The 67809-nt window shown below is 38.3% G+C and overlaps 1 long non-coding RNA gene across 1 annotated transcript; it reads left to right on the top strand.

Moving 5' to 3' along the window:
- Positions 1-9130: 9130 nt before the first annotated feature.
- LOC134756781 (uncharacterized) lies at positions 9131-46993 on the top strand. Its single transcript, XR_010129938.1, has 3 exons — positions 9131-9644; positions 43727-43810; positions 45286-46993. It is a non-coding gene; the product is annotated as an uncharacterized lncRNA (long non-coding RNA).
- Positions 46994-67809: the final 20816 nt, after the last annotated feature.

Genomic DNA, 67809 nt, shown 5'->3' with positions numbered 1-67809 from the left:
GAGAAGGAAGTAAGAGAAGAGAGTAAAGAAAACCCAGATAGGGGCTCTCATTGTGCTGAGCTTTGTTAATTCATATTAAGGAGAAAGGAATTCATTCAATGTCAAAGTGGGCATTTTAAGCAGGAGAGTGATAACTTCACAGATATATATTAGAAAAATTGTTCTGGCTTCTTAGAGTCCAGAATGGATTGGAATGGGCAAGACAGGAGGCAGGGATCCAGTTAAGAGATTCTTGCAAGGGACTGCCTGAACTTGAGTAGTTTTAGAGAGGATAGAGTGACATGGATGAGTTTGACAGAGTCATGGGAGGCAGAGTCAATAGAAACTGATGAGTTATTAGCTATAAACAGGTGGTAGAGTCAGAGACGAGACCTGAGTTTCTGATTGTGCTATTCGGTGGACTGTGACATCATTTGCTGATGGAAAACACAGGAAGAAGTGCCAGCACTCAGACACAGGCACCCCATCCTGTCAGTTTTTATAGTAGAAAGCTGGCCTGTTGTTGATGACAGAAAGACTTGACAATTACATTAGCCACTGAGCATCAGGAGTCAAGGCCTTATTTCAGAACCCCCACTCCTCTGGGAGTTTTGGGGGGCTACTCATTCTATAGGAATAAAATAGGGTGCTTATCAGTGTCAACCATATCCTAATGAGAAGTTGAAGATCCCCACCCATAATGACTCTATGTTAGTACAGTCACTTTGGAAAATAGTCTTACTTACAAAAGTTGAACATACACTATGATAATTAATTTTATGTCTCAGCTTGGCTGGACCATGCTGTTCAAATATGTGGTCAGACATTATTCTGGATATTTCTGTGAGGGTGTTTTGGATGAGATTGACATTTAAATAGGTGGACATTGCAGCTGATGGTCTTTGGACCTGAACTGTATGCTTGGCTCTTTCCTGAGTCTCCAGCCTGCTGGCGCATCCTGTAGATTCCGAACTTGCCAGGCTCCATAATTACAAAAGCCAATGTCTTAAAACAAATATTTTTATAACTATATAGACACACATCCTACCAGTTCTATTTTTCTGAATAACTTGGTCAAATACATATGCTAACTATACAACCCAGTAATTCCACCCTTGGGTAGGTACCATGGAGAAAGTGGAGAAGATGAATAGATGCACAGACAAAAATGTTAACAGCAACATTGTTTATAGTTGTCCCAGTAACTACACAAATGTCCATCAGCAGTAGTATATATAGACACATTGTGCTATGGCCATACAATGGAATAATATACAGCAATGAGAATAAATCAACTAGAATAACACACAAAAACATTAATGAATCTTATGAACATAATGCTGAATGGAAAAAAAGCAAGCTATAGAAGACTATGCACAATAAATTTCCTCTATATAAATTCAACAACATGAAAAAGTAAACTATAATTTTAAGGATGCATATTTAATTAGTAATAATTTAAAGAAAAAAAAGTAAGCAATTACCAAAAAAATTCTGGGTAGTATTTATTTTTAGGGTGTATGAAAAGGAACATACAGGAGATTTGCAATGTTCTATTTCTTGTCCCATGTGGTGGTTATGTGAGTCTTCACTTATACTTATCCAACATACTACTCATTTATATTTAAGATACTTTAGGTGTTTTCTTTCATAATGTAAAAAAGAAATATACTTTTCCGATATTCCCTCTAATTTTTTTTCAGTCAGAGGATGGTTTATCCCAACCATTGGAACTGATAAATTATTCCCATCCTGTTCCCTGCAGAATAATGTGTGTGTGTGTGTGTGTGTGTGTGTGTATATGTGTGTTTGTGTGTGTGTTGGGGGTGGTTCTCTGCTAACAGAGATAAGACCTTGCCTTGTCTACCCCCTGAAAGCATTAATGACCTCAACATGATCTCAAATTGCTGGGCCATATTTGCTTTGACTTCTACCACTAAAGCCTGAAGCAGGGTTTCTGTATCTTGTGCTTTTTCTTCTGTTCATTTGCTTCTCCTGATTAACTGTGACAGTGAAAATCTAAAGAGGCCTGGAGACTTTAAAGCAGTTTGAGTAACCACAGTAGCATGTCACTGTTTATAGCGTCTGTTGTCACAAGTTCCAAATAGGCCTGCATTAGCCAGTCTTCAAATCTACTGGCCCTTTTTCACCATTTTTTGTAATGATTACTTTTGGTATGGGTCCAGCTGGGGGTGGTTTTGCCTGGACTGTGATGCTGTGTTAAATCTCCACCTGCTTTTTAGCAGTCAGTCACTTCAAGGCTCCAATGACCTCTAATGGAAGAAACACTGACTTTGTGATTTTTGTTCTCTTCCTTGTCTCAGGGACGTGCCATTATGGCACTGTCTTAATCTGTTTGGGATGCTACAGAAGAATACCATAATCTGGGCAGCCCACAAACTGAAGCTTGTCTCTCCAAGTTGTGGAGGCTGAGAAGTCCAAATCAAGGCACCAGCTGACTTGATGTCTGGCGAGGGCCTACTTCCTGGTTCATAGATGGCAACCCCTTGCTGTGTCCTTGCATGGTGGAAGGAGTAAGGCAGCTTTCTGGGACCTCTTTTATAAAAGCACTAAATGCCATTCATGAGAGTTCTGCCCTCATTACCTAATCACCTCCCAAAGGCCCCACCTTCTAATACCAACACATTGGTAATTAGGTTTCATCATATGAATTCTGGGGGTACACAAACATTCAGACCATGGCAGGCACCATCTCAGCAGTGCATTCTAACCCAATTTCGAAATCTTCTGCATGAACTGGGAGTCACTGAGTCTCCATACATGTCCACCTGGTGTACCGTTTGCTTCTCCTCCAGGCGTCACTGCTTTCCCTCTTGCCTGTCACAGAAGCTCATCCCAGGGGATTCAAAGGGCGTTTGAATTGATCCAAATTTACTTGCTATCATAAGTCTTTTTTCCAGCTCCAGGAAAGACCCCATTAAAAATAATTCCATAAATTTGGTTTCTTTTGATACTGGCTTCTAGGACTTCTCTTCATTTAATAATTTTCCCTCTTAAAGCTATTCACAAATTTGTGAAGGTCCAACTCTGTGTTGGGCGCCATATCAAGCCCAATCAGTGTTCTCCCCCAGGAAGTTAACTAGCTTCATTTTTTTCCTTCCTTGGGGAAAAAAGGAAATGGGACCAGCCTAATCTTTGAACATTGGCACATATTTCAAGACATGACTCTGCCAGTGGTCAGGCAGCCACGATGCAGATGCCCTCCTGGATTTATTCTATGAATAGTGATTGTTTTATTCTGCAAATGGGCACCATGTCAGAATTCATCAAAAACCTTGGGTTAGATCCTCCAATGTGTAACCTCTGTTCACAGAGACCACACTTTATTTCAGGGTCATATTAACTACAATAATCTGATTACACTGGATCCTGGCCTCTCCTTTCTTAAAAGGACCTCTAGACCCTGAAAACTCCCAGTTATTTCCACAGACTCTCTCATCAGGGCTTATTAACAAATCCTTCTGGCTACCACATAGCACTTGCTATTTCCTTTACCCTTCTCTAGGCTTCTTTAATGAGGCCTGTGTAGTTCTCTGTCCCAGCTACCCACCAATGAGCTGCCACCCTCAAGACTCTCTGACCATAAGAGTAAGAAGAAATTGGGGGCATTATCCATCTTCCTCTTGTGTGACCCTCTTTGCACCCCAGTGTCTGAGTCTTTCAGTGAAATAGTGCCTTACATTTCTGTCTGCAGCCGCTTTCTCCTCAGGGCTCACATGGGGGTCGCCACAGAAGTTAATTTCTATTCTTCTTCATAGCCTTCTTCTTTCTCATCATTCACCAACTCCCATAAATTCTAAAATCAGCCCTTTGGACATGAGACTTGTATTTTACTTTAAAGTTTTTTCTACGTTAAGCTGCTTCTTCACGAGGAGAGGAAATTGAAACACTATGACAATAATAGGAAGAAGAAGAGAAATCTCTGGGATCCAAGTAATCCTTCTAATAGCAATACATTAATCTTGTCTGGCCATTTGAAAGTTTTTGGTTCTGGTTTGAGGATAATGTTTGGCAAATAATTTAAGAAATCGACTGGACGAAGGCTTCATGAATGATCCATGTTCTCTTTAGATACAAAATTAACACAGAGCTGTATTGTGGAGATAAAGGGCAGGAAGCCATGGTGGTAATCAGTGGACATAGGAAGTGACTCTCTGAGGAAGAATATAATTATGTAGGAATAGCAACAACAAGACGTCACTGCCAGTGATTATAATTGTGTTCCCTCCACTTGCCAAAATACAGAGTGTTGTCAGAAGGAAAGTAGGCTGGACAGGCATGAGCTACGGGGATTTCTGGAAAGTGAGAGGTGAAGAAATTGCAGTTTAGACAGCTAGGGAGGGTTGGTTCAGGCTGGGGGTGCCTGTGTAGTAAGACAGTTACGGTTCTTCAGGTTAGCAACAGTAAGAGCAGGGCCTGAGGGCTTGCTCTGTCCCTGGGCTGACCTAAGGGCTCTCCCTGTCCCTGGTGGTGGGAGTAGGTAGAATGGACAAGGTATGAGAGCATCCATGGTCTTCCCCAACTGGGATGCCAGAAGGTTCTATGTGGCCTGCTGTGGGTTAGCGTCAGGTCCTTTCGTGAGGATGCATCATTTCCTGCACTCACGAGGAACAAATAGTTTGCCTTTCATGCTCCTTCTTTCTCTAGCATTGCTTTTAGATGACCCTTTTTACTCAAATTTCTATCTCATCATGCCCTTACTTTTGGCAAAAACTCGACTGAATGTGTGTTTGCCTGAACAATGGATGACACAATGCCATTTAGAGCAGTTTCCAAAGGTGGCAATTATAATTTAATGCGTCTTGGTCACTGTGGAAATATAGGGCTTTATCTCTGCTTGATAGAAGGTTAGAGCCTAAAGGAATCTTAGAGATCATCTTCTTCTGTTTGATGCCCTGTAGTTTAAAGTTTATCAATCCAACCATTATTTATTGACTTTCTACCGTGTGCCAGGTAATATGCCAGATGTTGGGGACAGAGATAAACAAGACAGAAATAATTCCTCCACTAATGAGATTTATAGACAACAGGTGGGGGCAAAATAGGGTGCTATGGGATTTCACCAAACCTTGTCTTGAGGGATCAGGGAAGGTTTCTCAGAGCCAGTGATATATGAGCTAAGACCTGAAGAATGAGAAGTGGCAGCCAAGCAAAGGGAAGTCAGGAAGCCACAGCCCAGGAGAAATAAGTGGCTTTTTAAGGGGAGAGCCAGGACTGTTTCTCAAAACTTCAAACTCCCAGTTCCTTGTTTTTTCTTATTCTGGGCATATCCTAAGCAGTAGAATTAATGAGAAGAAATCACATCACCTCCCTTCAATAATTCCATGGTCTAATAGAGAGATTGATACATAAGTTAACACAACACAATAAGTGCCATGATAGCTCCCAGCACAGGGAGCACCTCAATGCATGCAAGGGTGACACTTAATTCAAGCTGGAGTAGAGAAGGGGAATCAGACACAACTTTCCTGAGGAGGTGACTCTGAACCTGAATTTTCAGTAAAAAGTAGGTGGTTACCAGGTAAAGAAACTGAGGAGAGCAATTTAGGTAGATTTTGTTGGGAAGACCCAGAAGCATCTAATCCCATGGCATATTTAAGGAATTACGAGTCATTCAATATGACTGGAGTGTACATGTCTGTGAAAAAGGGGAGGGAATTAAGGAATGGAACTGGCAGGCAAAAGCCACGTTCGGGAGGATTTGCAGTGGATTGTGTTAAACAGTTAGAAGTTATCCTTGAGACAGTAGGAGCTAATGGATGACTTAATTTGGGGCTAATCAGATTTACATCCCTGAAAGAGCATCTTATCAATAATATGGAGAATGTATGGGAAAGGGTAAGTTTAGGAGCGAGGAGACTAGAGCAAGAGCCACTGGAGGAATTCTAACTTGAGACTGTGGTTGTCTGAGTTAAAGCAGTGGGGATGATGGGAAATGGAGGGTTTTGAGAAATACTTAAGGGTGAAATTAAGGTGACCAGCTTGTCCCAGTTTGTCTTGGATCTTCCTTTTCTTAGCACTGAAAGTCCAAAATGCTGGGAACCCTTCAGTCCTGGGCAAACTGGAATGATTAGTCATCCTCGCGAAATCAACCGAACCCCCAAGAGAGACGGAGAGGTAGAAAGCAAAGTCAAAGATGACTTACTTCTAGGATTTTAAATTGGAAACCTTGACCAATGGTGGCACCATTTATTTATTTATACGTTATTTATTTATATGCTATTTTTATTTCACTTTTTCTTTTAGATTCAGGGTGTACATGTGCAAGTGTGTTACAAGGTATACTGCATGATGCTGAGGTTTGGGTTTCTAATGATCCTGTCGCCCAAGTTGTGAACATAGTACGCAATAAGTAGTTTTTAAACCCATACCCACCCCTCCCCTTTTTAGGAGTACCCAGTGTCTATTGTTCCTATCTTTGTGTCCATGTGTACTCAATGTTTAGCTCCCACTTATAAGTGAGAATAAGCAGTGTTTGGTTTATTGTTACTGTATTAAGTTGCTTAGGATAATAGCCCCCAGGTGCATCCATGTTGCTGTGAAGGATATGATTTCATTCTTTTTTATGGCTGGGTAGTATTCCATGGTTATATTTTATTCATCCAATCCACTGTCGATGAACACCTGGGTTGATTCCATGTCATTGCTATTGTGAAAGGTGCTGCAATAAACATACAAGTGCATGTATTTTTCTGGTAGAATTATTCACTTCTGTTGGGTATATACAAAGTAATGGGATTGCTGAGTCGAATAGTAATTATATTTTTAGTTCTTTGATAAATTACCAAACTTTTTCCCACAGGGCTAAACTAATGTGCATTTTCACCAACAGTCATAAGCATTCCCTTTCTCCACAGCCCCACCAACATCTATTACTTTTTGACTTTTTAATAGCCATTCTGGCTTGTGTGAAGCAATATCTCATTGTGATTTTGATTGGCATCTCTCTGATGATTTGTGATGTTGAGCATTTTTTCATATGTTTTTTAGCTGATTGTAAATCTTCTTTTGAGAAGTGTCTGTTCATGACCTTTGCCCAGTTTTCAATGGGAGTTTCTTCTTGATTTCTTTAAGTTCTTTATAGATTCTGGATATTAGTCCTTGGTCCAATGCATAGTTTACTCATGGCGATGGTGAGGTGCAGCTCAGAATTAAACTCTCAAAAGGATGCCTTGGGCTTACATCCAGGGAGAATGGGGCAATGCTCCGGCAAGCAGTATGGGCAAGAAGCTGTGGGGAGTGTTGTTCACTCACATCTCAGTCAGTTTCACAGCAGCCTGTTGCAGAGCAGTGAGTATTGTCCTAGATATGAGTAGGATGACCTGGTCTCCCTGTCCCTCCTTAGCCAGGCAGTGGTTGCAGCTGCATCAGCCTGAGCTCAGGCTGAAGATGGGGGACAATCCAGAGTTAAATTCTCAAAATAGAGCCTTGGGCTTGGGACCAGAGAGAGCCAGGGACCACCCAGGCTGGCAGCATGAGCAAGAAGCTGTGGGAAGTGTGGTCCACTTGAGTCTCAGTCTCAACAGATGATTGTAGCAGGGGAGCAAGTCCCTGCCTGAGTGTGCATGAGTGCACCCATTTTCCTTTCTCTCTCCTTGGAGCAGTGCAATGGCTGCAACCATGTCTGTAAATCTCCAGTATCTGGGGTCAAAATGGCACCCAGCTGAGGCTGCTCCAGGCTCAGATGCCTGCGGAATTCTGTGTGGTTTCTGTTTCTGGAGCAATATCTCTGTGCAAACTTTAGGCAGCTCCACATGTGCCCTTGCACTTCCTACTTTTGGAGAGACCTGTAGCGCCAACTGTCACATCCATATCTTGTGTCCTAGATAGTAAAGGAGAAGATCAATTGCCAGTGATGGTCAATTATAAGTTAGTTGAAAAAAGTGATGTGAGGCAATAGGGACACAATTAGACTTTCTGGTTTATAAGAGCATAAACTTGAAACAATGCTTTATCTTTCACTCAGCTCTACCAGAAGTGCCTCATTACACACCCTCATTCTCAGGACCAAATCTATTTTGATTAACTTTTAACTAAGAAAAAGAGCTGTCAACATGAATCCTTAAAATTATTTGTGTCTCTAAAAGACAGCTGAACTGTAGTAAATATTTAATACTAAAAGCACAAAATGGACAAATGTTCAAATTAATAAATTTTTCTTCTGACTCTCATTAAAGAAAATAATAAATCCAGAATTTATGAAGCAAGTTTTGTTTAAGCATCCTTCAAAAGTACACTGCAGATGCTTTACTTTATTTTTCTAAATTTTGCATTTTAAAAACTTTTAAAACTATAGAAATAGTGAAAGAATAGTGTAATGAACTCCTACATATTTTTAATTTACACTTATTCATTATTAATATTTTGTCACCATTACTTATTTACCTATGTCATCTATCTACAGATATATATTTTTTTGGCCAAATTGTTTGAAAGTTGAGTGCAGACATCAAAACAGTTCATATCTAAATACTTCAACCCATATCTCATAAGAACAAAGCCATTCTTACACATGTGCTATCTTTACTAGGTATTTTTCAAGATTGTTGAAAGGATATAATGATATAATATGTTTAAAAGTACCTTTTAATAAAGTTTACTTTATTAAACTTTGGGAGCTCAACCACCACAAACATTATTCTGAGCTTTATAGACCCCAGTTTACCTTATCAGCAAACTGTTTTTAAGTCTCACATAATTTTCTTACTGCTTGATGATTTTATTTTTAACTCTGAAAAACCTTGACTTTATTCTGAGTATAGTGTGACAGATATAAACATTGTCATATTTCAAGTAACACATCAATTGTCTCAGCATCTCTTACACAATATTCCTCCCTTTCTTTTGACCCTGAATTATAGCAGTCTCTTGCGCGCGCGCACACACACACACATACACAAACTCCTCACTTGACATGGTTCCGATATGCATGGATTTTAGTTACCATGGTTTGATTAAATGACACCAGTCTCCTAACAACGTAATTAAATTTCAGTTATCATGGTATATCGTGAGTGCTTGTATAAGGTACAAGTTTCAGCCCACAAATTACTACATTAAAAAAAAATGTGCATCATCATCCATGATCAGCCACATTCTTTTAAATTCTGTCTATGACTAGTCACTGTGCAACTGTTATTCAGTCTATCTACACACAGAAAAGTGTGAAGTTTTAGTCCCTCCTTGTCTCACAATGATAAATACGTGATGTTTTACAAAAGATGAATAATAAAAAGAAGAAATTCGCCAGCAAAACTGAAAGCGCAACAAAGAAAGTGATAAACTAGAAGTAGAGGTAGAATTGAACATAAATGGAGTTATAAAAGAAATAAATGACCATAAAAATGTTGACACTGCTGTCATTGGAGAAATTCTAGATAAGTAGCCAGAAGGAACTTAGTAAAAGTCTACTTAATGGTGTAAATAAGGAAAGTGGTTCTGACGAAAAGAATGAAGATGTCCTTGAGGAAGCGCTGCCAGGAATAAACTCAGCATTAAAAGAATTCTCAGAGACATTTTACAGCATTGAAAGTGCAAAGGGTAAAATAATGTAAACGGATCCAAACTTAAGAAGGAATATGACAAGTTGCCGAGATATAGAAGCGAAGCTTGCTTCCTATCATAAGATATACCATGAGAAGAAGGTAAGCAATGTTAAAATGACTCTTGGTGAGTTTTTTTGCAGATAAACGTAGCGCTTTAATTATCAATGTTTCTAAAATTTCAGCGTGCTAAATAAACATTAGTTTTGCCATTTTCTGCATTTTTCTATGCATTTGTAACTAACCACAGGAGAATTTTTTAAAAATTTATGAAAGATTATGATTTTCCGATTGATTATTAAAATTGTTTTGCATGGTATTGGCTTGCATGGTCATTTTCACAGTTTCTATTCTGTTTAATTCAGACATCTGTATTTTATTTTAGTGTTGCCAAAAGTATACTGTCTTGAGTATCATAGCTTTTAAAATCTGTTTTATCATGTGTCAGAGCATGCTGTCCACCCTTATTATTCTTACTATTAAAAATTCTTTACTATTCTCTCTCTTTAGGTAAATTTCAAACTAATTTTGTCAAATTCCAGCTCCCATGGAGGTTTGATTAAAATTACGTTAAATACAATACTCATTTGGAAAAATTATCGTGTTTATAATACTGCCTCCTCCCTTCAAGAATATAATTGTCGCTGGGCGTGGTGGCTGACGCCTGTAATCCCAGCACTTTGGGAGTCTGAGGCCAGCAGATCACCTAAGGTCAGGAGTTCGAGACCAGCCTGACTAATATGGTAAAACCCCGTCTCTACTAAAAATACAAAAATGAGAGAGGCATGGTGGCAGGCGCCTGTAGTCCCAGCTACTCAGGGGGCTGAGACGGGAGAATTGCTTGAACCCAGGAGGCAGAGGTAGCAGTGAGCTGAGATAGTGCCACTGTACTCCAGCCTGGGCAACAGAGCGAGACTCCGTCTCAAAAAAAAAAGAATTGTTGATCCTTCTCTCACAGCCTCCTGAGTGGCACCCTCCTCTTGCCAGTGCCTGAGCTGATGGTGGGAACAGCATGCCTGTGCCCACTGTTCGAAAAAGCCAGAGCCCCATTCCCACCCTGGACACCTAGGCCTGCATGCTCATGCTCTGCATGGCTGTAGCCCTTGTGGTTGGTGGCACCTTGGAGCTCCTGGGCACGAAGCAGGTCATGCTGCAGAGATTGGCAGTTGTCTTCAGAGGGGACAAGATGGCTCACTAGATGCATCCAGGAAGCACTGCTTCCACTGAGAGAGACCAAAGTATTGCACATACTTTGAGCAGACCTTCAGAGATAAAACACCAACAGCTATTGGAAAGGTGATACAGACACTGAGGGTGAAGAGGGAAAAAGCTAGGAACCCTGTGCAGGATACATGAATGAATGCTAGGGCTAGTTCATGGCCCTGAATGGATCATGTGGAAGGAGTGAGTAAAGAAACAGGGGGACAGCTTACTTTCACCATGGCCCTCTGTGATCTTAGCTATAGGGGACCCCACATGCCCCATGGATGTTTGAATTGGCAGGGGGATCTTCCCTGAGAGTAGGCAGAGACAGGGCTTCAACTGGAGCAGAGCCTAGGGGCTTCTGTGCCTGGGGCAGCTGCAGTGGAGTACAGCCATAGGCGCCCATAGGGCTCTCTATCTTCTTCCAAGTAACTCTAGCCCCAGCTGACCACCAGACCAGGAGAGAACAGGGCTGGTGCTTCCCCATGGGACTGGGTTGCATCTTTTCTGCAGACCCACCTGCCTGCCAGCCTTTCCCAGGACGCCTGCCTGGCCATCCTGCAGGAGTATGCACAAAGCACAGCCTCTGCTGCTTAGCCTGGGTCCTTTGCTCCATCTGAGTAGTTTCCCAGTGGCCTGGGAGCACATCAGATCCCCCAGCACAGCTGGAACCCAACCCAAGGGTCCAGGGGATGAAGCTGCTGGCTGGTCCCTGTACCCTGGGGTTGTGGTACAGAGCTCGAGAGTGTTGCGCTGAGATCTGTGGCTGGTACTGGAGCTGGGGAGGAGTCCTCATACTCAGAGCACTGAAAGGGGTGATGAGACATATCGGTTCATGGGTTGGTGTGGGAGCAGGGTGTTCCTCCCTCCACAGGGCCAGTTTGGAAAGAATGTGGCCTATCGCCCTGCCATAGCCTCTGCCTGAGGGAGTCTTATGGCCCAGAACACCTAATAAAGGAAATAAAGACAGAACACCAGTGATCAGAGGGGTCTCCCCCAAGGCCTAGAAATGGACCCAGTGAGGGAGTCAGCTCTCCCTCCTCCACCACAGAGGACAGCTGCAAATGTGAGGAAATACAATAAAGCCCTGCAGATAAGCACTTATCTTCTGGCTATAATTCTTTAGTGCCATCTACTGAATCACAGCCTAAACTACAACTCCAAAAATATTCTGTCACTTTGAAACCAAGGACAAGAATCCAGACACAAATAAAGATAGTATACAGAGTCTTGGCCCTCTGAAAGCACCCAGAAATGAAGCCAATTGACTATATTCAACTTACACAACACTTAAAGGAACATACGCCCTCTCAGATGAGAAAGAATCAACACAAGAATTCTGACAATTCAAAAAGCTAGAATGTCCACTTATCTCCAAACAAACCCATTAGCTCCCAAGCAATGATTCTTAAACAGACTAAAATGACTGAAATGAAGATGTAGAATTCAGAATCTGGATGTCAAGGAATCTCATCAAGCTTAGGGAGAAAGGTGAAACCTAATCCAAGGAATCCAGTAAAATAGTCAAAGAGCTGAAAGATAAAATAGTAATTTTAAGAAAGAACCAAACTGAACTTCTGGAACCAAAAAATTCATTGCAAGAATTTCATAATACAATTGGAAGTATTAACAGCATAATACCTAACAAAGGAAATGCAGACACAACACCAGTGTCATGCAGCTGAGAAACAGCATGAGACCAAGCTGAGAATCTCAGAGCTTGAAGAAAAGTTCTTCATATCAAGTCAGTTAGATAAAAATAAGGGAAAAAAAGGATTTAAAAATTAATACAACTTCTGAGAAATATGGGATTATGTAAAGACATCAAACTTACCACTCACTGGAATTCCTGAGAGGAGAGAGAGTAAGCAACTTGGAAAATGTATTTAAAGACATAGTCCATGAAAATTTTCCTAAATAAGCTAGAGAGGTTGACATGAAAATTCAAGAAATACAGAGAACTCCTGCTAGGTATCATTCAAAACACCATCCCCAAGGCACATATTTGTCAGATTCACTGAGGTCAACATGAAATAATCTAAAAGGCAGCTAGAGAGAAGAGTCAGTTCATGTATCAGGCCAGCAGCAGACCTATCAGCAAAAACCTTATAAGTCAGAAGAGGTTGAAAGCCTATTTTCAGCATCCTTAAAGAAAAAGAAATTCCAACCAAGAATTCACTACCCTGCCATATTAAGCTTCATAAGCAAACAAAAAATAAAATCCTTTTCAGACAAGCAAGCACTGAGGGAACTCATTACAACTAGACCAGCTTTACTTATAGCCAGGTGCAGTGGCTCATGCCTGTCATCCCAGCACTTTGAGAGGCCAAGGCGGGCAGATCATGAGGTCAGGAGATTGAGACCATCCTGGCTAACACAGTGAAACTCCATCTCTACTAAGAAAAGAAAATACAAAAAATTAGCCACTCATGGTGGCACGCACCTGTAGTCCCAGTTACTCAGGAGGCTGAGGCAGGAGAATCGTTTGAACCCAGGAGGTGGAGGTTGCAGTAGCCAAGATTGATCATGCCACTGCACTCCAGCCTGGGTGACAGAGCGAGAATCTGTCTTAAAAAAAAAAAAAAGTACTTAAAGAGACCTAATACGAAACGAAAGAAAGACAGCTGCTATCACAAGAACACAGTTAAATACATAGCCCACAGACACTATAAAGCAACTAAACAGTCACGTCTGCAAAATAACCAGCTAACAACAGATGGCAGGATCAAAATCTCACATATCAATACTAACCCTGCATATAAATAGTCTCAACGGCCCACTTAAAAGACAGAGTGGCAAACTGCTATCTTTAAGTGGCAAGTTTGCTATCTTCAAGAGACCCATCTCAATGTTAGATAGGTCTCAACAGAGCAGATTCCCTTTTAATTCATCCACAAAATTATGTAATTTGAAGTTATGTTTTCTACCTTCAGAAATTCTTTTTTGTTTTTCATTTCAATTTCCTTTCGTACTCTATTATTTTGTAATGAGGTTTTTTACTCGTGTCTTCCTGTTATTCTTATTTTACTTGCATATCTTCTTTGATCCTTGGTTGCCCTTTTCTGTCTTCTTTCCGGTTAATTGAAAAAAATTTAATATACCACTTAATTCCTTCTATTTTCTTCTTGCTATGACTCTTTTTATTATTTTTAGGGGTTGTTTTAGGACTAACAACATGTATCCTAATTTATCAAAGTTTACTTAGAGTTAATATTGTAAGACCTGACTTCACACTTCATGGATACTTCTTACTTTCTGCTTTCCCTTTCAAAAATGTAACAACATTACAACGGTACAATATTATTCATTCATATTCATTCTATCGTTTGTGCTATTATTATATTTTTTTCTTCACTTATTTTAAACCCCACCTACTTTACAATGTTGGTCTTTTTGTTTTGTCTTGTTTTGCTTTAAACACCAGTTGTCCTATAAGAAAATTATGAAAAGAGAAAAATTAGATTATATTTATATTTACTCACTTCCTGCTTCTGGTATTCTGCATTTCTTCCTTTAAATCTGAGTTTCTGTCTGGTATTATTTCCCTTCAGCCTGAGAAACATTCTTTAGCACTTTGCATAGTGTAGACTTGCTGATGACAAATTTTCTTCATTTTTATCTCTTTGAAAATTATTTTTATGTTTATACTTGCGTTTAAGAATATGTTTACTAGACATGGAATTCTGGGCAGGCTATTTAAGAATTTTAAATACAGCATTCTTTTGTCTTTTGGCCTCCATTGTTTTTTATGATAAGTCTGTAGTAATTTTTATTTTTAATTCCCAGCTGGTGATCTCTGGTTCCTTTCAGTTTACTCATCAACTTTTATTTTTTTGTAAGTGATTAGACTACAATATATCTTGATATTGCTTTTTTTGCATCTATACTGCCTGGAGTTCACTAAGCTTACTGTATTGAAGTCAATGTTTTTCATCAAGTTTGAAAAATATTTTGTCATTATGTCTTCAATTATTTTTCATTGCCTCATGCTCACACTATGTGCTTCTGGGAGTCCAACATTAGTTACATTAGTCTGATATTGTCTTAAAGGTCCCTGAGACTTTGGTCATTTGTCTTTAGTCTTCTTTTTTGCTCTGATTTGATCATTTATATTGGTCTTCAAGTTCACTGACCCTTTCTTATGATTTTTCTAAACTGCTGTTAAGCCCAGTGAGCGATTTTTAAATGTTATTTATTGTACTTCTCAGTTCTAGAATTTTGATTTGGTTGTTTTCTGAAAAATAAATTATATTTCTCTTCTGAGATCCCTTGTCTGTTCACTCATCAAGACTGTATTTTTCTCTAAGTCCTTCAAGATATTTTAAGAAGACATTTTAACGTCTTTGCTAAGTCCAACCTCAGGCTCACTTTTGAGACTCTTTCTATTGGCTTTTATCCTCTTGACTCTGGATGACATTTTCTTATTTCTTAGCATGTCTGGTAATTTTTTGTTTATAATTTATAATACTGGATATTATAAATAATACATTGTGGAGTCTCTGAGTGCTGTTCCTATGAAGAACATTATTTTTGTTCTAGCTGTCAGTTGGATTGATTGGTCATTTTGAATTTGTATTGTTTGGTTTTATGCTTTTTAAGGGCAAATCTCTGACATTTCTAAGGTGTTTTCCAAGCTCATATTACTGGTGGAGACTCAGCCTTCAAAACCCACTTTTTATGTGGATCTTGTCAAAGCTTGATTTTAGAAGTCGCTAGGACAGGACTAGTCTTGGTCTTACACTAGGGCAAGGGTCAGCAAACCATGGTCTATTGACAAACTATGACCCACTGCATTTTTTGTAAAATGTATTAGAACAAGCCCTTTTTTCATATTTTATATAGCTGCTTTCACACTAAAACGGCAGAATTGAGTAGCTGCAACAGAGACTGTATGGACCTCAAAAGCTAAAATACTATTATTAGATCCTTTATGGAAAAAGTTTGCCACCCCTGCTTTATGGCATGGTTGTATTGTCATGGTTGAATGTGAAAACTCCACTGGATATATCTTCCCACGCCCCCCTCCTCGTTTTCCCTCTCTTTGGCTCCTCTGTCCCATTAGGTGGGTAGACTCACCAGGGCTCAGGGTTAGCCACTAGAAAACCCTATACCACAAGAATTCTGTAGCTTCTGGAAGGTCTGCTCCATAGAAGCAGATTGTCAGCGCTCTGCTGAGGAAGCTTCCCTGCTCCCTGGTCTCTATGTATTCTTGAGGCCTCTGAGGCAAGAAGACTCAGTCCATGCAGATCCTTCTTAGTCTTTTATGAGTTGTGTGACCAGTATGCTCATGTGAGGACAAGGTAGAATCTCTCTCCCTACTCCAGGTCTCTGAGTACCAAGTTTTTTCCAAGATCCTCTGCTTTCTGATTCTCATCTCCAGGTTGTGATGCTCTTGGGGAGAAAGACACACACAGTTCTCTTTGCTGAGATTCCCAAAAGTGTCTAAATTCTTATACTCAGTACCTGTTGGTTTGAGCAGCCCTCTGGCTCAAGACAAGAAAATAGCTTAGAATTGGAAATTAGGAAGAAAATAAATTATTTTCAGTTCTCCTTGTTTGCAGAATCTTCATTTATTTATTCAACAAATATTTACTGAGCACCTACTATGTTCCTGGCATTCTTCTAGGCAATAGAAACAAATGGTGAGCCAAACAGGCATGGTACCTGTTTCAAGGAAGCTAGTGAGAAAGACTGACATTAAACAAATCATCCCATTAATAAATTCATAATTATGAATCATTATAATTGCTTTGAAGGAAGACTCTGGGGTAGCACGAGAAAGAGCATAGTGGGGAGCTGACTTAGACACAAATGCATGACCATGAACTGATGATTAATGCTTAAATCTCTCAGCTTTCCCACTGTAATTGCTCCCTGATAATGTTTTTGAATTAGCAATGTCATTTTCCCCATAGAAGCATCTTCTGCCCTGGCCGTGTCCACTGAGGACATGATATTTTAATATTTACAACTAGTGATAAGGCTCATAAGGCTAAATGTTTCAGAAAATCCAGATTTTTATTCTAAAATGATCTCAGGCTAAAGCCCTGTAATCCTAAACTACTAAGCAGAACGAAAGCAAGAAGACTGTTTATTACTGATGAAACATTTCCTACAGTGAATAAGCACGGACATACCGAAATTTGTTTACAAGATGTTGCGGTTGTGGTTGGGAGGGATAAGGGACAAAGATGGAGGCACAGTTGACTTCTGAATTAATTTCCTGGATAACTAAAGCTCAGTGGTAAACGACTAAGACAAATCATTTCTTTATCTCCAAAATAAACTAAAGTGAAAGTGATGTTTCTTGACCCAGGTATTCTTGGAACCTTTGCTTTTTTATTGCTGGAAGTGTGGCATGTGACCTTTGTTATTGTGAAAAAATCTGAGGCCTGAGCAGCCAATGGAACTAAAATAAACAGATTATTAGTGGAGGGAGCAAAGAAACTAAGTTTGGTGATTCTCAATCCAGTATCTTCCCACTAGGTTTTGAATCCTAGATGCTTAGTCCTGAGTGAAAGTTTTGCTGATCTTTTGCCACAGCTTAGCAGAACCATGTCGTCTTACCAAATCACTATTTTCAAAAAGTGTTAGTAGAGAGTTTCTTTTTAACGAGATTAAGATAAAATTACTGTGAGAAATCCAGTTATCACTAAAATGGAAGACTTTTATGACATATTCTGAGGGAATTAACTTTATTTTTAAAATTTACCATGATTTTGTTTACCTAAGACAAGTGGAAGATTAACACCACACTTACAAGCAATAAGGTTGTCTGAAATTGATCTATTTTATTTTGGAAAGATTGAGTTGATTTTCTAATAGTTGTTTTTATTGATACCTACGTGATTTTGTTTATATTAAGAAAGAAGTATTTACTAAATATTTAACACTTTCGTGCATTTTACAATTTTTTATGATCTATGCAATGTAAGAGTCCTATTGCTATGTGTTGTGCATATATCACACATAAAACTATGTATTATATACGTACACATTATATGTATATATAATATATATGTATAAATCCAGGGTGGAAAAGGCTTATGTAAATATCTGGCACACACACACAAAACACAATGCAGTACAGTTAGACTGCTTTACATAAATGACCATGAAAATATGGGTATCAACACTATTAGCACCCAGCTTTATCTTCTTTGCCATTGTTGTACAAATATTCAGATTGTCTATTTGGAAAATTGAAGAAATGGATATTATATATAATATAAGTAGTAAAGAAAATAAAATACATGGGAGAAATTCTGGAAGGAGATATTTTGATTATGCACATAGTATACACACATAGATATATATATGGTGAAATTATATAGTCACATACTTCACAGTTATTGCAGGTTCAGTTCTGACCACCTCAATAAAGAGGACATCATAATAAAGCAAGTCATATGAATTTTTTGGTTTCCCAGCATATGTAAAGTATTACATACTTTTTACATACTTGTAAAAAGTAATTATTGTATTAAATAATTATGTATGCATGTAAAAAGTAATACTTGTAAAAGTATTGTTGTCTATTACAAGTGTGCAATAGCATTATGTCTGAAGAAACAATATACATATCTTAATTAAAAATACTTTATTGCTAAAAATGCTAACAATCTTCTGAGTCTTTAGTGAGTCATAATCTATTTTTTATTTATTTTCTTTTGAGACAGAGTCTCACTGTCACCCAGGCTGGAGTGCGATGGCACAATCTTGGCTCACTGTAGCCTCCATCTCCAGGGTTCAGGTGATTCTCCTGCCTCAGCCTCCCATGTAGCTGGGATTACAGGCGCGTGCCACGATGCCTCGCTAATTTTTGTATTTTTAATAGAGATGAGGTTTCACCATGTTGGCCAGGCTGGTCTCAAACTCCTGATCTCAGGTGATTCACCCAGCTTGGCCTCCCAAAGTGCTGAGATTACAGGTGTGAGCCACTGTGCCTGGCCTGTGAGTCATAATCTTTTTGCTGGTGAAAAATCTTGCCTGGATGTTGACAGTTGCTTTGCTGACTTATCAGGGTGGTAGTCACTGAAAGTTAGGGTGGCTGTGGCAATTTCTTAAAATAAAACAACAATGAAGGCAAAATAAGGCAAACAATGAAGTTTGCCACATCCATTGACTTCATGTAAGATTTTTCTGTAGTATGCAATGCTGTTTGATAGCATTTTACCCACACTAGAACTTCTTTCACAATTGGAGTTGATCCTCTAAATCCTACCTTTGCTTTGTCAACTAAGTTATGTAATATTCTAAATATTTCATTGTCACTTCAACAGTGTTTAAAGCATCTTACCAGGAATAAATTTCATCTCAAGAAACCACTGTCTGTGCTCATTCATAAGAAGCAACTTCTTATCTGTTAAACTTTTATCATAAGATTGCAGCAATTCAGTCACATCTTCAGGTTCCCTTTCTAATTCTAGTTCTTTTGCTATTTCCATCACATCTGCAGTTACTTCTTCCACTGACGTCTTGAACCCCCCATCATCATCCGTGAGAATTGGAATCAATTTCTTCCAAACTCCTGTTAATGTTGTAATTTTGACCTCCTCCTATAAATCATGAATGTTCTTAATGGCATCTTGAATAGTGAATCATTTTCAAAAGATTTTCAATTTACTTTGATCAGATCCATCAGAGGAATCACTATCAATAGCAGCTATAACCTACAAAATGTATTTCTTAAATAACAGGACTTAAAATTCAAAATAACTTCTTGCTCCATGGGCCACAGAATGGATGTTATGTTAGCAGGCATGAAAACAACATTAATCCCCTTGTACATCTCTGTCTGAGCCCTTGAATGACCAGACACATTGTCGATGAGCAGTAATATTTTTTAAATACTCTTTTTTTTTTGAGCAGTAGGTCTCAACAGTGGGCTCAAAATATTCAGTAAACCATGCTGTAAATGAATGTGCTGTCATCCAGGCTTTGTTATTTTATTAATAGAGCTATGCAGAATAGACTTAGCACAATTTTTAAGGGCCCTAGAGTTTTCCAAATGGTAAATGAGCATTGGCTTTGACTTAAAGTCATCAGCTGCATTTGTACCTAATAAGAGAGTAAGTCTTCACTTTGAAGATTTGAAGCTGGTGTTGACTTCTCTCTAGCTACGAAAGTCCTAGATGGCATCTTCTTCCGATAGAAGGCTGCTTCATGGACACTGAAAATCTATTGTTTAGTTTAGCCACCTTCACCAATTATCTAAGCTAGAGCTTTTTCTGGATAACATGGTGCAGGTTCTACATCAGCACTTGCTGCTTCACCTTGCACCTTTATATTATGGAGATGGCTTCTTTTCTTAAACCTTATGAACAACCTCTACTAGCTACCAACTTTTCTTCTGCAGCTTCCTCACCTCTCTCAGCCTTCATAGAATTGAAGAGAGTTAGGATCTTGTTCTGAATTAGACTTTGGCTTAAGGGAATGTGGCCGGTTTGGGCTTCTATCCAGACCAATACAACTTTTCCATATCAGCAACAAAGCTGTTTCACTTTCTTATCTTTCATGTGTTCACTGGAGTAGCACTTTTAATTTCCTTCAGGAACTTTTCCTTTCCATCCACAGCTTGGTTGTTTGGTACAAGAAGCCTAGCTTTTGACCTATCTCAGCTTTCCACATGCCTTCCTCACTAAGCTTAATGAGTTCTAGCTTTTCATTTAATTTGAGAGATGTGTAGCTCTCCTTTTCATTGAACACTTAGAGACCATTGTAGGGTAATTAATTGGCCTAATTTCAAAATTGTTGTGTCTTTGGGAATAGGGAGGCCCAAGGAGAGGGAGAGAAATGAGGAAAACAGTCGGTAGAGCAGTCAGAACACACACAACATTTATTGTTTGCTGTCTTACATTAGCATGGTTCATGGTTCCCCAGAACAATTACAATAGTAGTGTCAGAAATCACTGGTCACATATCATCATAATAGGTGTAGTATAATAAAAAAGTTTGAAATATTGTACAAATTTCCAAAATATGGCACAAAGATAAAAAGTGAACACATGCTGTTTAAAAAATGGTGCTGTAAGGTCAGGAGTTCGAGACCAGCCTGAACAACATGGTGAAACCCTGTCTCTATGAAAAACACAAAAATTATCCAGGCATGGTAGCCTGCACCTGTATCCCAGAAACTCAGGAGGCTGAAGCAGGAGAATCTCTTGAACTTGGGAAGCGGAGGTTGCAGTGAGCCGAGATCATGCCACTGCACTCCACCCTGGGCAACAGAGCGAGACTCCATCTCAAAAAAAAAAAAAAAAGAAAAGAAAATGGTGCTGATAGAGTAGCTTGATGTAGGGCTACCACAAACCTTCAATTTGTAAAAAACTGCATTATCTGTAGAGTATAATAAAGTGAAGCACAATAAAATGATTTCTAGATATAAATATAGATATACTCACCTACAATGATTGCACATGTGGAGACTGGTGAAAAGAGAAGTCGAAGGTTTCTCTAGGGTTTTGTTTTTTTAAAAAATGGTTTTAATTTGATTTTATTTACCCATAAGTAAAATATTTTCCCAAGTGTTTCTGACCATTTTAGGAGTTACTTTTCTACTTAATGTTATTTATCCATTTTCCACTGAGGGTTTCTTATTTTCATTATTGCTTTATGTTAACTTGTATGTGTGTATACAAATACATATATTTATTTATTGAAAGCATCTCTTTTTATTGTGTTCAAAACACACAGGATAAAATTTACCATCTTAACCTTTTTTAAGTGTATAGCAAAGAAGTGTCAACTGTATGCACATTGTTGTGCATAGAGACCTCTAAAACTTTTTCATCTCACAAAACTGAAACTCCGTATTTACTGAACAACTCTTCTTTCTTCCCATCCTCCAGCCCCTCCCAACCACCATTACATATTCTAACAATCTGACAACTGTAGACCTCTCATAAAAGTGGAATTGTGTATTTGTCTTCTTGTGACTGTCTTATTTTATTTACAATAATGTCTTCAAGGTTCATCCATGTCATAACATGCAGCAGAATTTTCTTCTTTTCTAAGGCTGAATAATATTTTATTGTATGCATATGCCACATTTTCTTTATCCATTCATCTGCTGATTAACAATTAACTTGCTTCTTCCTCTTGGCTATTGTAAATAATGCTGCAATAAACATGGGTATGCAAAAATCTCCTTAAGATCATGTTTCCATATTTTTTGAATAAATACTCTGAAATTTCATGACTAGATCATATGGTAGTTCTATTTTTAATTTTTGGGAAACCTCCGTATTCTTTTCCATGGCAGCTGCACCGTTTCACATCACACCAACAGTGCACAAGAGTGCTAATTCTTCCACATGCTTGCTAACACTTGTTCCTTTCTGATTTTTTAAATAATAGCCATTCTAATGTATGTAGGGTGATAGTTCATTGTGGTTTTGGAAGTTTATTTTCTGGGGAAAGTGAACAGGAGTACCTCAAGGACTCTGGGCTCATTAGAGAGCTTAAATGAGACACGGTGCTGAAAACAGAGTTAGGTAGTAATAGGCATGTGCTTCCTTTACTAACAGACTTTGGCCCCCTTCCCTAGCACTGCTTCCAGAATGACAGCAGCCAGGGGTATACCAACTCCCACCTACAATCAGGAGATAGGAAAAAATTTTCTAGTAAAAAAAAAAAAAAGGCTCCACAGAAAAGACACCATTGCAATTTCAAAGGTCCCCAGTGAAAATGTTCACTTAACAACAATTTTGAGTATTAGCACAATAAATTAAATGCTTTTCCAATTCTCAGTTAAAATTACTTTCAGGGAAGGATTCTATACCTATCATATTATCAATCTAGTGTGAAAAATTAAACCAATTTCAGGCATTTAAAAGATTGAAAAATATATTCCCATGTGTCCTGTCTTAAAAGCTAATAGAGGAGGTATTTAAGCAAAAGAAGGGAGTAAATGAAGAAAGGAAGACATGGTATCCAGGAAGCAAAGAGCTTTAACAGAAAGGAACAGTGAAAGAACATTTCAGAAGTTCAGATGGATAGCAGACCTAGAAAGACCTAGAGTCTGGATTGGTTCAGAAGAATAGATGCTTCAAGGTTCTTTGAGGGAGATCTCCATGTTAATAATAGGCATATAAGACATTGGGAGATGATAGAACATTTTTTACAACTTCATCTACAAAAACATCATTCAAAAAAGGCAATTTCTAACAACATACATCTTACATCCCAATTCTTCAAACTTTTAAATTTTCTATCAGCAAATTCTTCAACCCATTGCTCAGTCTTCCTGGTCATCTATCTATAATTAAATCTGTGTTATCTATAATAAAGAGAGAGTAGCAGCACCTGATCAGTTCATGTGGCATAAGGGTTTTTCTATTAACAGATTTATCAGTTCCAAGTAAGAGACAAGATGGGTCCCCGTCTGCTTTTGGGGTTTGCAGTGTAATAGAAAGATGATTGTTCTAGGGAATCAGAAGCAGTGGGCTCTGTGTCATCTCTTGCAATATCAAACTGTATAATTTTGGGTAATTTGTTTATCTTCTGTTTTTACTTTTTTCTTTGCTAAATAGAGTCAAACCTGTCATAAAGGACTGCTATTAGTTGCAAATTAGATTTCATACCATTTTTAAAACCGTAAAGCCTTCTCTCTAAAGAAATCACACTATTGAAATTTTTCTGTTTACTCAGATACCTTCTTGCCACATAAATCTTCCTAGCTGACTTCTGAAAGAAATTATGCAAATGTTAGCAGTAACAGTTCTTTAAAATTTGCTGGTATCTGAGGAGAATCATTGTCCAGAGACACTGTTTTATTTGTGATACTTGAAGTAAAGTGAAAACTGAAGATGAAATGGGCCAAGTCCCCTTTCTTTTCCATAGTGGTATTTTAGTATTATGGAATTGTGTGATTTTATGGGATCCCTAGTAGCCAAGGAATTTGCTGGAATTTGATGGGTAGCTGAATCACACAGGAAATCAGTAGGGCTGAAAAAAAACCGATCATATATAAAAAATTATACGCATATATGCTAGGAAGAGCAAATATATGTATATACACAACAAGATATTCTAGGGAGAGCAAATCCAACCTTCTTCTGTCTTTTCTATTTTCTCTTCAGGCCTTCAATGGATTGGATGCTGCCCACTCACACTGGGGAGAGCCATTGGCTTTACTCAGTCCACTAATTCAAATGATAATCTCTTCTAGAAACCCCCTCGCAGACACAACCAGAAATAATATTTAATCAGATATCTGGCCAACCTGTGACCTAGTCAAGTTAACACATAAAATTAATCATCACAGGGGGCCTTCTTCTGTGCATTTCCAAAACAAAAGGACAAGTGCAGAGATCGCTGCATTTGCTTGTGTCAGCTCAATTTTCTTTAAACAAATAAAAAGTTGAGAAATCAGGAAAATTTAGCTGCAACTATGAGTGCGTTTGTGCTTACAGCAGAAGATTAAAAACCAATTTCACACCTGATAAATAGGTACAACTAATCTGTTTTCACTACAAAGATTTCAAAAAGGTCTTCCTTTTTGAAGGTCAGGTTTATTTTGCAAAGGTAGAGATCTCTACATACATTCTTGCTTTCTTAGCAGTGGTTTATATCGAAGAAACATACAGAGGCTAAAAGCTTTAGAGCCAGGCACACCTGGGCTTACATTTTAGCTCTGCCTAATATAAGCTCTATGAACCCAGGCAAGTTACTTAACCACTCTGAACCTCAATTTCTTTATCTGTAAAATGTTATTATTACCTTCCTCAAAGGCATTTTAATATTAAAGGATATAAAATGTGTGTCTTTAGCACTGCTCTGATCACATAAATGGTGGTAATAGCAATGAAATACCTGCTACCTAAACATCTCGCTTTTAGTATCTGCACTCCGTATGACACATAGCATATATTTAATAAGTATTTATTGAATGAAAAGAATCTAATGATTGCCTCCTCCCCTTGCCCCTTTAGGGAGAGGGTTAACACTAGCTTCTCATTTTTATTAGCCTTAGGTTACTATCTTCTTCTTCTGACAGTTTTCCTTACACTCTGCTTACTTTTAGTAAATAAACCACCCCCAATTTTTAACACTTCTCAGTTTACCTAGTTTGAGCTTGCCCTCTGTTTTCTGTTCGGACCCTGTATAACATAGGAATAGTATAACTCAGAAAAAATGTAGTTTCAAAACTTCCAATAATTCTCTGATTTACACTGTTATTAACTGAAACTGACCTTTGGGCAAATCATCAGTTCTGGGAAATCCACCGGAAAGGTCCTATCCTTGATATGCAAGGGTAAATGAAGATATTATTCTAAGAAGTCTCCTCACAATATTTAAATTAGGCCAAAATCTGGGGAGAATTAAATGTTCCACAATAGGAAATTGGTTATATACAATTATGAAACATCCATTAATGAAACACCTGAAGCCAGAGAATTATGTCTAGGCTTCAGATTAAATTATGACAATCCAGAGAGAAAGGACTGGCATACTTTCAATTTCATCTAGAGAGATGGATGTGTAGCAAATTTCCAGGAAGTCCAAGGTACTGAGTGACTCTGAGTTCTGAGATCCCAGAATTGTGAGAGATATAGAAAAGCCTACTACTAGATGAGAAAATCTCTGTTTCTTTATTCATTGCTGTGGATTCAATGTATGTGTCCCTCCAAAATTCATATATTGGAAGTCAAACCCTCATGTAATAGTATTAAGAAGAGGCACTTTTGGGAGGGCATTATACTCTAAGGGTCCACCCTCATGTACAGGATTAGTGTCCTTCTAAAAGGGCTTGAGGAAATGATTATGTCCCTTTTGCCCTTCTGCTCCTTCTGCCATGTGAGGACATGGCATTTGTCCCTCCCATTATGGGAGGATGCACCAAGAGGTGCCATCTTGGAAGCAGAGAGCACCCCTCACCAGATGCCAAATCTGCCAGCACCTTGATCTTGGACTTCACGGTCTCCAGAACTGTGAGAAACAAATTTCTATAGTCTATAAATTACTCAGTCTAAAACATTTTGCTATAGCAGCAGGAATAGCTGGAGACAGTCACTATATATGTAAGAGGAGTACTTTGAATAAGTAGTCCCAAATTTGGATGATTTGGGTAGCCTGGGAATTTTCAGTATGTGTAAGTTATATATATATTTTCATTCAGCCCATTTACATAACAACGTCTAGGGACCAGAGATTTAAAAATGAAAACACATGATGTCAAACTCCATGAGAGCATGGACTTTATTCATTGCTAAATCTTCAGAAATATTTTTAAAATGTATCCTCTTTGTATGTGTAGTGTCTGTCTTTTTGGCTAGAAGGCCAGCTCCATTCAGGCAGTGATCTAAGTCTATTTGGTTTACTACTATATTCACTGTGCCTTGAACAGTGTCAGGCACATAGCAGATGCTTAATAAATACTTAATGAATATGTGACACTTTGTTATACATTCTTATTTGGAATAATTTTTCAATAACTTTTTTTTTTTGAGACAGAGTTTCACTCTTGTTGCCCAGGCTGGAGTGCAATGGTGCAATCTCAGCTCACTGCAACCTCCACCTCCCGGGTTCAAGCGATTCTCCTGCCTCAGCCTCCTGAGTAGCTGGAATTGCAGGCATGCACCACCATGCCCAGATAATTTTTGTATTTTTAGTAGAGACAGGGTTTCACCATGTTGGTCAGGCTGGTCTCGAACTCCTGACCTCAGGTGATCTGCCTGCCTTAGTGTCCCAAAGCACTGGAAGTACAGGCATGAGCCACCGTGCCTGGCCCCATTAACTTTTTAAACAGCCTTATTGATATGTAACTCACATACCGTAACATTTACTCACTTAGGTAACCATCACTACAATCAATTTTAGAATATTTTCATTGCCCCAAAAAGAAACCTTTTACTCTTTAGAAGTCACTCTCATTTCCCCTTTTCTCCAGCCCCTAGACACCACTAATTTGCCTTTTTTCTATTAATTTGCCTAGTCTTATAATTTCTTAGAAATATATAATATGTTGCATTTCATGACTGGCTTTTTTAACATACGATAATGTTTTCAAGGTTCATCCATGTTGTAGCTTGTAAATACTTCATTCTTTTTATAGCTGAGTAATAGCCCATTGTATAGGTATACCACATTTTGTTTATGCATTTATTAGCTGATGGACATTTGTGTTGTTTCTATTTTTTTGACTACTATGAATAATGCTGCTATGAACATTTTTGTACAGGCTTTTGTGTGGGGATATGTTTTCATTTCTCTTGGGTATATATCTAGGAGTGCAAGTGCCAGGTCATGTGGCAACTCTGTGTTTAAGTTTTTGAGAAACTACCAAACTTTTTTCCAAAGCAGCTGCACCATTTTACATTTCTGCCAATGATGTACGGGTGCTCCAATTTCTCCACATCTTCACAAATATTTGTTATTTTCTGTCTTTTTTATTATTGTCATCACAGTGGGTGTGAAGTGGCACCTCACTGTGATTTTGATTTTCCTAATGACTAGTAATTTTGAACATATTATGTTTTTATTGGCTTTTTGTATATCTTTGAAGAAAAGTTTATATAAACCATTCTCCTTACCCTTTTTTGGTTTTACTTGTCTTTTGATTGGGTTGTAAGAGTTCATTATATATTTTGAATAGATTTTTATATATTCTGGATAGACTCTTGTTAGATACATGATTTGCAAATATTTTCTCCCACTCTGTATGTTATGTTTTCCCTTTCTTGAGAGCATCCTAAAAAGTGCTTAAGAGAGTACAACAGTTTTTAATTTCAATAGAGTCCAATTTTTTATCTGGCTTCTTGTGCTTTAGGTATGATAGCTGAGAAACAATTGACTGATCAAACTTCATAAAGGTTTACACCTAAGTTTTATTCTGAGAGTTTTCTAGATCTAGTTATTGCATTTAGGTCTTTGATCCATTTTGAATTAACATTTGTATATGGTATGAGGTAGGGGTCCAAATTTATTCTTTTGTATGTAGATATCCAGTTGTTCCAGCACATTTATTTTAAATAATATACTTTCCCCATCACAATTTTTTGCACACTTGTTGAAGATCAATTACCCATATACATATATATGGCTTTATTTCTGGACTCTCAATTCTATTCCATTAATCTATTTGTCCTTATGCCAGTACCACATTGTCTTGATTTCTGTTGTCTTATAGTAAGTATTGAAATTGGGAACTGTGAGTCCTCCTCATTTGTTCTTCTTTATCAAGATTGTTTTGGCTGTTCAGGATCCCTTGAATTTCCATACACATTTGATAATAACCTTGTCAATTTCTCCAAAAAAAGGAATGTAGAATTTTGATAGGGATTGCATTAAATCTACAGATCAGTTTGGAAAGTATTGCTCTCTTAACAAAATTAAGTATTCTGGAGCATGACATAGAATGTCTTTTTATCTCAGGTCTTCTTTAATGTTTTTCAATAATGTTTTATAGTTTTCAGAGTATTAAATTTATTCCTAAGTATTATTGTAAATGGAATTGCTTTCTTACTTTAATTTTTGGATTATCATTGCTAGTATATTGAACTATACTTGATTTTTGTATTTATATCTTGTATCTTACAAGTTTGCATATGAAAGGCTAGGGTGGGAGGGCCAGTTTGCTCTTGTGGATTTGCATTATCATCTGGTTTAATTGATTCCTCTCACCTCCTTTGTGCTTATTGTTAAATAGATTACATTTCTATGCATTACTAGAACAACAATATAATTATATATGTATTGTTTGATACAAGTGCCTTTAAAATCAGTTAGGAGAAGAAATATGTGATTATATTATCTTTTATAATTACCTACAAAACTTCCATTACTGGGATTCTGTGTTTCTTCTTGTATATAATTACCATCTGGCTTCACTTGCTTTCAGTCTGAAGAACTTTTAACACCCTTTACAAGGTGGGTCTGACAGCAGCAAATTATCTCCATTTTCGTTTATCTGTGCTTGCTCTTATTTCACCTTCATTTCTCAAAGATATGTTTGCTAGATATAGGATTCTCTGTTGACAGAGTTTTTTTTTTCCTTTCAGCACTCCAAATATGTCATACAACTGGCCTCCATTGTTTCTGATGAGAAGTCAGTTGTTATTCTTGTTGTGGTTCTTTTATATAAGACAAGACAGTTTTCTGTTGGTGTTTTTAAGATTTTCTCTTTGTTTTTGGCTTTTTCACTCTGATATGTCTGAGTGTGGATCTCTTTGTATTTATTCTATTTGGGTGTTTTGTATGTGTAGATTAATTTTTTTTAAATCCTGATTTCATCAGTTTGAGAAGTTTTCAGCCATTATTTCTTTGAATATTCTTTTGAAGAAAGAATCTTTCTTTTTTCTCTCCTCTCCTCTGGAACTACCATTATGCATGTGTTCAGGTGCTTAATGATGTACCACATTTCTCTGAGACTCCATTCAATTTTCTTTCATTCTTTTTGTTCTTCTAATTGAATAATCTCCCCTAATGTATCTTAAAATTTGCTCGTTCTTTCTTCTGCCAACTCAAATCCTCTGTTGAGCCCTCTCATGAATTTTTTGCTTTGGTTATTGTACGTTTAATTCCAAAATTTCTATTTTTTAAATAATTTATATCTACTTGTTGATATTCTCTATTTGATGAGACATCTTCATCTTCCTTCTTTTACTTCTCTAAGTACGATTTCCTTTAGTCCATTTAATATATTTATAATATCTGCTTGGAAGTTTGTCTTATAATTCCAACATCGGGGCCCTCTCAAAGGCAGTTTCTTCTGCATATTTTCTCCTGTGTATGTGTCAGGCTTCCTTGTTTCTTTGCATTTTTCATAATTTTTATTAAAAAATGGAAATTTATATAATATATTGTAGCAATTCTGAATACTGATTTACTCCTGCCTCTCCCTCTTCCACACACGCAGTGGCTTGGTGGTGTTGTTTGCTGGCTTCTTTGTTCAGTGATTTAGCTGAGCTATTTCAGCCTATTTCTTTTCTTTGTATGTAGCCTTTGATGTCATTTCTCAGAAAGTGCAGGGTTGGATAAGCACACAGTCTCCCTGGAGTAACAATGGTTTTAACATGGTTCTCTTTGACAGTTTCTTTTCCTGATTTTTTGGTTAAGCTGCCTGTCTATTGCTGTCACACCTGCTGATAGCCTCCACTAACTGCTGGCTGATTGCTTTATTGTTTTCAGTAATGCTATGGAGTACAAATGTCACAACATTCCCATCTAAATTTAGGCCTTTTGGAACAGTAGTTATTGAAGACAAATCTTTGATGCTTGTTTTAACTCTAGCTATTGCTTTCCTTGGTTCTCTCTATTAAATGTATAGCTGCCCTACAATTGAGTGTGTTGCTCTCATTGCTTTTAACAGCAACAGTGGGCTTGAAATTCCACACTCTGTTCCAAATAAATTAAGTTCCCTTGAGGGGAGCTTGAAGCTTGGGACCTGGCCTTACCCCTGGACAAAACATCTGCACCATTATTCCAGAGCTGGGGGTGGGGACAGTGACTAATTTCTTTTGGAGTAACACCCCTGCTTTATGAGTGGGCCACTAGGTGGGTGCATTAGTCTGTGTTCTTCTTGGTTTGCCTCTCCTAGCATAAAACTTTTGCCCTATGAGCAGGTTGCAGTGTGAGCAATTGGATTCAGTATGCTCATCCTGCTGCATGGTAGAGCTTCTACCATATGAATGGGTTCTATACTAAAGAAGGGAGCCCCATATCTCTCAGCTACCCTGGCCTGGAATTCAGCTTCTGCAACAGGGAATCTGGGAGTGGGTTTGAGGGTGGGGTTGGGGATGAGAAATGCCAATGGCCTGTTCCTCTTGGAATGATGCTATAGCCCTAAACTGGGAGTTGTGGAAAAGACAGCCCTGTGATTTTTTGTTCATTCACCCATAGTAGAGCTTCCATTATGCTGAGCTGGAGGACAGAGAAGGGAGCAGGTCATGGCTCAAATGCCACAGACTGTCACTCTTCTTACCAAGATATTCATTTTTTAAAAATGTTTCTCCATTTGTCATATTCTCTTAGGACAATTTCCAGAGACTTAAACATTTTAAGAATCATTTTCACCAGTTATGATTTGCAGGGGAGAGAGTCTGTAGAGCTCCTTACATTGCAATTCTGGTTTTAATAACTTGTTGTTAAAAAATCTTGAAATTTTTTTATATTTCAGATATTCACAAAAGTTATAGAAGAGGAGAAAATGCCAACAAAGGCAATCATAGAAGTAGCTAATAATAAGAACTTGCGGAGAATTGCAGTCACAGAGTTTATATTGTATTTCTGAAAATATACAGCCTGATTTCATTAGCATTTCTCTGTTATTCAAGAAGCCTCAGGGTATCATAAGACCAGATTGTTATAATAACATCAACTAACATTTGTGTGGCACTTAACAATGTTAGTCTTTTCATTTACATAATCTTGTGGTTTGGTATAATACTAAACTTACTTAAGATGGAGTGCTAAAGGCTTTGTCATCTCTGCCTCAACTTTTTCTACCTTTGCTTTGCATACAGTATTGAAAAAGTGAATCTAAACTCTGTTAGAGAAGAAATGACTATGCCTTCATTCAATCATTTGTTTTCCCTTTATAAAGCATATGGCTTATTAATATTTATTAAGGTGAATAATGTGCACATTATATGTGAGTACATGTATGATTTATTCATTCTGTACTTTGTTTCAAAAAATATAAAGCACCTTTCAAAAATTTGTAGAGCAAGATAAAAAAATAAGAAATAAAAAGAGGCAAAGGGAAATGTCAGTGTAGAAAAATAAAATGACGTACCTGGGACTTGCCTGGCTTTAGCTCTGAAAGTTCCATTTCTGGGGAAACTCCTTAGTCCCGGGCACACTGAGATGGTTGGTAATTCTAAATTACCAGTAAGCCATTATGGGGCTCTTTTAATATGCTGAGCCCTGTTCTAAGCACTTGACATCTACTATCTTCACTTGTCCTCACAGTAACCCTTTGAAGTGTGCTACTACTACTGCAGCCATTTTACAAGAAAAAAATACTGAAGCATAAAAAGGCTAAGCAACCTGACTCAAATCAGACATCTAGTAAATTGGTAGAACTGGGTATCAAAGGACCACCAGCTCCAGAACTAAAGTTCTTTACCACAGCCGTAAAGTGCATGTGAGTTTCTATAGATGTTCCATACGTTTGATTTTAAGATTCCTAGTAGCTAAAGTGAAGAGGAAAATATGATCAGCTACAAAATTCACATTGTCCCTAAAATATTTACTTAGGAGCATGATTATTCCTAATTCTATGGGCCTTCAAATATTTACTGAGTGCTTACTTTGGACAGGCACTGTTCTAGGTGCTGAAGATACAGCAGTGGAGAAAACACATGGAACCTCTGCCCATGTGGACCTGACATGCCAGGGAGATATGCATTAGAGGGAGATAGGTGTTGTAGACAGAATAAAGTAGGGTAAGGAGAATGGGAGCTTCTGGGGAGTGAGTAGGCTACAAGTCTAAATAGAATGGTGAGGACTGATCTATATGTCTGTTTTTATGCCAGCACCCTGTTACTTGGTTACTATAGTTCTGTAGTATAATTTAAAGTCAGGTAATATAGTTCCTTCACTTTTGTTCTTTGGCTTTTTTGGGTCCTTTCTGGTTCCATATACATTTTAGTATTGTTTTCAGTACTTTAAGTATGTCATTCTACTCTCTACTGGCCTTCAAAGTTTCTACTGAAAAGTCTGCTACCTGATGTATTGGAGCGCCATTGAATGTTGTTTGTTTCTTTTCTCTTGCTGCTTTTAGGATGCTTCCTATATCCTTGACCTTGACCTTTTTGGAGTTTGATAATTAAATACCTTGAGGTAGTCTTCTTTGGGTTACATCTTCTTGGTGTTCTATAACCTTCTTGTAGTTGGATATTTATGTCTTTCTCTAGATTGGGAGGTTCTCTGTTATCATCTCTTTGAATAAACTTTCTACCCCTATCTCTTTATCTACCTCCTCTTTAAGGCCAATAACTCTTAGATTTGCCCTCTTGAGGCTATTCTTTAAATCCTGTAGGTATGCTTCATTGTTTTTTATTCTTTTTTTTGTCTCCTCTGACTGTGTATTTTCAAATAGCCTGTATTCAAGCTCACTAAATTCTTTTTTCTGCTTGATCAGTTCTGCTATTAAAAGGCTCTGATGCATTCTTCAGTACGCCAATTGTGTTTTTAAACTCCAGAATTTCTGCTTGCTCCTTTATAATTATTTCAATTTCTTTGTTAAATGTATCTAAATTCCTTCTCTGTGTTATCTTGAATTTCTTTGAGTTTCCTCAGAACAGCAATTTTGAATTCTATGTCTAAAAGGTCACATACCTCTGTTTCTCCAGGTTTTGTCCTTGGTGTTTGATTTAGTTTATTTGGTGAGGTAATGTTTTTTGGATGGTGTTGATGCTTGTGGATGTTTGTGTATGTCTGCACATCAAAAAGTTAGGGATTTATTATAGTCTTCACAGTCTGGGCTTATTTGTGCCTGTCCTTCTTAGGAAGGCTTTCCAGGTATTCCAAAGGACTTGGGTGTTGTGATCTAAGCTGTATCTATATTAGGGGGCACCCCAAGCCAGTGACACTCTGTTTCTTGCAGACTCATAGAGGTACCACCCTGATGGTCTTAGGTAAGATCCAGAAGAATTCTCTGGATTACCAGGCAAAGACTCTTGTTCTCTTCTTTTGCTTTCTCCCAAACAAATAGTCTCTCTCTCTCTCTCTCTCTCTTTTTCTCTATCTCTCTCTCCCCACCTCCTCTTTCTGTTGTGAGCCACCTGGAGCTGGGAGTGTTGTGACACAAGCACCCCGTGGCCACCACCACTATTACTGTGCTGGTCAGAAACCAGGACAGCATTGGGTCTCTTCCAATGCCTGCTGTTACCACTACCTGGCTACCACCTACATTTGCTCAAGCCCTCGGGCTCCATAATCGGCAGGTGGCAAAGCCAGCCAGGCTTGTATCCTTCCCTTCAGGATGACAAGTTCCCCCAGATTGTAGATAGCTCCAGAGGTGCCATCCAGGGGCCAGGGTCTGGAGTCAAATACTTTAACTGTTTGGTGTTCTATTGTACTGCAGCTGAGCTGGAACTGAAACCACATGTGAGATAGTCTTTCCCACTCTTCCTCCCCTTTCTATAGGAAGAGGAGTCAAACCTTGTGGCCATGACCACCACAGGCCCATGAGAAGTACTGCCAGTCTACTGATGATGTTTACTTAAGGCCCAAGGGCTCTTCAGTCGGCTTGTGGTGAGTGCTGTCTGGCCTGGGACTCATCTGTTAGGACAGTAGGCTCCCCTCTGGCCCAGAGCAGGTCCAGAAATGCCATCCAAGAGACAAGTCCTGGAATTGGGGACCCCAAGGGCCCACTTGATGCTCCATCCCCCTGTGGCTGAGCCTGTACCTAAGGTGCAAGACTAAGTCTGCTTTACTTTTCCCTCTGCTTTTCTCAAGCAGTAGGAGTCTCTCCCCATAGCTGGGGATGTGCTGAGTCTCACCTGAAGCCAGCAAGTCTCAGAGTCTCACCCAATGCCCATGGCATACTACCTGGTTATCACTACTAGTTATTCAGGGTCCAGGGCTCTTTAGTCAGCAGGTGATGAGTCTTGCCAGAATTGGTTCTGTCTCTTTAAGGCAGTGGGTTGCCTTCTGGCCCAGGATGGGAAATGTCTAGAAATGTCATCCAGGAGCTAGGGCTGGAAAGGAGATCTCATGACTCTGACTGGTGCCCTAATCTGTGGCTGAATTGGTATCCAAGATGAAGACAAAGTCCCCTTTTCTGTTTTCTCTCCTTTCCTCAAGCAGTTGGAAGGGGTCTTTTTTGGAGCCATGAGCTGTGCAGCCTGGGGTTTGGGGAGTGGTGGTACAAGCACTTCCTTAGACACCCAGCTAGTGTTTTAGTAGGTTGTGTGCTCCCCAAGTTCACTGACTCTGAGCATAATTCAGCAGTGGGACTTGCCTAGGAGCTGCAGTCCGTGTGTCTTTAACTGCCTTTTAAGTTTATTTAGAACCTCAGAGCTCTTTATCCCACAGTGGTGAGGCTTGCCAGAACTCAGGTTCTGACCACTTGGATGGGTGCCTCCCTCTCGCTAGGGCTGGTTTAAATATTTTATCAGTGGGTGGGCATCAGTTAAGTTCATCCTGGTTTTGTTTTTTGCTGTGACAGGACAGCACTGAGTTCAACACAATGTCTCACCCTCCTTTTCCCAAGCACACAGATTTTGTCTCCACTCCATGCAGCCACTGCTGGGGGTTGAGGGAGGGGTGGCATCAGTGATTCAAGACTGTCTTTCCTACCATCTTCGATGCTTCTTTCAGTAATATGAAGTTAAAACCAGGTATTGTGAGTGCTCACCTAATTTTGAGTTCTTATGAAGGTGCTTGTTTTGTGTAGATAGTTTTTTGTTTGTTTGTTTTTTAGACAGGGTCTTGCTCTGTTGCTCAGTCTGGAGTGCAATGGTTCAATTATAGCTCAGTGCAGCCTCAACCTCTCAGGCTCAATAGATCCTCCCACCTCAGCCTCCTGAGTAGCTGGGAGCTGTGACTACAGATGCACATCACTCACCTAGCTAATTTTTTGATTTTTTGTAGAGATGGGATCTCACCATGTCACCCAGGCTGGTGTCAAGCTTCTGGGCTCAAGCAATTCTCCCGCCTTGCCTCCCTAAGTGCTGGAGTTACAGATGTGAGCCACCATGCTTGGCTTATGTAAATAGTTATTAAATTCCGTGTTCCTTCAGGGAGGAAATTCGGTAAAGCCTTCTACTCAGCCGTCTTGCTCTGCTCCCACAAATAAAGTTTTGTTGGAACACAGCCAGGCCTATTTGCTTGTGTACTTTCTGTGGTTACTTTTTCATTACAATGGCAGGGCTGATTAGATGTGACAGAATGTACTGTCCTGCAGAGCCTAAAATACTCTCTGATTCTTTACAGAAAAAACTCATGATACAGACAACAATCTTGAGTTACATTTAAAAAAAATCATATATTGAGCTGTATTAGGGAGGGAAAATAGAGTTAGGTGGAAAATGTGTCTAACTAAAGAAAGACTACCATGTACTGAAATAGACCTTCAGCTACATCCATATAGGAAACACAGCACTGAGTTTTAAATGGCTGTTTCTTATAAGATTTCTCCATATTGGCCAAAGGCATCACTTCAAAACACTGTTAATAGAAGTATTTTAGAAATGTATGCTACAAATCAGGGATCTAGCATGTATAGATGCCCTTTTTAACATAGGGATAAAGTTTATGTATCTGTGAAGGAATGTCCTCTATACCATTCAGGCCATCCATCCATTTTTTTCTTTTTAAATTGATGCTTAATAATTGTACATATTTATGGAGTACATGTGATAATTAATACCTGCATAGAATATGATTAAATCAGAATAATTAATGGTAATCACCTAAAGCATTTGTCATTTCTTTGTACTTGAAACATTTTACATCTTCTCTTCTATTGTAAAATATACAGTAAATTATTTTTAACTATAGTCACCCTAGTGCTTTCAAACACTAGAACTTATTCCCTCTATTTTGTACCCATGAACCAAACTGTCATCATTCCTTGCTTCCCTCTACTCTTCCTAGCCTCTGGTAACCATCATTCTACTCTCTGCATCCATGAGATCAACTTTTTTAGCTCCCCCGTATGAGTAAGAACATAAAACATGCAATATTTGCCTTTCTGAGATTGGCTTATTTCACTTAACATAATGTCGTCTAATTTCATTCATGTTGCTGCAAATGACAGAATTTCATTATTTTTTATGGCTGAATAATATTCCATTTTGTGTGTGTGTGTGTGTATGTATATCACTTTTCTTTATCCATTCATCTATTGGTAGTCACTTAGATTGATTCCATATCTTTGGTATTGTGAATAGCACTGCAATAGACATGGAAATGCAAATGTCTCTTCAATGTACTGATTTTCTTTCTTTTGGATATATTCCCAATAGTGGGATTATTGGATCATATGACAGATCTATTTTTAGTTTGTTCAAGAGCCTCTGTATTAGTCAGGGTTCTCTAGAGGAATAGAACTAATAGGATAGCTGTATATATACAGGGGAGTTTATTAAGGAGTGTTGACTCACATGATCACAAGGTATGGCCCCACAGTAGGCCATCTGCAAGCGAGGAGCAAGGAAGCCCATCCGAGTCCCAAAACCTCAAAAGTAGGGAAGCCAACAGTGCAGCCTTCAGTCTGTGGTCAAAGGTCCAAGAGTCCCAAAATTGAAGAACTTGGATTCCAATGTTTGAGGGCAGGAAGCATCCAGCATGGGAGAAAGATGTAGGATGGAATATTTAGTCAGTCTAGTCTTTCCACTTGCTTCTGCCTGCTTTTATTCTGGATGCACTGATAGCTGATTACATTGTGCCCACCCAGATTGAGGGTGGATCTGCCTTTCCCAGTCCACTGACTTAAATATTAATCTCCTTTGGCAACACCCTCACAGGCACAGCCAGGAGCAATACTTTGCATCCTTCAATCCAATCAAGTTGACACTCATATTAACCATCACAGCCTCCATGCTGCTTTTCATAGTGGCTGTACTAATTTACATTTCCAGAAACAGTGTACTAGCATTCCCCTTTATCTACATCCTCACCACCATCTGTTATTTTTTGTCTTTTTGATAATAGCCATTTTAACTGGGGTGAGTTAATATCTTATTGTGATTTTCATTTGCATTTCCCTGATAATTAGTGATGGTAAGCATTTTTACATATACTTCTTGGCCATTTGTATGTCTTCTTTTGAGAAATGTCTATTCAGATCTTTAGCCCATTTTTAATGAGATTATTTTGGTTTTGGCATTGAGTTATTTGAGTTTCTTGTGTATTCCGGTTATTAATCCCTTGTCACATGGATAGTTTTCAAATATTTTCTTCCATCTTGTGTGTTGTTTCTTTACTCTGTTTATTGTTTCCTTTGCTATGCATAAGCTTTTTAGCTTGCTGTAATCTCATTTGTCTATTTTTGCTTTGGTTGCCTATGTTTTTGAGGTCTTACACCTGAAATATTTGCCCAGACCATGTCCTGAAGTATTGTGCCAATGTTTTTTTCCAGTAGTTTCATAGCTTTGAGTCTTAAATTTGAGTCTTTAATCCATTTTGATTTGATTTTTGAATATGGTGAGAGATAGGGGTCTAATTTCATTCTTCTGCATATGGATATCCAGTTTTCCAAGCATCATTTATTGAACAGACTGAATTTTCCCCAGTATATGTTCTTGGTGACTTTGTTGAAAATAAATTGGCTGTAAATGTGCAGATTTATTTATGTGTTTTCTATTCTATTCCATTGGTCTTTGTGTCTGTTTTTATACCAATACCTTGATGTTCTGGTTAATATAGCTTAGCAGTATGTTTTGAAGTCAGGTATCGTGATGCCTTTATCTTTGTTCTTTTTGGTTATTTGGGTTCTTTTGTGGTTCCACATGAATTTAGAATTTCTTTTCTATTTCTGTGAAGAACGTCATTAGTATTTTGATAGGTAATGCATTGGGTAGTATGGGCATCTGACAAAATTAATTCCTCCTGTGCTTAAGCATGAGATATCTTTTAATTTGTGTCTTTTTCAATTGTCATCAGTGTTATATAGGTTTCATTGTAGGATTCTTTAATTTCTTTGGTTAAATTTATTCCTAGGTTTTTTCTTGTAGCTATTGTAAATGGGGTTGTTTTCTTTATTTTCATTCTGGTTGTTTGCTTGTTGGTTTATAGAAATGCTACTGAGTTTTGCATGGTGATTTTGTAAACTGAAACATTATTGAATTCATTTATTGGTTCTAATAATTTTTTTTTGGTGGGGTCCTTACGCTCTTAATTTATTTTATTTTTTAGTTTTGAACCAGAATCTCACTCTGTCACTCAGTCTGGAGAGCAGTGGTGCAATCTCAGCTCACTGCAAACTTCGCCTCCTGGGTTCAAGAAATTCTCCTGCCTCAGCCTCCCCAGTAGCTGCAACTACAGGCATGTGCCACCATGCCTGCCTATGGTTTTTTTTTGTTTTTTTTTTTTTGTTTTGTTTTTGTTTTGTATTTTTAGTAGAGATAGGATTTCTCCATGTCGGCCAGGCTAGTCTCGGACTTCTAGCCTCAACTGATCTGCCTGCCTCCGTCTTCCAAAGTGCTGGGATTACAGGTGTGGGCCACTGCATCAGGCCTCCTTAGGCTTTTCTAAATATAGGATCATGCTGTCTTCCAACAAAGATAATTTGACTTCTTTCTTTCCAATTTGGATGCCTTTTATTCCTTACTTAGCCTAACTGCCCTGGCTAGGACTTCCAGTACTATGTTGAATAAAAGTGGTAAAAGTGGACATTGTTGTCCTGTTTCACATCTTAGAGAAAACACTTTCATTTTTTACCCCATTGAGTATAATGTTAGCTGTGGGTTTTGTCATATATTTTGTGTTGGTGGTATGCTCCTTCTATTCCCAGTTTGTTGAGAGTTTTTATCATGAAGGGATATTGGATTTTATCAAAGGCTTTTTCAGCATCTATTGAAATTATCATGTGGTTTTTGTTCTTGATTCTGTTAATGTGATGTATCACATTTATTGATCTGCATATGTTGAACTATCCTTTCATCCTTGGGATAAATCCCATCTGATCATGATTAATAATTGTTTCAGTATGTTGTTGAGTTAGGTTCGGTAGTATTTTGTTGATGATTTTACATCTATGTTCATCAGTCATATTGGCCTGTAGTTTTGTTTTTTACTATGTCCTTCTCTGGTTTTGATATCAGGGTAATGCTGGCCTTATAGAATGAATATGAAAGTATTCCATCCTCTTCAATTTTTAACAGACTTTGAGTAAAATTGGCATTAGTTCTTTAAACATTCGGTAGAATTCAGCAGTGAAGTCATAAGGTCTTAAGCTTTTCTCTGATGGGAGACTTTTTATTACTGCTTCAATCTTATTACTTGCTATGTGGTCTGTTAAGGTATTCTATTTCTTCATGGTTCAATGTTGGTAAGTTGTGTGTGTCCAGGCATTTATCCATTTCTTTTATATTTTTCAATTTGTTGGTGTATAGTTGTTATAATAGTCTCTAATTATGCTTTGTGTGTCTGTGGTATCAGTTATAAAGTCTTCTTTTTTGTCTCTGCTTTTATTTGTGGCTTTTTTCTCAGTCTAAATAAAAATTTATCAACTTTATTAAAAAAAACCCAAATTTTTGTTTTGTTGATCTTTTATATGGTTTTTCTTTAGTCACAATTTTGTTTATTTATGCTCTGATCTTTATTATTTCTTTTCCTGTGCTAATTTGAGGTTTGGTTTGTTCTTACTTTTCTAGTTTCTTGAGGTACATCATTAGGGTGTTTACTTAAAGTCTTTCTACTTTTTTGAGGCAGGCATTTATTGCGATACGGATTCCATTTAGAACTGATTTTCCTCTATCCCACAGGCTTTGGTATGTTGTATTTCCATTTTTATTTGTCTCAGGAATTTCATATTTTCTTTTAAATTTCTTCATTGATCCATTCTCTGTTCAGAAGCATGTTGTTTAGTTTTCATGAATTTGTACAGTTCCCAATATCCTTTCTGTTTGTGATTTCTGATTTTATTTCATTATGGTCAGAAAAGATACTTGATATCATTTCAATTTTTAAAAATTTGCGAAGATTGTTTTGTGACTTGCCGTATGATGTATCCTGGAGAATGTTCCATGTGCTGTTGAGAAAAATGTGTATTCTGTAGATGTTGGATGCAGTGTATGTAAATTTCTGTTAGGTCCAGTTGGGTCTAGAGTGTAGAGTTTAACTTCAATGTGTCTTTGTTGATTCTCTTTCTGGATGATCTGTTCGTTGTTGAAAGTGGGGTGTTGAAGTCCTCTACTATTACTTCTACTATTACTGAAAGCTGTATTTGGGCTCTGTTGAATGTGATATGTTTGTTTTCTCTTGCAGCTTTGAGTATTATTTCGTCTTTGATTTTTGCTAATTTGATTATGATGTGCCTTCAGGAACTACTTCATTGAATTGAATTTTATCAGTGATATCTAAGCTTCCTATACCCGGATGCTGTTGTCTTTCTCCAGGTTTAGGAAATTCTCAGCCATTATTTCTTTAGATATGCTTTCTAATATGCCATTTTTTCTCTCATCTCCTTCAGGAATTCCTATTATGCAGAGATAATTCTCATAGGCCTTCTTCACTTTTTAATTTTTTTTCTTTTTGTTTCTCTGATTGGGTAATTTGATATATTCTGACTTCAAGTTTTCAAATACTTTTCTCTGTTTGATCAAGTCTGCTGTTGAAACTTTCTAATGAGTTTTTCAGTTCAGTGTTTCAATTGGTTTTCCATGCATATTTTTTTTTGTTTTTCAGAACATCTTTAAGAGGATTATTCTGAATTCTCCATCAGACATTTCATAGATCTGTAATTCTTTTGGATCCATTGCTAGTGCTTTGTGGGGCTTTTTTGTGTGTGTTGTTATATTTCCCTGAGCTTTTACAATCCTTGTATCTTTACATTGATGCCTGCATATTTGAGGAAGCGGCCACCTCTTCTGGTTTTTGTAGATGTTCTTTGGTGATGCTAGAGCTTTACTACTTAGCATCAGAATTTAAATGTTGGTTTGTTGTTGCTTCTTATTCTGGGGATAATGTATAGTGAGCACCAGAACTAAAATGCTGCATTGAAACTAACTCATTGCCCTGCTGTTGTTTCTCAATCTGGGGAAAACTTACAGTGGGCACCAAAACTTAAATACTGCCCTATAACTAAATCACTGCCCTGCCATTGTTTCCCACTCTGGGGAAGACTTAAGCACATACTGGAACTTAATCCCGATCTTTTAGTTTTTTCAGGTCAAAGGAAGGCTCCTTGCAGACACCTGAGCTTTGTAGAAAATCTGGCCAGGCAGCTGGGCCTTCCCATGGATTCTGTCTCCTGAAGTACTATGGTGATGGCCAGCCTCTTCAGTGTGGTGTGTCCACTGATGGATGTGCAGAGTAATTACCAAGATCTGCATGCCAGCTGCTGCAGTCAGTGCCCCATTCTTTGTCCTCAATTTGTCCCAAGTAGTTTGGTTCTTTCCTAGCTCCCCCAGTGTTTCCTGTGGTATCAGAATGGAGTAGCCTTCCTGTGAAGATTCCCAGATTAGTGGGGCGATTGAAAGTCTACCTGCAGCTCCCTACTCTCACCTCAGAAACTGGGTCTGGGGAAATTCTGTCGGTGGCATTATGCTGACTTGGGGTAGGGGTGGCGCAGTCTGAAATGACCATTTCTCCTATTTGCTGCAGCTTCTCTCAGTTCTGTGGGCCCAGGGGGCTCCTCCACTTCTCCCCCAAGTTTGGATGAATTCAGGGTGGTATGTTTGTCTTTGAACAGTTTCCAGTTGTATTTTTGTGGGGGGAGTGATATGGGGGAATTTTCTGTTCTGCCATCTTGCTGATGTCACCCTCAGTTTTTCCTTCCATTGATTTTCCCATTTCTCCTTTTTCCTTTAGATAAGATTTTGAAGGATGAACAATAGTTGTTTTGTTTACTTGGCAAGTACCAGGAGTGTAGCTAGAATGTGTGGCAAATATGGAGTACAGTCATATCAACTAAACTGTGATAGAACTACGGTCCATTTAAAAGAACATGATATGGTTTCCAGTCTCAAGTAGTTTGCCATCTGGGGATGGAGATAAGACAGGTACATGCATTTATAACAGTATGAGGCAGAATGTGATAATAACAAAAGTAGCTAAGGTTTCTTAAGTAACAAGACTGAACTATTGCTCTTTCCTGTCCGTAACCATAACCTTCCTTGTTCTAGTAGATGGCAACTCTACCTTTTCAGTTGCTCAGGCTTAATGCCTTGACTCTTTCTTTTGCATTCCATATCCAATTTCTCAGAGCATTTAATTAGGTTTGCCTTTAAAGCACATCTCAAATTTGACCCCTTCTCACCAACTCCAAGGCTATCCTCCTTTTCTTCTCCCTACTCCCACCCCCAAATTCCAACCTGAGCTTCTATCATCCCTGAGCTTCTATCATCCATCACCTAAGGTACAACAGTAGCAACAGGTCTCCTTGATTTTGCTTTTCTCCCCTATGAACTATTTTCAACAGAGAGCCAGACTGAGTCCCTTAAAATCTAAGTCAGATCATGCCTCTCCTTTGCCCAAAGTCCTGCAGTCTTTCTACATGTCACTCAGAGTGAAAACTAAAGCTCTTAGAGTGGTTTTTCAGGGCCCCAAATGATTGAAACCTATTATCACTTTGACTTCATCTTCTGCCGCTCTTTCCTGGCTCCTAATCCTCTGGCCCCTCACACTTGGGCTTGGCTCAAGCTTGAAATGCTCTTCCACTGGTTACCTGCTCAGCTCACTCCCTCACCTCCTTTGAGTTTTTGCTCCAATTCCACCTTAATAAGATTTTTCTCTTCTATTCAGTACTGCAACTTTTCCCACACTTCACTCACCTCTCCCATCCCTCTCACCCTGTGTTACTTTTCCTTTTTTTTCATATCACTTATCACTGTGGAACATACTCTGAAATTTACCCATTCAGCTGATTTATCGTTGCTTGTCTGTCTCCCTTCCTTGCTAGAATGTAAGACCTATGTCATTCTTGATTTGTTAAATTCCTACAACAGTGTCTGGTACATAATATGTTCAATAAATATTTGTTGAGTAAAAAATGGGCACTATTAGCAGAAACTGGACTACTATGTTACATGAATTACTGATTTGAATTTTCTCAAAACAATAAAGTATTATGCATTATCTTCATTTTATTGATGAGAAAGCAGACACATAGACAGGTTAAGCAATTTTCCCAAGGTCACACAGCTAGTACATGGTGGAGCTGGAATTTGAACCCAGTAAAATAGGATGAGAGACTTACTGATGAGATGTTACTCATTACACTTGGACAAGTACAAATGATTTTCTTGGCCCCAAAGCCAAACAAGAAGTGGGTTAATTGTAAAAGTATCCAGGACTCTTATTTAACCTAAGGAATACTAAATCTCCATTGCAGTAAACTGAAAAAATATACATTGATTTTGCAGAGCCAGACCTTGATTTCATGCGAGAAGGTGGAGTAGGAGGAAGAAGAGGAGGAGAGTTAGAAGGAGGAGGAGGAAAACCTCCTGGTGAGTGCATTCTATTTCTGTCAAGTATTTTTGTGACTCAGCATGCAGTCAATAGTCAGCTAAGATTCAGAAGTCTCCTTGCCAATAGGCTGTCAGCATTGTGAGGACAGTTGAAAGGGAGGGAAGCCTGTTGGATAATCAGATGAACCTGTTTGGGGCATAAACTCCTGAACTATGGTGTGCTGCTTGTGGTTAACATTTATTTCTCAGGGAATAGTTAATAGCCCGTTGTGCTTTGCTTCAATAAATAATGGAAAGAAAGGCAGGGACAAAAACCTGGGGCTGGATTTAGAGAGTTCTAAACCTTTGGTTTGACAGAGCATATTTTTTACACTTTTTATTCTAGACCAGGTAATCTTTTACAACTATAAAGCAAGATGCTTACATCAGATGCCAAATTGTCCCACCTGATTCTTTATGCCAGCATCTGCAGATGCATTTTAAAAAGGTTCATTTGATTATGCAGCTTCTTCACAGCCCAAAAGCCAAGCAAGCTGTGGGCTAGTTGTAAAGGTGTTCATGAGCTTTGCTTTATCTAAGGAATACTAAACCTCCAGTGCAATAAACTGAAAAAAAAAAAAAAAGTTGGTTCTACAGAGCCAGACCTTGATTTCATGGGGGAATAATAATAAGGAGAAGAAGAAGGAAAACTTCCTGGTGAGTGCATCCTACTTCTGTCAAGTATTTTTATGATTCAACATGTAGTCAGTCAGCTAAGAGTCAGAAGTCTCATTCAGCTGAAATTCCAAAACTGAATAATGCATAGTATAGTGTCATTTACTGGAAAAGAGAGGCTTGTTTATTTCCTGAGTTTTACACTCTTTAATGTACTGCCCCAGAAGTTTTCTTTTTTGGAAACCACAATAGAACACTAAAGAAGTGTAATTCAGAAATGTGGCAGATAATTTGCCATTCTATTTTCTAGAACATCAGCTCTTTTTCAGCTAGTAAAAATGGCTTACTAAGTAAATCAGTTTTGGCTCCAAAAATTATTCAGAGGAATCCAGTTTTCTTCCTCCCTGACTAAATAAACAATGAGAAAGATAGATAAAATGTCAGTTTGGAGAAACATCAAATGATTAGCTTACATAGGCTACCTTTGCATTTCAGCTGTCCCTGGGTGGCCCCAGGAAAACAATCATATCTGAAAATGATATAATGAGTTACACATGTTTAAGCAGTTACTCTACGTTAGGCACTGTGCAAGGTAGTCTATATATGCTGTCTCACTTAATCCTGCAACAAACCTGTATTTTGGTTATCTGTTTTCACAGTATTGCTGCCTGACAGGCAACAACAAAGTCTCAGTGCATTCAGTAATAGACATTTATTGCTCATGTATCTGGAGTCAGCTGGGTGGCTCTGCTGATTGTGACTGGCTCTCTCATATACTGGGTGTCAGCTGATCAAGGCTGGCCCCAGGTGGGACTATTAGAGAGACTCAGCTTTACCCTAATTTGCCTCTCTTCTTTCAGCAGGCTCGTCTGAGTATATTTCTAGGTGATGGCAGAGGGGCAAGAAAGCAAGCAAAAAGAAGCACAGAAGCCCTCTCATGGCCAAAACTGGCTTGGTGTCACTTTTACCTCATTCTATTGGTCAAAAAAAGTCAACAGGCTAAGCCCAGAGTCAGAGTGGGAGAGTACTGCATGGTTACATGACAAAGGATGTGGATATGAGGAATCGTGAAGAACTGCATCCATTAGAGCCATCTGTCACAGAAGGGACTATTGTCACTTTACTAATTTTGTACATGAGGATAGGGAAGCATGGAGATGGTAAATAGCTTCTTAGCTGTGGAACCAGAAAGTAAACCTGGGCCATCTGGCCCCAGGGCCCATGGCTGTTAAAACCACTGTGCACACTGCCTTACTCCTACCCTTCACAATCAGGTTTCTGCTCTGACCACCTTAGAAAACATGCCCGTCTCAGGTTACCGATGCTCTCCTATGGACAGATCCAATAGCCTTTGTTAATTGTCCCCATCTCTATCCATTCTGTAATACTCCTGCATGCTGCATCCTTGGAGTTCTTTTCTCCTTTGATTCTGCAGAACCTGTACTGTTTCGTTTCTCTTTCTGGCTTCCTCTATCTGGCTCTCTTCACCCACTACATAATGCATTCACTTCTTTTTCTTGGCATCTCCCTTTCCAAGCACACCCACTCTCCTGGTTTCCATTATCTCCCTGCAGACAACTCTCAACTGGCTCTAAGAAAGCTCACTATAATTTTCAGCAACCTAATTCAGTCGTTTGTCCGTCACAAATAACAGCTCAGGAAAATCAAAGGATTTTCTCACTAGCATCTTGTCATTCCATGTCACCTAGCGACTATCCAGTGCTTGATATTCTGCTACTAGAAACTCCCTACTACAAAGATAATACCACTGGAAGGTATAAAGCCACTTGACTGACCTCTCTCCATTCACAGCATTTATAACTATAAGAAATTGCCAGTGGTTGACTCTTTCTGACCTTCGAAACTGGCAATTTCATGTGGTTCAGCTTAATAGTATTTATTACCTTGTGCTGTAATTATTTTGTATCTGTATCTCCCATGAGACTCAAAGCTGCTTGATTGAGGAGATCATGCTTGCTTCTGCTTTGCATCAAGTTGCCTAGTACATGACACCCTGTAAGGATTAGACCAAGTAGGTATTGAATAACTGTTTGGCGAATTTAAAAAATTAAAGAAACATTTGAAATCAATGCACGAGAGGCTAGAGACAGAGTGCTAGGAAGGGAACAGGATGAGGACAGGGACACCAGAGCAAAGATAGAGTCAAAGACACATTTCCAAAATGGCAATTCATGCCTTGTGTCAGTTGTACCCACCTCACATTCTTTAACACTTAAGGTTTTTCTGGGTAGTAAGTGCAATACATTCTTATCATAAAACAATATAGACAGTTCAGTATGTATAAATGAGGATAAAATCAAAATCACCCACAATCTCACCACTTTGTGATAATAACCATTAACTTCAATATTGATGAATTTCCTTGAATGTTTTATCTACAATATTTCTTTCATATAGTTGATATCACTCTGTATACACAAACTTGTATCCTTTTTCTAAATCTTAATATCGTAATATTAGCATTTTCTAATGTTAGTAGATGTACTTCTTAAATATTGCTTTTTAATGATAAAGTTTTTTTTTTAAACAAATAAAGATTTGTCTATATTTTGGGTTATTTCCTTAACACATATTCACAAAAGTAAGAATTAAAAAGTAATTTTAACTAAGTCAAGGAGCATGAAAAGTTTTTAGATTCTTGGTACACATTTTTATCCAGTGTTTTAAAAAACTACTACCATAGTACACATCTCCAATTTCAATATCTCTATGTGAGTGCTTGCCTTATCATGAAAAAGTCAATATTGAATGTTATTATTTTATTATACTTTTATAACTTCATTGGCAAAATGTTAACCTGCTATTTTAAAGTTTGCCTTTGTTAGATTATTAGAGAGATTGAATTTGTTTTCAGACAAATATTTTATTAAGAAGTATGTTATTTTCTCATGAAAATGGTTTGTTCATAACCTTTGCCTTTTGATCTATTGGAATGTGTTTTCTAATCAGCAAGAATATTAGTTTTATTTTGCTTATTATATATTTGAATTTACTTTTACTTTTATAAAAATAATACCTGCATATAGTTAAAAGCCACAGGGTGCTAAAAGATTTGTGGCAAAATAACAGCAGTCCCTTTCTCTCAAGCCCTCCTCAGGACCTATTCTCAGGTGTCAGAAGCAACTACTTTCAATTTTTTAGCTGTTTCTTCTAAACGTTTTTTGACCATTTTTTGAGTTTGGGTTTTAGATGAGATCTGCCATGGTATCCTATTATGAAGATGAAGATTTTTGCCTCTTTTAGACAGCCTCCTCATTTTCTTCTTAATGCCCCTAAAGTGGTTAAAGTGCAATTTTTGGTTAAATTACAAGTCAGTGTTTCTAAATGCAATGTGGACTCATGCATTGGATCCTGGAATAGAAAAACTGGTAAAATTAAAATGCTATCTAGTGTCACATAGTACTGTATTGACAAATGTCACATGGTTATGGAAGATATTAAAATGCAGGGAATCTGGGTGAAGGGTATACAGGTATACAGAGACTATATACAGGTATATAGTCTCTGTACTATATTGACAACTGTTCTATAAATCTAAAGTTATTCCTAAGGTAAAAGTTTATTCAAGGAAAGTCAGTATTTACACTATGATACACATATATTTGCTGCTGAGCCAAAAAGTATGCCATAGTTATGGCTGCTTTGTAGTACAACATTTACTTTTTTTTCTAGAGTTAATACTTGCCTCATTTTAAATTTATTTATGAAACTATGTTCCAAATCCTCAAGTAAATCTGTTTAACAGATATGACAAATATCTGTCAATATTATTATCCAAGTGCTTAAATACATCTGATAATCTACAGTTAAATATGTTTTCCCCTGGTACCTCCTTCTTTGAGCCCTTGATTCTACTGCTCTAATTTGGTTGATTGATTTGGAACCTTCCTTTTCCTCTTCCCTGTGTTGGATTTGCTGTTTGCTGGATTCCTGTCTTACTTACTCTTCATTTATCCTTTATTTTGCTAAAATATATCTTCCATACCATTCTAAGAAAGAGTATATGATGGATGAACAGTTGAGTCAGGGCTAATGCTATTCTTACTCTACTCTTATACCTGTTTGTAATTTGAATAGTATAGAATCATAGCTGGGAATACATTTTCCTCCGGATTTGGAAGGCATTGTTCCATAGTCTTGTAGCTTCCAGTGTGACTCTTGAATAGTCCGACATGATTCTGATTGCAGATTCTAATTATGCACCTATTTTTCCTCTGAGGTTATTTATTTATTTATTTATTTTGAGGCGGAGTTTCTCTTTTGTTGCCCAGGCTGGAGTGCAATGGCACAATGTTGGCTCACTCCAACCTCTGCCTCTCAGGTTCAAGCGATTCTCCTGCCTCAGTCTCCAAAGTAGCTGGGATTACAGGCATGCGCCACCACCCCCAGCTAATTTTGTATTTTTAGTAGAGATGGGATTTCTCCATGTTGGTCAGGCTGGTCTCGAACTCCCGACCTTAGGTGATCCACCTGCCTCGGCCTCCCAAAGTGCTGGGATTACAGGCGTGACCGACCACACCCAGCCTCCTCTGAATTTTTAGCTTCTCCTTATCTCTGAAGTAACAACATTTTACTATCATATATCTTGATTAGTTTTTTTCATTCATTCATTCATTCATTCTTCTGGGCATTTTGACAAGATCTTTCAACCTAGAAATATGGTTTTTATTCTCTCTCATCTCTCTGGAGTTCCTACTAATTGAGTCTTCTGGGTTGATCCTCTAACTTTTCTCTCCTAATCTTTTTGTTTTTGGTTTTGCTCACTTTCTGAAATATTTTCTCAATTGTATCTTCAAACTCAACTCTTCTATTGCTTTTAAAAAATATGGCTATCCTTTTTGATGTCAGTCTTTTTGGTAGATTTTTTATTTTATTTTGAAGGCTATAGAGCAATAACTGGTGATCCTAAGCTGTCCATTCATACTTAAGAATAAAGTATTAAAAAACTAATTAGGAAACTATTCCAAGTAATTTTAAAATGCAATACTATGACTATAAAACTGTAGTGGGTTATACTCCAAAGACAAAAACTATTCCAAAATATATTTAAATAGTTTTCAGTAATCATATTTTTTGTAGAAATTGATACTGTTATTCTAAGTTGTAGAGTATGTATTCCTACATAAAACAAATGAGTAATTATATGAAATTCAAATTCTATCATCCTCAGTGTTGTTGAAATCAGAATTTTCATCATGGGAGAAAGGGCACGATAGAGGAGATTAAATAAAAGCTCTAGTCTGAATTTAAATTGAAGCATCATTTTAAATTTGTCATGTATTTTATCTTCTTTTAAAAAAAATAAATCTTAGCCTTGTCTACTGAAAAAGTCTAGAAATAATGACCGACCTAGTAGCAATAAGTTTCCCTAGCAGCCAAATGGTAGCCTTATAATACCATTTCCCATTGAAAGCAGCCAGAGTTATTTAAAGAAATGGCTGATTCCCGGCCCAGAACAAATTGTCCTACAGACAGCAAGAAAAACTATGAATGACTAATGGCATCATGTCAAAAGGACTCAGGAGCCCACTTTAAAAGGCCCTTTTATAGCCAAAGATGGGACAACTGAGCGTAAAAAGGAAAATAAATGCAATGAATTGAGACACATTAGATATTTTTAAAATCATGAGCTCATAAGCATATCAAAGAAATCTAATTGGTCAACATTAGAGAACACTGGGGAACAAACTCATTATTTTTAAAAGCAGTAAATAAAAAGAAGGGATCAAATAATTTATGGGAATGTTTCTCTGTAAAAGTATTTTACCTAATAAATAAAGACAAAATAATAGAGTTACAATACAGCAGTTTTGCAAAATAAATGAATCTAGGTATTGAGCTTCCGTGGCTGCTAACACCATTCAAAAAAGACTCAGTGAAACACCATGTACCTTCTAATAAGCGAACCCAACACCGTCTAAGAAGTAGCTTTGCCACAAAAATAAATCTGAATCTGATCAGCCTTCATTTCCCACTCTCAACTTAAAAGAAATACAGAGGACAGAGGTGTATGTAAAACTTAGCACGAGCAATTGCTTCCAGTTTAGCACTGGAAGTCCTGTGTCTCAGAAAGCCCCCTAGTCCTAGGCAAACCTGTGGGGTTGTCACTCCATCTGGAAGAGTCATCAGGAAAACCCAGAATATGGGAAAGCCTGTCAGTGGGGTGGGCACAAAGATCTTGACTTTAGTTGATTTCTTCTGCTCTCAGTCCTAGGCTTCACCCTAATAATTGGGCCTGAGTCTTTCTAGAGTTTGGTGAGACAAGCAGCCTGCTGCTTTAGGCTATCTTTGTCCTCAGGCACTCACACAAAGTTGTCCATTTTCTGGCCATTTCTCCATCTACTTTTTGGTGTTTAAAATTGTCATAAAATATACATAACAGAAAATTTATCATTTTAGCCATTTTAAAGTGTACGTTTCAGTGACATTAAGTACATTCACATTGTTGTGCAACAATGACCACCATCCATCTCCAGATCTTTTCACTATCCGCAACGGAAACTCTATACCCATTGAACAATAACTCCCCATTATCCTTTGGCCCCACCCTGGCAACCACCATTTAACTTTTTGTCCCTTTAGATTTCACTACTTTAGGTACTTCATAGAAGTAGAATTATACAGTATTTGTCTTTTTGTGACTGGCATTTTTCCCTCAGCCTGATGTCTTCAAGGTTCAACTGTATTTTAGCACGTATCAGAACTTCATTTCTTTTTGTGGCTGAATAATATTGCATATATATATGCATATATATACATATATTATGTATATTTTTGTACAGTGCATGTGTAACACTGCATATATATGCATATATATATATATATGCTATGTTGCTCTTTGTACAGTGACTAACAACAGATAATCTATCAATATGTTACTACATCATGTTATTTGTGCCTAAACATTCATTACTAAGTATACACGTTAAAGGATGTAAAAAACACATGTACTAAGTACACATGTTAAAGGATGTTAAAGGATGTAAAAAGGATGTTTTCTTTTTTGGACTTTTAATTAAGATCTCAAACCCGGGGAAAATAGGTATTAAGTATCCCCTCATTCAAAAGCAAGTCACTTGACTATCTCTGCAGGACTTGCAGAGAGAATGACTCGAAACTAATCTGCCTTGATACCTCCTATCACCTCCAGGCTATGTAAGAATGAGCTAAGGACCAAGAGGTCCAGAGGAAGTCAGAGTGTTGGGACATCCCCCACCCACAGGGGAGATGAAAGCTTTTCAAAGATTACAAAGAGGTCTGTTCTGACAGCACAGAGAGTGAGCCTGACTTCCAGTGGATAAGCGTGTGTGTTTCCTGTGGGACAGACAGGTGAGGACTCTGGGTTATCCTGGAGCAAGAGCCGCTGGAAGCCCGGGCTTGACAGAGGAGTCATTGGTGGCCACTGAGGAGATATTGTCCATAACAGGGAGCTGCAGTTGGAAGTCTACAGTTGGGAATATGCAACCCTGGAGAAGCCAAAGGCAGAGTCCGTGGGGAAGACGGGTAGAAGATCAAGGTAGGGAGAAATAATGAAGGAAGTACCACAGTCCCTTTCCCTATTGCTGATCTCAAAACATGATTCACAGCAGAGCTTAGAAAGGGGGGAAGTTTTAGTTTGTGTAAAAGACTGAAGTTTGGGTACATGGTATTGAAGTTTTAGAATTTTGAACTAATGGAAAAGTTCTGGAATTTGCCTGAGGTTCCATCCAGTGCCACAGAAGGAAGATTAAAGAGAGTCATTTTACCAGAGGATGGTGAAAAATACAGTGGCATTCTGTTTACACACTACTTAGTTCAGGTCAGTTTCATATATTAGTACTATTTCTTATTCATGGGTTTTCATCTATGTCCTATTATCTGTCTCTTCATCTATATGCCAGAAGTATACTGTGATGTCCATTGTAACTTTCAATGATGCTCTAATATTTGGCAGATTAAAAAATAGTTTCCATTTGATAAGGGTGTACTGTATACAAGATCATACATTATCTCATACAACCCTCACCCCATACATGCAAGGTTACTATTTTCCCCATTTTAGGGCTGAGGCTTAAGGAACTTAAGATCACAAAGCCATTTTGTGGCTGTCAGATCCTTAACCTGCACTCTTGACATTGGACTGTGCCCAACCTGCTACGCCCCCTTATTAATCTTTTGTCAAGAACTTCATAGATACTCTTGTCTGTTTATTTCTCTGTATTACCTTAGGATTAGTTTGCCAATGTATTTGGCTGAATGAGTAATTACCTGATCAAGTATATTCTCTTTCCAGGTTCTCTCTGCCAGAAGAGACTCTTCTTCTAAGGGACATTTATTTTTTTTACATGGTAGTCACTCCAGATAGGCAGATTGTCACACTAGTAGGGAAAAATGCCCCATGTATTTTCATACCTTAGTCTCTTCATTAGTTCCTGACTCCCTGGGTTGTTTCCTTATAACATTTGCTCTCTAAAGTGTATCATGATTTTTCCTCAACTCTGCAGTGCTTATGTTATTTTCCCCACATTAAACATTTGGAATTAACCATTCCCTTACCTTCCCACTTCCACTTCTTCAAATTACCCCTTTCTTTAAAGCCTAATTCATGTTTCGAATGCTCCACCATTATCCCAGTCAACAGCAGGCATCTTTTCAGTCTGAATTTATTGTGTGCTGCTTGATAATGTTAGGAGCCTTCCTGTGGTTTTATGTTTGCTATGAAAAGCATGGCTCTATCTCAAGGGTTCTTAGTAAGAACTGATGAGGGTGGGCAAACCTGTTATATGGGGTGATGATGGAATGGGGTGGGGTGAACAGATCAACTTGTGTAATAGGTGTGGCCTGACAGCTAACTCTCCAAATTGTCAACAGTGAAGTGTGCTGCCAACCTAAGCCTGATTCTAGCCAGCATCTATCCCCAGGGCTGAATGGTCATGCCGTTCACATTCATCTATGCTCAATGCAGCCAGGGCAACTTGGACATGTTTCAATGTACTGAAGAATTAAATCTCCCCATCTCTCCCTTCATTCCAGGATGGAGGCACTCGGGCTGTCAGGCATTTAAAAAATAAACCTCAAGTGTCTTTTCTATGTCAAGCATTGACCTAGAAGTGAGATAGGGAAGACAAGCACTGTGCCTTCATAGGGCTTATAACACCAGTGGAAGGAGAAAGAAAAGTACGAAGTCAGAAGTTCATGACTGCAGTCGTGGACTCACAGCCCAAGGAAGTCTTTCTGAGTCAAAGGAGAGATGTAGAAGAGCATTTAGAGCAAGGGTTCTCAACTGGGGGTAATTTTGACCTCCAAAGGACATTTGGCAATGTCTAAAGACACTTTTAATTGTCATAACTGTGGGAGTGGAGGCTGCTAGTGGTGTCTTGTGAGTAGAGAGGCTAGGGATGCTGCTAAACCTCCCAAATGCACAGGACAGCCTCACAACAAAGAATTATCTGGCCCCGAACATCAGGTGTGCCAAGTTTGAGAAACGCTTCTTTAGTGGGAGGGCAAAGAAGCTGAGGGAATCAGGACTTTCACTGACACGGCTGGGGTTCAGGGCTGAGAGCCAGTAATAATAGGAATGAGGACAAACAAAACAAAACAAAACAAAACAAAACAAAAGCCTAAAAACTACGGCAAAGGGCCAGTTGGATGTATAGATTATCAGCAGCAGTAATGTCATGCAGCTGTCATAAGTGACAGCTTGGGGAGCTTGGCTACAGAAGATGACTCCCAGAGCCATTTAAGGCAAAGGATCGCCTACATGCCTGTGATGGACTCAGAGTGAACCTGCAGGTGCTGGCTACTATCGGCTGAGTGAAGGAAGTCAATAGGGTTGAAAGTGGCCTTTAAGTGGGCCTGGTGGCTCATGCCTGTAATCCCAGCACTTTGGGAGGCCAAGGCGGGTGGATCACGAGGTCAGGCGTTTGAGACCAGTCTGACCAACATAGTGAAACCCTGTCTCTACTAAAAATACAAAAAAATAGCTGGGAGTGGTGGTGGGCACCTATAATCCCAGCTACTCAGGAGGCTGAGGCAGGAGAATCGCTTGAACCTGGGAGGCAGAGGGTGCAGTGAGCCGAGATCGCACCACTGCACTCCAGCCCAGGCGACGGTGCAAGACTGTCAAAAAAAGAAAAGAAAGAAAGACAGAAAGTGGACTTTCAGTATTTCCTAAATAATTTCAGGGTAGGGACTAATTCTTAGCATGTTTATGTCCTCCATAATGCTTAACCAAGTGTCCTATATTTGTTCAATTACTGCTTATTAATTGACTGATTGATGGTGTCCTTAATTGGTCATGCCATTTCCATCCACCTATGCTCAGCACAGCCAGGACAATTTGGACATCTTCCAATGTATTGAAGAATTAAATCTCCCAGTGAGGATCTTGGCAATCATATCACCAATAGGCTTGGATTCAAATCTGCATTTAAATAGGAATGAAACAAACACACTCCATCCCTGTGGATAGCAAGCAGCATAATCTGCTTACTTATGGCTGGGCACCTGTGAGAAATGAAAGTGATAGGCAGTAACTTCAGTGATGAATTACAGAACAGTTTCATTTAGCTCATTGCACCAAGACAAAGCATCCCAGCAGCCTCTGGAGAAATTAATGTACCTTAATTTGAATTAGCGGATAATTTCAGATCAGCTATTTTACATATCTAGCTGCTTCTCCTTCCCTCCATAGGCCACCTCTTGCCCTTTCTCTTCCTAGATCTGGCTCTCAAAGCTAAGTATTCTAGAAGTTAAACATTGAAGTAGAAATCAGTGGACATGATTCATGTCCTTACCCTCTCAGCAGATGCCTAGCCTTGTTCCTTTTTTACAGAGCCTTGTTTTCACAATTGTCATGTTAGCTCATGGAGGAAGTTGTTACCTCCTTCCATGATAGTTACATGACCATGGAGAACCCTAGAAGTCAGACAGACTTTACAATCCAAAGAAAATTACTCCTCGGTGGTAGGATTTTAGGCACCACAAAGGCAACTGTGGACAGAGAAAGCCTCTGACTGCCCCTAAAAATCACATCATATCTACAAATAAATAATGATGCCATTGCTTGATCATTAACTTCCTGTGGGACATTGGCCGTGAAACTTCATCTTTTTGTATCTCTATTTCTCCCTTCCTGATGATACTTCCTTTCCATTTGCCAATCCACAACTGGCAAGGAGATCATCAAATGCAGTGGGCAAAGGCAGAATTTCTCTCTTTCTCATAGTATTTGTTGTAGTTCCACACATGGTGACTGAACACCTGGAGCAGAGGCCCCATTGCACACTGAATTGGCCTCATTGTATCATGAGCAAGATCTTCTATCACTGTTACTCCTTATTGTTGTGAAGACTTCTTTTATGTCTGGAAAGACATTTAGGCAACTTAGCATTGTGATAGAAAACAGCTAAACTACTACAGTTTTCTAAGTTCAAATCAAGATTTCACTCACCCCCTAGCATCTTACTAAAACCTGGGTTTCCTATAGGGGAGGATAAATTGCCCACAAAGTTATGACTACCAGAACTGGGACTCTGTTCTGTGAAGTAGAAATAAATGCAGAGACCATTTTTTCATCCTAGAGTAAGTAGAAAAAAAGCAACAGTTATTTTCACTTTCTTTTGGCATACTTGGTTTGGCCTAAAACCATCAACTGTAGAGGTATACTGGTCTTGAAAAGAAAAAACAACCAAGGTGTACAGAAAAGGAAGTGCCTACTTGCATAGTGGAGTTAGAGAAGGTTTCCCAGAGAGGCCATTTTACTCGGCCATTGAATGCTGGAAAAGTAGAACTTTTATAGACATACAAGTATCAGAGGCATGTGAACCAGAACAACTCCATCTTGAATAGGAACCGGGCAAAATGAGGCTGAAACCTACTGGGCTGCATTCCCAGAGAGTTAAGGCATTCTAAGTCACAGAATGAGATAGGAGGTCGGCACAAGATACAGGTCATAAAGATCTTGCTGATAAAACAGGTTGCTGTAAAGAAGCTGGCTAAATCCTACCAAAACCAAGATGGCCAGAAGAGTGACCTCTGGTCATCCTCACTGCTACACTCCCACCAGTGTCATGACAGTTTGCAAATGCCGTGGCGACGTCAGGAAGTTACCCTATATGGTCTGAAAAAGGGGAGCATGAATAATCCACCCCATGTTTAGCATATCATCAATAAATAACCGTAAAAATGGGCAACCAGCAGCCCTCGGCTATGCTGTCTATGGAGTAGTCATTCTTTTATTCCTTTACTTTCTTAATGAACTTGCTTTCACTTTGCACTGCGGACTCGCCCTGAATTCTTTCTTGTGTGAGATCCAAGAACCCTCTCTAGGGGTCTGGATGGGGACCCCTTTCCTGTAACATATTTCTCTGTCATGTAACACTAAGAATAACAAGACATTACAGCTGTTTCTGTAATAAACAGCCAACAAACATTAACAGCTTAAAATGGTAAAGGTTTATTTCTTTACACTGTGTGCCCTTTCTGGGTTTGCAGGCACATTGTGTATTATTGTCATTCAGGAAGCAAGCTTCAAAGTTGCTTGTTACCATGCCAGAGACAAAATTAAATATATCAAAACATACTGGCTCCAAAAGTGACACACAACACTTCTACTCAACTTCCACTGGGGAACACAAGGCACATGGCCACGCCTAACTTCAAGTGGGCGGGAGAGTCATTCTTCCATGTTCCCGGAGAGTGGGAAGCAGAATATTTGTGAGTAGCCTTAATAACTATCCTGAGGCATGTGGCTAAGAAGAAAGGCGTAAAAGAGCCTGGCATGTTTGAGACACAGTAAAAAGGTGAAATCTTAGCTTGGAAACCACCATTGAAAAACGTTATATGCCATAAAATTTGGAATTTGTTCTGAAGGTGTGAAAAGTTTTTTTTAAAAAGGATGTTAAGCCAAGGAATGATGTATTACATTTGTTTGAGGTAGCTAATAATCAGATTAAATCAGATTCCAGCGCAATGATCCCCCTTGCTGCCACATGTGGAAAAATTCACAGATAACCTTGATGGGCTCCTCCATATGGGCTCCTAGGAAGAAAGAGTGAGCCAGGGTTCATGACGGGGCAGCACCAATTTGCTTTCCTGATTTTGTAACAGGAAAAGCAAAGTATTAGGCAGTATGGAGTGACATTTTGCACTGTAGCATACTTCTTAAAGTTCATTCAGGTACCAGAGGCATTACCATGCATTATGCTAGGAGCACTGCCCCATGGCCAGTAAACTGAAATGCTATTTCCACACTGGTAAAAAGTGAGATTAGCAAATGTGTTTACAACTTGCAATCCTAGCCCTTCACCCAGGAGCTGTGTTGAAACAACCTGAATCTAAGGGCATAATTAAGAGGACCCAGGGATTTATAGTTTGAGGCTTTTTGCCTGAGTACTTTCCCCGATTCACCCACTACTCTGAGCACAGAAATCCACAAATTTGCTGTCCTGAGGTGTCAGAGGGCAAAGGTCACAGCATTAGAGCAACCAGAATGTTCAAAAGTGTGTTGGTTTCCTACGGCTGCTGTAACAAGTAGCTATAAACTAGGTGGACTGCAACAGCAAACATTTATTCTCTCACAGTTCCGGCTGTCAGCAGCCTGAAATCAGGGAGTCAGCAGAGCCATGCTCCCTCTGGAGGCTCTAGGGAAAATCCATTCCTTGCCTTTTTAAATTTCTGGTGACTCTAGGCATTCTTTGGCTTGCAAATTATCACTACACTCTCTGCTTCCAAAGTCACATTGCCTCCTACTCTTCTGTATGTCTTCTTTCATGTGTCTCTGTCCCAATACTTCCTGTCTCTCTCTTATTAGAATACATGTGATTGCATTTAGGGCACACCCAGATAATCCAGGATAAATTCCTGCTCTCAAGATTCTTAATCACATCTTTGCCCCATTCATTTCATTTATTCATTTTGAAGGTAACATTCATAGGTTCCAGGGATTAAGATGCAGAAATATATTTTGGCAGGGGTGGGGGGCTACCACTCAACCCACTGTATAGTGGAAATCTTGGAAGGAAGGGTTCCTCAGAGGGATTGAGCCCCAAAATATGCATTTAAAATATGCCCAAAGCTTTGGCTAGCTGTCAAACTATACTATAAGTGTGGGACCAAAGAAAGCCTGATCAAAAAGCAGCAGCTGAAAACTGAAAACACTGAGTGGAGATTCTAGCTGCTGCCAGTGGAAAGGGAGACCATTTGGAGTTTGACTCTAGCTAAGTTAACTCTCTGCTGGAAAATAAACAAATCACGCTCCAGAGAAATAACAGAATCTAAAGCCTCTATGGAGGAGTTGGCTTCAGGTCAAAATTGTATAACCATAAGCAATTACAAAGCTTTACCCGGCAGCCTGGCAAGGGGGAAAAGTTACCCTCCCTCCCCGTGCCAGACTTGGTGCACAGTTAGTACATTGCAGTCTCTGAAGGAAGTTGAGACTCCTTCAGAGACTGAAGACTCTGAAGTGGAGGACTCAGTCACCCTTTCCACCAACCCTAGCTAGCCATGCTCTTGTGCATATCTGCATTTCCAGACAAGGCACCTCCATTCAGCAGCCTCCTTATGGGTAGGGTGGGGTGGGGTTCAGCTTAGATACCATGCAGGCACCTCTGCTAAGACCTCCTTATCCTTGAGGACACTTTTCACCACTCTGACTCAGTCTTTTTCACGCTTATGTTTTTCCTGTTTCTCTCATTCCATCCCCCGAGTCCAGAAAATGGCAGGAAACTTTTGTTCCCCAGCTGCAGTGATCCATCTGACCCTCACCTGGTGCCACTCCATGAGGAAAAAACGGAGCATTGAGAGAACTGGCACTACTCTTCTCTTTTTGGCCTCTTGCTTAGACTAACACAGTAAGTGAATAAAGGCTTGATTGTTGCTTTCAGTTTGGCTGTTGCCTGAATTGACCACCTTGACACCTCATAGCTCTCAACATCTACTCTATATATTCATAATGTACAGTTTTCAATTAAAAAATAAGACATGTAGAAACACAAAAATGATGGTGATACTCAAGAAGAAGGAAGATGAGGACGAGGAGAAAAATATAAACCAGACCCAATATTGTCTAGATGCTGCAATTATCAGACAAGGACTTTAATGCAGCTGTTATAAGTATAGTCAAGGACTTAAAGGAAAATATATGTACAATGAATAAGCAAATGGAGAATATCCATAGTGAAAAAAACTATATTAAAGAACAAAATTTGAATTCTGGAGCTGAAAAAAATAAAATTAAAGAAATAAAAATTTATTGACTTAACTGTAGATTAAAAATAGCAAGAGTCAGTGAATTTGAAAATAGATCAACAGAAATGATCTAATCCGAAGAACAGAGAAAAAATGATGGAATTAAAATGAACAGTCTCTCAGTGAACTGTCAAACCATTTATCAAGTAGCTTAATGTGTATGCAATTGGAGTCCTGGAAAGAGAAGAGATAAAAAAATTGAGCAGAAAAAATACTTAAAGAAATACTGAATGAAACTTATGAAGGACATCAATTTAAAGATCCAAAATGCGCCCACAAACCCCAATAAATATAAATGCAAAGAAAATCACATCAAGACATACCATAGTCAAATAGATAAAATCGAAAGATAAAAAAGAATTTGGAAAGCAACCAGAGAAACAATGATGTATTACATACAGTGGAAAATGGGTGCAGATCACGGCTGGCTTCTTATCAGAAACAATAAAGAATGGAAAACAATGGCTACTTTCCTGGCAAAACCTATGCTATGACTCATATCTCAGTCATATTATAAGCTACAGCTAATAGATAGAAATCTGCTCTAATCACCCACACAAAGTGTCATTATAGAGACTAGGGCCAGGTTTCTTACTCATTATGGAGTAGAAGAGGCAGTGTATAGGCTTCTTGGGATACTAACTAAAAGACACTGGGACCAAGTCTTCAAAGAAACAATGTCAAGTTGGGGAACAGAGGCCTCAGAATTGGGGAAGTCAAAAGCTAAAAATGCAGTACCAGCTGTTTACAGCAGGCCCACTGCCATCTTAAACCTATAGTAGGGCTTGAGCAGGCACATTGGCTTCAGGATCTGATTTTTAAGATGGAGATGGCAAGAATAGGGTTGTAGCCTCTAATATTAGGCCTACAAGTCCCCTTAACAAGAGTAGTTGCTCTAACATATTGATTCTTTACAATAGACCAACAACTTGGGGATTCAATTATTCATTAAACAAATACTTATCATACACCTACTCTTAGGCTATTTTACATGCTGGAGACACATCAGCAAAAAAATAAGGCAAATCTTATTGCTCTTATGTTGCTTATATTCCAGCAGAAAGAAAGAAAGAAAAATTATGATAAGTAAATTATGTTATATTAGCAAGTAATAATTAATATGGAAAAAACAGAGATTGTGAGTATTGAAGGAGTATTGAAATTTTAGATGGGATAGTCAGGGTAGGCTTCACTTAGAAGGTGACATCTGAGCAAAGAGTTTAATGATAAGGAAGCATTGTGAATATCTTGGGAAAGAGTTTTGCAGGCAGGGATAACAGCCAGTGCAAAGACCCTGAGGCAAGAATGTGCTTTCGGCTGCACAAGGCCTAGTTCACGCATCCAAACAAGAGGTTGGAGCAGTTTATTTCCTCTCTCTTTGAGGTCAGGATGGATTTTGGGAACTGAAGTGAACTGAGCCAACAAGGCAGGAATCAATATCCAGCAGCTATAAGGAGAAGTGGGGATGCCAAGGCTGAGACTAGGACTGGGCCTGAGAACAGTAGTATGAACTCTGCCACTTCTCACTCAAACTATCGTTTAGCTTTTCTCTTTTTCCCGGATCTTCTTTGTGCCTAATTGATATGTTATTTGTAAGCATGAAATCTGACTTTATGAACTCTGTGATAATGTACAATGTTTTCAAGTTGTTTCACTAAAGGAGTAATTATAAAGTCTTAATTGCTTATCTTTTATATCAAAACATTGAAATAACATTTAAATAGATCAAAGTGTTTAGAGAAAGATGCAAATTGGCTTTATCACAAGAATGTGGGAGAATCTGGACTTTGCCTTGGCATATAAGTTGGGTTGCCTGTCCAGTACCACCTTAACTCCTGAAAAATAGGGGCCCCTGCTCAAACTGAGGCTGTACATATCACAAACACCAATGAATGTGGTAAAGAACACATAATACTTTTGGCCACAACTAGTCAGTGCTGGTTCATTGTTACCCATAACTCAGCATTTGCTCTTGTGGTTAACACCACTCAGGCCCCAAAGAAATGCTTCAGTCCATTTCTTGGTGTGCTCAAAGTACAAAGTAACTGTTTCAATAATACTGTAGGGTTTATGGGTTATGCTGCTGTTGATATTGGACACAAATGGCTTTGAAGTGCAAGAGAACTGGAGCAGTGAAAGTGCGTAGTTAAGTGAAAAGATAAATTATTTGACTTGTCAAATCTCTACTCTCAGATAGCATGCATACAATGAATTCTTGTGCAATGAAGTATAATTTCTCTATAATGCTGTGTCTATTTTTTTGCTCTTTGATTTCATGTCTTCAGAGTTTCTCACAAATTAGTATGGAATCCCAACAATTGCAAATGGCAGCTGAGGAATATTTTATAATATCAAATAATTCACATCACTTAAATTTTCATATGTGTAGGTCTATACATAACTTTTGTAGTGCATAACACAAATTTTTACTTTGACAATTAGATGGATATGGTATAATTGTGAATGATTTCATGTAAAAAGTGTTTGATAAGATTTATTTTCAAAAAGTAAAATAAAAGTTGATATTCACCAGTTGTAGTTGTATTTCTTATATTTTAGGAGAAAATTTAATCTGAGAGCATATAATATAGTTTTAATTAATTTTTTACATTTACTTTAAGATTTTTAACTAAAATTTACACAGATTTTTAGAGTTCAAATATATGTCTCAGTTTTAAATTCTCAGATCATTGCTATCAATAGAACAGCAGAATGGAGACAAAAAAAATGAATGTCATGAAATATATACATAGTAAATTTTGAATTATGTATGTCTTAATATTGCTGTTTATCCAAACATTGCCAGACTATTAACAGACACCCAGATGCAGCAATAACTAAATGTAATCACTTTTGATATTTGATTCATTTAAATTAAAACCATAACTTTATACATATTTTTTGATTTTATCTTTATGAAGATACATTTGTCAAGATTAGAAGTAACATTTTATTCAATGATTGGTTTATAACTTTTACATATTTAAACAAAATGTATGTTTCTCCATTTGTACTCTTGCCCTCAGCCTTTGAAATATTAGGGCAGCTTCTGCCCTGGCCTTCTATTCACAGGATCTTTTCAGTATGATGATATGAAGCCCAGGGCTCCAAAGATAATTTTTGAAAAGATCATCCCAAACAAGTCGCACTCTGGCTGTGAAATATACATTATTTAGATTCCAGAAGAATCAGGTTTGGGGATTCCTTCACCTAACAGTACCTTGTTAGAACAGTGGCTCTGTAATGAAAAGGGGTGAGGACCTGGAGTTAGAAGTCCCAGGTCTATGTCCCAGCCTCATTAGTTACTTCCTTTGTGATCTTAGACAAAATAACTCACCTAGAACATCAGTTTCTTCATCTACGTGATAATAAGTGCTGTTTTGACTACTAAATAAGATGACATGCAAAAGCATACAGAACAGAATAAAATATTGAATTTTGATAGTTGGATTAATAGCCAATCCCAGAAGCAATTTGTGGCAAACACAGTGTGTACTTGTTTACCTGATGGGCATTTTCTGGCTCTTTGCCCTATAGTGCTAAAACAGGAAAGAAAATTTCAAACATATACAAAAGCATAAAAAAAAAGTAGAATAAGTTTTGAATTACCTACCTATACTCCTCTACTTCTCTCCTTTCCCATGGATAATTTTGAAGCAAATTTCAGAGTTATATCATTAAATTAATAAGTATACTTTTTATTTCAGGAAGTCTTTTTATTACACAGGAATTAACATATTTTAGAGTTTGCCTTTGGCATAGATTTTAGGTCTGACATTTGGCAGTTTTTCAAAAGTCTTAATTTCTTTTTTCTCATCAGGGACTCTAGAAATGAATTGAGCAGAAAGTTAATAGATTATCACCTATGTCACCTAAACACATAGCACTAGTGTCAGTACTCTTTGGGCATTCTGTAATTTCTAGTAATTTTCACTCTAGCATTATTTCTTCATGCTAAGCATTGTCAACAGAAACACCAATAAAGTCCATCCTTATACCTGCTAGGTTATTAAAATTTTATATGTGGTTGATTTCTCTCTAATTACTAGCTGTAAAATTCCTATTAAAATAGAAAGCTTATTTGTATGCATGTTGTTTCACAAACTGCAGGGTGCAGAACAAATTAAGACACTTTCTTCTGCTTCCCAGAGAGTTAGTGCATTAGCTTCTTATTGCTGCTGTAACAAACTGTCACAAATATAGTGGCTTATGACAACGCAAATTTATTATCTTACAGTTCAGAAGGTCAGAAGTTTAAAATGTGTTGGCAGTATTGGGATCCTGCTGGAGGGTCTAGAGGAGAATCTGTTTCCTTGGCTTTTCTAGAAGCCACATACATTTCTTGATTCTTGGCCTCTTCCTCCATCATCAAAGCAGCAGCATAGCATCTTCTGTTTCTGCTTCTGTGCTTAATTTATTACATTGCCTTCTGTCTTTTATCTTCCTTCCTCCCTCTTATGAGGACCCTGCTGGTTACATTGAACCCATTCAATTCAAATAATCCAAGAATCTCTTCATCTCAAGATACTCGATTTAATCACACTTGCAAAGTTCTTTTCTTTTCTTTTCTTCTTCCTTTTTTTTGAGACAGAGTCTCTCTCTATCCCCCAGGCTGGAGTGCAGTGGCGCGATCTCCACTCACTGCCACCTCCGTCTCCTGAGTTCAAGCGATTCTCATGTCTCAGCCTCCCGAATAGCTGGGCCTGCAGGTGTGCACCACCACACCTGGCTAATTTTTGTATTTTTCGTAGCGACGGGGTTTCACCATGCTGGCCAGGCTGGTCTGGAACTCCTGACCTCGGGTGATCCACCTGCTTCGGCCTCCTAAAGTGCTGGGATTACAGGCATAAGCCACCGTGCCCAGCCTTCTTTTCTTTTAAATGTAACAAAACATTTCATAGATTCTGGGGATTTGAGTATAGACATCTTTGGGAGACCATTATTCAGCCTACCACACCCAGCCAGCTTAGGGATAGAGAAAAAGGGAAAAGGAAGGATAAAGCAAGCAAGAAAAATAGAGGGAGGCAGCTGGTGGAGAGATGACGACAGGTTTGCAGCAAGATGGTGCAGAGAAGCAGGAGAAGCATCCCTAGGTGTCTGACTTGTAGAAAAGTGCTATGGCATGAATGTGTCTCCTAAAAGTTCATGTGTTGGAAATTTAATCCCTCTACCTTATGAATAGTTTAACAGATTAATGAGGATTCTTCTCTCATGAATAAATTAATGTCACTATCACAGAAGTGGGTTCCTTATTGAGAGAGTAGCTTTGTTTCAAAAGTGGGCTCTCTCTGACTTTCTTGTTCTTGCCCTCTTGCCATATGATGCCCTGTGCCATGTTATGACACAGCAAGAAGGCCCTCATCAGATGCCAGTGCTATGCTCTTGGACTCTCCAGCCTCCAGAACTTTAAACTAAATAAACTTCCTTTCTTTATAAGCTATTCTGTCTGTGGTATTCTATTATAGCTACAGAAAACGGACTAAGACAGAAGGTGCTCTTCAACAGCTGGCAAATTAGTGGGTGGAACCTTCTATCTACAACCTGCTGAAAGCTTTAGAAAAGTGGTGAAAATATCACAGAGAAATGTAGAAATAAGGACTGTTCTAGTGTTTTTTTTCCTGTGGGTACATATATTCTTAATATTTATAAACATGTCTTTTAACCATGAATAATTTTTATAATACTGGTTTATTCTGAGTGTATGCACATATTTAAACCCTAAGAACCCTAGAATAAAAATAAAAATATTAGCCAGGTGTATTAGTCTTCTAAGGCTGTCATAACAAAATACCACAGACTGGGTGACTTAAATGAGAGAAATTTATTTCTCACAGTTCTAGAGGCTGGAAGTCCAAGCTCAAGGTGTCAGTTTTGGTTTCTCCTGAGGTCTCTCCCTTTGGCTTGCAAATAGCTGCCTTCTTGCTATGTCCTCATATGGTCTTTTCTTTGATGTCTCTTCCTTTTTTTTTTTTTTTTTTAAGGGACACCATTCCCATTTGATTTAAACCCTTACCCACATGATCTCAGTTAACATGAATTATCTCAAGGGCCCTTTCTCCAAAAACAGCTACATTGGGAGTTAGCCTTCAACCTACACATTTGGGAGAAACAATCATTCTATAACATCAGGAATCAGAATGTGCTGGATAAGACAATCTTCCATATATTATGTTTTGTACTAAGAGCACATATCAGATAACACTGTAGTAAGTATGGGTTGAAAGAGACAATTCCCAAAATGGAACAAATAAAGTGAAGGCCTAACTCCAAACCATCCAGTAATGCCTGCCTCCATAGTCAGAGTGCTCTAAGCAGAAAGAAACACAAGTGCAAAAGTCCTGAGAAGGAAAAGATGCTTAGTAGAGTTGAGGAGTAGAGAGAAAATCTCTCTAACTAGAGCATGGGACAAGAGGGAGGAGGGTAGGAAGGTAATTTTTTTATTAATAGGGAAAAATCATGTGGGGCTTTGCAGGACATGGTAAGGACTTTAGATTTTTATTTTATGCAGAAAATAAAATTTTATCTCATTGCCACTGTGTGGCTGATGAACTTGGGGTTGGAGTGGTAAGAGAGCATCTAGGAGACTGCTTATGAGGCTGCTGTGTTTCTTCAGATGGGGGAAGAGGTGGCTTGCACCAGAGTCATAACAGTGTAGTGGTATTCAATGGTCATATTTGTAATGTATTTTGAAGGTGACCCGAAGGGGCTTACTGCTAAATTAAATTTGGGATATGAAGGAAAAGAAAAGAATGAAGCTTGTAGAAAGAGCCCTAGAGAACCCAATATTTTGAGAGCTGATTTGGCAGGAGATGCCCAAAGGAGATAATAAAACAGAGTGCCACCTCCACTGAAGATCAGGACTGAAGACTGGGGCTAATGGGCAGATTGTGGAGAAACCAGGAAAATAGTTATCTTCCTTAAAATGGAATTAGAATGTGATTTTCCAAGTATATTTTATTCCTGAAAAGGGAGAGACTGACTATTGAGATAACTGGATTGCCTCCTCCGTCGCTATGCAGTAATTGTACATGTCAGGCACAGCAAGAGTTATGCCATGATCTCCTGTGATATTGTTTGTAGTGGATAAAATGGAAAAGTATGGCATAGACAATATAGAGATTTGTAATTTATTGAGAAAATTTGCTCCAAATGACAGATGACTCAACTACAGCTTAGGAGTACTTTTCTTATAACTATAGAAAGCTGCCCATAGCTTAGATGAGGACATAGAGGGCTTGCTCGTTAAATTTGCGTATGATATGAAGCTACAAAGAGACATGAATACATAAAAGACAAAATCATGATCTAAAACCATTTGCATTTATATCTAAAAAGTTTAATTTAATGAGGATTTATGTAAGGTCTTGTACATGGTCCAAAAAAGCCCCACAAACAACTGAACAAATGCAAGTGTGGAGAGTTATGAGTGGATAGACACATCCATAAAAGACATAGCAGTTTTAGCATTCAGAGAGGCCAATATTAGCCTGTAGTGTGATATGACTGCCAAATAAATTAATGCAATCCCAGGTGGTGTTCATGATGTATTATCTAGATATATATATCTTAGATATGTATATATATGTGTGTGTGTATATATACATTAGACCACATTTAATCTCTTTGAAGTCACAACTTAAGAATATTGACAAATGGAAATAAAGTTTAACCAAGAGAGATAGACTGAAAAACACACCTAAGATATGGAAGACCTAGGTTATGTTTAATTCATTCAACAAATATTTGCTGTATGATCAGTTTGTGTCAGATGTCTTTATAGGCACAGGAGCTACAGCAGGAAAAAACTTCTCTTAAAAGGATGAAATCCTAGAAAGGAGTAATAGCTAATAACTGCTATATAGAAGAGATATAAGATGCATTCTGGATGGATCAAAGGAGAAGACGTTATAATGATTAGGAGCTTTAGGAAAATCTAATTTTAATATTTAAAAACTAACAAAATTCTTAACAGCTTTCTAAGAAAAATGAATTATTTTGACATAGTAAGTTCTCTTTTAGTAGACTTGTTAGGAAAAAGGAAGCCATACATTTAATCTTTTCTAAAGGCATTTTACATGCACATTTTAGAAAAGTAGAAGTACAAAAAGAAAGAAAAATCACACTCAATTCAATAA

Source organism: Gorilla gorilla, chromosome 12, assembly GCF_029281585.2.
Source record: "Gorilla gorilla gorilla isolate KB3781 chromosome 12, NHGRI_mGorGor1-v2.1_pri, whole genome shotgun sequence".
NCBI lineage: Eukaryota > Metazoa > Chordata > Mammalia > Primates > Hominidae > Gorilla > Gorilla gorilla.
This window is presented reverse-complemented; position numbering and strand designations above follow the sequence as displayed.